This window comes from Capsicum annuum, chromosome 1 (genome assembly GCF_002878395.1).
Source record: "Capsicum annuum cultivar UCD-10X-F1 chromosome 1, UCD10Xv1.1, whole genome shotgun sequence".
Taxonomy (NCBI): domain Eukaryota; kingdom Viridiplantae; phylum Streptophyta; class Magnoliopsida; order Solanales; family Solanaceae; genus Capsicum; species Capsicum annuum.
This window is the reverse complement of record NC_061111.1, coordinates 2,751,017-2,823,105: the sequence shown is the minus strand read 5'-3', so window position 1 is coordinate 2,823,105 and position 72,089 is coordinate 2,751,017. Positions and strand designations below refer to the sequence as shown.

The 72,089-nt window shown below is 36.8% G+C and overlaps 4 protein-coding genes across 9 annotated transcripts; 1 reads left to right on the top strand and 3 right to left on the bottom strand.

Annotated features, from left to right (window-relative positions):
• Nucleotides 1-19,089: 19,089 nt before the first annotated feature.
• Nucleotides 19,090-26,025, bottom strand: LOC107864477 (endoglucanase 18-like). 2 transcript variants are annotated; one of them, NM_001324888.1, is given in 8 exon segments: nucleotides 19,090-19,619; nucleotides 20,304-20,470; nucleotides 20,926-21,034; nucleotides 21,590-21,742; nucleotides 22,215-22,292; nucleotides 22,442-22,642; nucleotides 23,600-23,812; nucleotides 25,306-25,993. In NM_001324888.1, coding segments are annotated over 8 exon segments (1,521 nt in total). In that variant the 5' UTR covers nucleotides 25,504-25,993; the 3' UTR covers nucleotides 19,090-19,217.
• A 6,966-nt stretch (nucleotides 26,026-32,991) lies between these two features.
• Nucleotides 32,992-35,920, top strand: LOC107852136 (probable WRKY transcription factor 75). Its single transcript, XM_016697193.2, has 2 exons — nucleotides 32,992-33,570; nucleotides 35,551-35,920. The coding sequence occupies exons 1-2, from the start codon at nucleotides 33,080-33,082 to the stop codon at nucleotides 35,726-35,728; spliced, it is 669 nt and encodes a 222-aa protein (XP_016552679.2). The 5' UTR covers nucleotides 32,992-33,079; the 3' UTR covers nucleotides 35,729-35,920.
• A 584-nt stretch (nucleotides 35,921-36,504) lies between these two features.
• LOC107864456 lies at nucleotides 36,505-47,735 on the bottom strand. 5 transcript variants are annotated; one of them, XM_016710834.2, is made up of 11 exons: nucleotides 47,436-47,470; nucleotides 45,430-45,543; nucleotides 45,262-45,352; nucleotides 42,823-45,173; nucleotides 42,598-42,701; nucleotides 42,274-42,343; nucleotides 40,209-41,003; nucleotides 38,159-38,361; nucleotides 37,759-37,882; nucleotides 37,354-37,566; nucleotides 36,505-37,162 (listed from the first exon to the last, which is right to left on the bottom strand). In XM_016710834.2, exons 4-11 carry the CDS (start codon nucleotides 45,007-45,009, stop codon nucleotides 37,019-37,021), a joined length of 3,840 nt encoding a protein of 1,279 aa, XP_016566320.1. In that variant the 5' UTR covers nucleotides 45,010-45,173; nucleotides 45,262-45,352; nucleotides 45,430-45,543; nucleotides 47,436-47,470; the 3' UTR covers nucleotides 36,505-37,018. The 5 variants fall into 5 exon arrangements, with proteins under 5 accessions (XP_016566320.1, XP_047270297.1, XP_047270301.1 ...); XM_047414341.1 differs by adding an exon at nucleotides 45,644-45,757 and having other exon boundaries at nucleotides 42,823-45,543; nucleotides 47,436-47,573; XM_047414345.1 differs by having other exon boundaries at nucleotides 42,823-45,352; nucleotides 47,436-47,464.
• Nucleotides 47,736-50,502: 2,767 nt separating this feature from the next.
• On the bottom strand, nucleotides 50,503-54,387 carry LOC107864432. The gene is made up of 2 exons (XM_016710793.2): nucleotides 52,808-54,387; nucleotides 50,503-52,687 (listed from the first exon to the last, which is right to left on the bottom strand). The coding sequence occupies exons 1-2, from the start codon at nucleotides 54,233-54,235 to the stop codon at nucleotides 50,663-50,665; spliced, it is 3,453 nt and encodes a 1,150-aa protein (XP_016566279.2). The 5' UTR covers nucleotides 54,236-54,387; the 3' UTR covers nucleotides 50,503-50,662.
• Nucleotides 54,388-72,089: the final 17,702 nt, after the last annotated feature.

Below are 72,089 nucleotides of genomic sequence, written 5' to 3'. Positions count from 1 at the left end.
AAAGAGGAATGTCGTGGTTTATTTTAGAATTCTTTATGGCTTTTGTTCTTCATGATCCAAAAACTCAAAAAAGATTTTTTTTACGTTTTACATTTGTCTTCGCAAAGTACCGTAAATTCAAAAAAAAAAAAAGCAAAAGTTTGTTTGCCTTTTCTACTTATTTGTCAAAAACAAAAATACCAAAAGATTTTTTTTTCTTCATAATTGGTGGTGTCAGTTTTAGTTAAAGTGTCTAGCTGAAAATGTTGGTAGTGTCTTTTAAGTTAGGGTCAATTTATCGTTAATTGTCCAATCTGGATGAACTACGCATACCTGATTCCTTTCCCTTGGGTTGGGATACGTAGGCAACCCTCGGTAGGTCCGGTAATTCTTTGTGTTGGCCTTTGTCTTAGTATTAGCCTAGGTCTCTCGCCCCGTAATCTAGAGTTGTTTGCCAAGTAGACTGATTTACCTCAGTACTTCTGTTCAGCAAATTGGATTCATGGGTGTGGTCTGTCCCATCGACATATGTTTGCGTCAAAAATCCCAAGGGTTGGGAATCTTCTACTCCTGTCGAATTTTTGAGATAATGTCTTATGTGTTATTACAGGATGGATTTGTCCACCAAGTCTAGAGTTCTGATGGTTGTCAAGGTGCCCAAAAAGTTAATCAAATGGTGGGAAATGTTTAACTATGTTGATCAGCAGAAACTGGTTAAAATATTAGGTAATCTTACGAAACTTCTGCATGTTACCCCTCGTCCAGAATTAATAGAGGCTTTGTTGACCTTTTGGGATCCAAGTAGTTTGGTGTTCAGGTTTGGGGAATGTGAAATGACTCCTACTTTGGCAGAAATATCCGGTTTGTTGCATTTGCCCTATATCGAGAAGGATATGATCCGAGCACGAAATCATACTAGCGTGAGATTTTTGCAGTCTTGTGGTTTAAAAAGTAAGGGTATCCGTTTGGGTTGTTTAAGTGATTCGTGGGTTTCCCTAGATTATTTGTTCGCTAGATTCGGGCCCTCGGAAGGTTTTGATTGCTTTTGGGATGAATTTCATGTGACTAAGGATAAGTGGGAGAGAAAGCGTCTTGAAGTCTTCACCCTCGCTTTGTTAGGTACTTTAGTATTTCCACTAGAAGAAAGACGTATTAATACCCGTTTGCAATCTGTGGTGATGGCCCTATTTTATAAGGATCAAAACAACAAGGGCATTAATCAAAAGGGCAGGTTCACTCTTATACCCATGATCTTAACAGAAATATATAAGGCTTTAACTGATGTGAAGGGAGGAAGGAGATTTTTTGAGGGCAGTAACCTGATATTGCAGATATGAATAATGGAGCATTTGCATGTGCCTTCTTTAGTTAGACTAGACGTGTTAGATCGTTGTATTCCCAATCGAGTGAAAGCCATGGACTCCAGGTTGCGTTTGGATAAATTCTCGTTACCCGTGTGAGTCGAGGCTTGGATTGAATTTCTTGAATCAAGAACCTGGGATAACATTTTGTGGACTTATCTGTGGCTTCGACCGAAGATAATCTTGTTGGGTTGTCAGACGCAGTTCCCTTTAGTTATGTTAGGGCTCAATTGCACTAGACAATACAATCCTTCTAGGGTAATGCACCAGTTAAGTAGGCTGCAGGACGTGCCACCAGCAGTGGATCTTCGGAAGGATGTTGAGTACTTCAAGGACCAAGCCTTAGGTGAGAGCAAGTACGAGCAGTTTTGGAAGCATGCAACAAAGCTAGGTGTGGACACACTCAAAGAAAGTTTGGATAATCCGGGCCACACTCAGGGATATGAGGTTTGACTTCAATCTATCCTTCGGGGTATCAGTCAACCCTTACCAGCGCAGCTTAGAGGGAGAATACAGGAAGAATGCATAGTAGACGACCATCAGGATGAAAGTGCGGGGTCCAAAGCGGAAATACTGAGAGTTCAGTTAGCAGATTTGTTTAAGACGGTAGAAAGGTGTCAGAATAATCTTTCCAAGTGCACTCCTCATGAGGCAGGAATACGGGCCTGAAGCTTCTTCCCCAAAATCAGGGTGTCTTTACAGGATATGCTACAAAGTTTAAATGGGAGAAAGAGAACTTCAGAGGCAGGTCCATATCAGCTAGGGTCATCACGTAGAGCACCAGTCTGAAAGACTATTTCTTATCTTATTTCAGTTTGAGTCTTTTATGTGTCTGTCATTATAGAGGGTGTCTGCTTTAAGTCGAATTCAAATTATTTTCGGTATTAGGGTCTTTATTAGTAATCTCACGTATGTCGTCTTAGGGGTCTAGAGTGTTGTTTCGTATTTGTTGTTTAGTTTTAAAGTGGTCCTAAATTCTTTGTATATTTTGTTGTTTCTTTCATCAAATATTATGATGTTACGTCTTTCCTTTGTTTGTTTATTTTCGCTTTCGCAAAAAAAAAAAAAGTGGGCGATGTTTATGTACATGCTTCCCGAACTACGCAAGATCTGATTCATGTACAACATGATACGTAGGCAACCTACTTTTGGGTTCGATGTTTCGTTGTTTTTCACTATTTTTTCCTCTTCTAAAGAAAAACAAAAGCCATAAAGAATGATAAAATAAAGGTAGATAACGAGAGAAAACAAAAACTAGAGATGGATACGAAAAAAAATGTAATAATATAATAATAATAATAATAAGTGTAGATAAAAAAAAATAGTGTAGACAAAAATCAGGATGATGTTAAAATGACCTTGCTACCCTCAAAAGCTGGTAGAAATGAACATGAATTTAGGACAATTTTACCAGTGTGATTCCCACGTTCGTTGTGTGCCCTAATCCTAACGGATGTCGTCTTTGATGAGCATGTTCTTTCAGATAACAGTGGTAGGTTTGCAGCACTCTGGCTAGTCACCCATACTTCACTAGATCCAAAGCAAAGTTCGTCATAGCTAGCAGGGAGATTGAAAATTCGCTCATTGACCCGGATCAGGATCACAGGGAAGAAAGTTCTGAACACAATGATGAGGTAGTAAGGCTCAGGCAACAATTGATAGATTTACACCGGGCATGGGCCAGCGGAATGCCTCCTCCTCCGCTCCCTGAAGGTCTTGGGAATATCTCTAATTGCCCACTGCTCTCTCAGGCGTAATTCTCTGCTCCTACTGAGTCACCTGAGCACGCGCCAGGATTCACTCCGCAACATTATTATCCTGGCAGTTCTGGTGTGCCCTTGGCAGTTCCCCAATTAAGACCAGCTGCTCAGCCAGCGCCACCGATCACACCGGTATTCGTGGCTCCGCCACCATATGAAACTCCCATATATGTTGTGCGTCCCACAATGAGGCTTCCTAGGTCTGCCAGTGATCCAGTACTGAAGGTTCCAGATAGTCAGTATTATGCCCCTGAGCCTACTTTGCAAATGAATGAACCATATGGGTACACTCAGCCGCCTGCATTTCCATTTGATACAGAGAAACCTGTCGCAGCAGAGGAACAGGATATCATAGCCCGGAAATTGAAAAGTTTAGAACAAGCTATGAGGAATTTGCAAGGAATCGGAGATTATAGGAGTGTTTTCTATAAAGATCTTTGCATGTTCCCAGACATCAACCTTCCCCCTGATTTTAAGATGCCTAAATTTGAGAAGTATGTAGGACACGGCAATCCCGTGGCACACTTAAGACGTTATTGCAACCAGTTGAGGGCTGTAGGAGGAAAGGAAGAATTGCTCATGGCCTTCTTTGGCGAGAGTCTTTCAGATCTGGCCTCAGAATGGTTTATCGATCGAGATATCGATAAATGGAACAGCTGGGATGATTTGGCTTCTAAATTTGTTCAACATTTTCAGTATAACATCGACCTATTTTCGGACAAAAATCCTTGGTCAACATGAAGAAAAAGAGCACTGAAGGTTTTAGGGAATACGCGATAAGGTGGCGTGAACATGCCGCCAGGGTAAAGCCTCTAATGAAAGAAAGTAATTTGGTAGAAGTTTTCATTCAGGAGCAGGATGAGACCTATTTTCAACATTTACTTTCGGCAATGGGAAAGTCTTTTATAGAAGTCCTCAAAATGAGGGAGATGATAGAGGACGGAATTAAGACCGGCCAAATAGTGAGTTTTGCCGCATTAAAAGCCACCACACAAGCTATTCAAGGTGGATCTGGCGCATTTGGAGGTAAAAAGAAGAAAGAGGATGTAGCGACTGTCGTAGCTGGAACCCATTCCTATCCCAAAAGACCACCTCGCCCCTATCCCCAATCCCAAGCCCAAGTATACGCCCAAGCTCCATATATTCCTCCCCACCATTACTACCCTCCACAAAACCCTTTATATTCCATTCCACCACACCCGTACCCAGTATATAGCGCGCAGCCATATGCCCAAACCCCTTCTTAGCCGCTGTGGCACGCGCAAGCTCCATAAAATTGCCCATTCGCTCCACCAAATTACCAAAACCCCTACAGACCCAGTTTTCAGCCTAGGCCCGAGTATAAGAAGGAGAGGACGGTAAAAAATCAATTCACACCTCCTGGGGAGTCATATGCTAGCTTGTTTGATAGGTTGAGAAAGTTGAAGGTTTTAAGTCCAATTCAAGAAAGGCTTTCAAATCCACCACCGAGGAATCTCGATTATTCTTTAAGGTCTGCGTACTGTTCTGATATGTCAGGCCATGATATCGAGAAATGCTGGCATTTAAAGAGAGCTGTCCAAGATTTAATTGACACAAATTAGATGCTGGTCCAGGCCCCAGAGGGTTCAAACATTAACTAGAATTTGTTGCCAACCCATGCTGAAGCCAATATGTTAGAATTGATATATGACGGGAAAGAGTCTTCGAGGGGTTATAAGCCTATTATCAAGATACAGACCATTGAGGAGAAATCGGTAAATGTAGCAGAGTCTTTGAAAGCAATGTCATTAAACCGGGAAGGAATGAGAGAAGATAAAGCCCTAGAAAGCACAAAGAAGCCCCTGATCACAGTACAAGGCACCAGAAGGTATGTTGATTTAAGTCAGGATAAACATAAGTTGACAGTGGTGGGAGCTCTGAGTCAGCGCATCTTGACGGTGAAAGGAGCACTGGCAGTGCCTATTGTCCTCAAACCGGTGACCCAACCTCCGATAGTTGATATGAAAAGGGTTCCCTGGAATTATGGGCGGACTGTGATGACCTATCACAGAAAAAAAATTGTGAAAGATGTAGATGAGGTAGGGGGTTTGACTAGGTCAGGAAGATGCTTCGTGCCTGAAAGCTTAAGAAAGTCCAAGTCAATGGTGAGTGGACCGTCATCTATCAAAAAGCCTATCACCGAAGAAAAAGCTGAAGAACTTTTGAAAAAGATGAAGATGCCAAAGTATTCAATATTAGACCAGCTGAAGAAAACCCCTACTCAAATTTCTCTTTTATCTTTGTTGTTGCACTCCAAGGAGCATCGTGATGTTTTACTGAAGGTATTAAATGAAACATATCTTCCAAGGGAGAATACAATCAACCAACTTGAGAAAATGATTGGAAAAATCTTTGAGGTCAATCGAATCAGCTTTTCTGAAGATGAATTGCCTGTTGAAGGTATGGGACATAACCGGGGCCTTTAAATTACAGTGAAGTGTGAAGATTTTTATGTCACTCATGTTATGATTGATAGAGGTTCAGGTGAAAATATTTGCCCTATTTCTTCTTTGCAAAAGCTGAATATTGGTGCTGACAGGATCAGGCCTAACAATGTATGTGTTAGGGCTTTCGATGGTGCAAAATCAAATTCCATTGGTGAAATAGAATTAATGTTGACCATAGGGTCTGTTGAGTTTGCCATAGAGTTTCAAGTATTGAATGTAGACTCCTCTTATAATCTGTTGTTGGGAAGGCCGTGGATCCACAAGGCCAAGGCGGTTGCATCTACACTGCACCAAATGATTAAGTTTGAGCACGACAGGCAAGAAGTAGTTCATGGTGAAGGAGATTTGTCAGCCTACGAAGATTCTCCCTTGTCTCTTATTAAAGCAAATAACGTAGAGGAGACATTCGTCTATCAAATTTTTGATACAGTGCCAGTGAATCGTATTTTTGAATGGCAAGTTATACCGAGATCGCAATTGTCTTCTGCTTCTATCATGATGGTGAGTGAACTTTGGAAATACGGATTTGAGCCAGGAAAGGGTTTGGGAGCGTCTTTGCATGGTATAGTTCATCCCATATGTCCGAGTGAGAATGTGGGCACGTTTGGTCTGGGAGTTGAGCCTATGGCTGAAGATCTGAAGAAAGCCAAGGGAAGAAAAAAGGAAACATGGTCACTCCCTCGCCCAATGCCACTACTCAGCGAATCATTTGTTAAGAGCGGTGTCACGAAGCATGTGGAATTTGAAGTTGATTTATTTGATGACTTCCAGAACCTTTTTATTGAAGTTGATATGGTCGAAGCAGGCGAAGGTACCAGTATGACAGACGTGCAATTCATTGGTCCAATTGTCCGGCTCAATAATTGGGAAGTCACCCCTCTCCCCGTTAGGAGGGAGTTTTGGTAGTTTATTTTGTTTTTCTTTCTGTTTATCCGAGTTATTTCAGGGTTGTAATTCGGATTTTAGTTTGTTTATGTTATGTTGGCATCTATGTTTAAACCCTTCTATCTTCTTATTTAATGAAATGCAATGTCCCTTTTGTTTCGTGTCTAATATATTTTGTTTCGCTTTTTTACACAGTTCTCTTTATGCTGATTCTAGTGACATGACATGCATGCGCAATTTTCAGCCTGATCTTAAAATCCAAACTAATCAAGATGTAATGAAGCAGGATGGGGAATATGATGAAGAAGAAGCACTAGAAGAAATAAGCAAAGAGTTGGAACAGTTTGAAGACAAATCGAATCTTAATATGAATGAGACCGAGCCAATAAATCTAGGGGATCAAGAAGATGTTAGGGAAACTAAAATCAGTGTACATGCCTTGCCATAGCTAAAAGATGGAATGATCCAAACATTAATTGATTATAAGGATGTTTTTGCATGGTCTTATGATGATATGCCTGGTTTAAGTACTGAATTAGTAGCTCACAAATTGCCAACTTATCCCGCATTCCCTCCTGTCAAACAGAAGTTGAGGAAGTTTAAAATTGATGTAAGTGTTAAAATCAAAGAGGAAATCATGAAACAACTTGAAACCAAAGTAATTCGAGTGGCTCGTTATCCCATGTGGTTAGCCAATGTTGTTCCCGTACCAAAGAAAGATGGCAAAATTTGAGTGTGTGTTGATTACCGTGATTTGAACAGAGCAAGTCCGAAAGATGATTTTCCACTTCCCAACATTCACATTTTGTTAGAAAATTGTGCTAAACACGAGGTTGCCTCTTTTGTGGATTGCTATGCCGGATATCACCAAATCATTATGGATAATGACGACGCAGAGAAGACATTTTTTATCACACCATGGGGGACTTATTGTTATCGAATGATGCCGTTCGTTTTGAAGAATGTTGGAGCAACATACATGAGAGCCATGACCACTATGTTTCATGGTATGATGCATAAGGAGATTGAGGTCTACGTGGATGATGTGATTATTAAGTCAAAAAGTCAGGCCGACCATGTTAAAGATTTAAGAAAGTTCTTTGAAAGGCTTCGCAGGTATAATCTCAAACTCAACCCTACAAAATATGTATTTGGAGTTCCATCTGGAAAGCTGTTGGGGTTTGTAGTCAGCCGTCGGGGAATTGAATTGGATCCCTCGAAAATTAAAGCCATTCAGGATTTGCCCCCGCCCAAGAATAGAACGGAGGTGATGAGTTTGCTTGGTAGACTGAACTACATTAGCAGGTTTATTGCTCAACTCACGAACACTTGTGAGCCCATATTCAAGTTGCTGAAAAAAAGTGTTGCGGTAAAATGGACTGAAGAATGTCAGGAAGCGTTCGATCGAATCAAAAGATATTTGTCAAATCCGCCCGTGCTGGTACCCCCGGAGCCTGGTAGGCCTTTGATCTTATATTTATCAGTCATGGACAATTCTTTCAGTTGTGTCCTGGGTCAACATGATGTCACAGGCAAAAAGGAGCAGGCTATTTATTATCTTAGCAAGAAGTTCACCACTTATGAGGCCAGGTATACTCTTCTTGAAAGGACGTGTTGTGCCCTAACTTGGGTAACACAGAAGTTGAAGCATTATCTCTCATCCTATGAGGCCAGGTATACTCTTCTTGAAAGGACATGTTGTGCCCTAACTTGGGTAGCACAGAAGTTGAAGCATTATCTCTCATCTCATACTACTTATCTCATCTCCCGCATGGATTCTTTGAAGTATATCTTTCAGAAGCCTATGCCGACAGGTTGATTGGCAAAGTGGCAAATATTGCTTACCGAGTTCGACATTGTATATGTGACTCGAACCGCCATGAAAGCCCAAGCCTTGGCAGATCATCTTGCTGAGAATCCCATCGATGAAGAGTACGAGCCATTAAAGACATATTTTCCTGACGAAGAAGTGTCGTGTGTCGATGAAGTCGTTATAGATGCTGATCCAGGTTGGAGGTTATTTTTTGATGGATCTGTCAATATGAAATGAGTCGGAATAGGTGCGGTTCTTATCTCTGATTCAGAACAACATTTCTCAGTAACAACACAACTTTGATTCTACTGTACTAATAATATGGCAGAGTATAAAGCCTGCATTCTTGGTTTGAGGTTAGCTGTTGATATGAGAGTCCAGGAATTATTAGTGTTGGGAGATTTGGATTTGCTCGTCCATCAAATTCAAGGCGATTGGGAGACGCGAGATTTGAAGCTCATCCCGTATCGACAATGCTTGCAGGAGCTATGTCAACGGTTTGTGTTGGTAAAATTTAGGCATATTCCAAGGATTCGCAATGAAATTGCTTATGCTTTAGCCACTCTGTCTTCAGTTCTCCAACATCCTGATAAAGCGTACATCGATCCAGTGCATATACAGAGTCGTAATCAGCATGCTTACTGTAATGCGGCTGAAGAAGAGCTCGATGGAAAACCCTGGTTCTTGGATATCAAGCGGTACATTCAGTCAGGAGAATACCAGTATATGCCACCAACGATCAAAAGAGGACTATTAGGCATTTGACTAGTGGATTTTTCTTAAGTGGGGGAATCTTGTATAAGAGGACCCCAGATCTAGGACTTTTAAGGTGTGTAGATGCAAAAGAAGCCTCGGCAATCATGGTTGAAATACACTCTGGAGTATGCGGGTCGAATATGAACGGTCATGTCTGGTCAAGGAAGATTCTTCGAGCAGGTTATTACTGGCTAACACCCCGTATTCAAGAACATATATTGACGTATTCAAGTACGTGTATTGATCTTATTTATATGAAATTAATTTTATTTTATTTTATTTATACCGGAATTTGCCCGTCGATGGTTCCATACGAAGGTTATTGAATAAGCTTTCCAACGATATAAAGATTTCCAAAAACGGATAAGTTTCGGATATAATCGAGTACGTTCGAAACTATAAAATGGTGGCCGGGATATTGGGAATAGTAAATGTGCAGGAAAATTTCCTGCACACAAACTACTGAGGTCAGCCATTTTTTTGGGTCAACTTTGAACGATCATAACTCCCTTAATATAATGAACTGGGAGAGCTTCCACCTATGAAAAGAAATATCTTTGAGTCTTCTTTCCAACGCAATTGGTTTCATCCAAATCCGACATCTGAGTAATGAGTTATACTCGTTTTACTTCAGCCTCTCAAAATAGATTTTTAGGGTCAACTTCAAACGATCATAACTCCTTGTACAGGACGAACTGGGTGGCCTACTTTATATTAAATAAAATTCCTTTAAATTATCTTTCTAACAATACCAATTTCACCCAAATCCGATATCGGAGCAAAGAGTTATGGTCGATTTACTTTAGCCTATCAAAACAGTCCACCATGGACAGATTCGGATTTACTTAAATTTTAAGGGCAATATGGTCATTTTCCATTACCTTATGGACGAAAATTGGTCATTATATACATATACTTAGCCTCATATCCATCATTTATCATCCAAATTATTGAAGAATAAGAAACCCTAGCCTAAGTTCTACTCCAATTATCTTGTGATTCAACCGTAGAAAATCCAAATTGATTCCGTAGTTGTGTTCACCGTCTCGAGGGCTTCGAGAAGCACCCCTTATTTGTGCCAACAGGACTTCGAAATAAAAAGGGTCATTTTATGGTAAGGATGTAAATTATGTTGGTGTTATTTATATGGATATGTATATATATATGCATGTGAGCATAAGAAGTATGTTATTTGATTGTTGTTGAAAGATGATTGGAAATGATGTTGGATTATTCTTGTGCATAGTTGGATTATGTTGAATTGTGGAGGGATTTGGTGTGATGATGTGGTATTGAAATGATGATTATATATATATATATACACATAAACCGATTGTTCAAGTTGGTTTTTGGAATGCTTTGCAAATATTGGTTGTATGGAATTATGGAAGAGAATTGTGGTGTTGGGTTGCTAATACTAGATGCCAAACATTTCATTGTAGATAAGTGATTTGTAAAGGCGGAAAGTTGTGTTGAATTGGTATCCGAATCTACAATGAGGTATGTAAAGCATACTCTAACGATGTTCTTTGGCATGAAAACACCAATGTTCCATCAAGTAAGATTCCGAGGTTGTCCAAAAACATGTATTGTTCTACATTACCAACGAAATTGTTTCCATTCTATAAAGTGTCAAAATGTTTCATTGATATACTGAAAGGCTCCTATTTCATTATTGTGATATTGATGATTCCGAAATACATTGTTGATGTACCAATAAATCTTTATTACATCGTTATTGTATAGAAAGTCTATTACTTGGTTCCTATTGATGTATCATTATTCCAAAGGTACTATATTGGCATGAACACTAATGTAATAATCTCAAAAGCTTTTGAACTAAGTTATTGGAAAGATCTCTTATGTGTGTTACTTGATATACGTGTGGGTGGTAGCTCAGGGGCTTAAGCCTAGCATGAGCCGATCTCGATATTTGATATGATTACAGTTGATATGCACTGGGGGCAGCCTAATGGTCACAGTACGGTACAGTATTGATTATTGTTAGGTGGTTGGAGGTTCGGGAGGAGGAGGTAATGGCGAATAATAATTATAAAGAATAAAATGAACGAATGTATACCGTTCCACAAATATGTTTGAATTCAAGAACCCAATTCAGATTAATGATAATGTACATGATCCTAAAAGTGTTTATGAAGTGTGGTTCACTTCTATTATGATTTATTCACTTGCGTCTAATTTTCTTGATCCCCCATATCACATATGATTATTTACAGCTTTACATACTCAGTACATATTTCGTACTGACGTCCCTCATGGGGGACCTGCATTTCATGCTGCAGGCACAGGTGCTTCAGCTCATTCACAGCATAGATAGGAGCCAGGTCATACAACTATTGTTGGTGAGCTCCAGTTTACTTCGGAGCTTTCCGAGTCGGTCCCTTATGTTTTGTTATTGTACGGGAGTCATGTGTGGGCGGGGGTTTGTTCCGACCCTAGTTATGTCATGTATATCCTAGAGGCTTTGTAGACATAAGGAAGGGTAAAGTCATGGAAGTTTATATAGTGATGTTATATTTGTATATGTGGTGGCCCCGACGGTCAAGTATTATATATATATATATATTTGTATGTGTTTTGCTGATACAGGTAATTAGACCCTTCTATATGCAACGAAGTGCTATCCAAATTTTTGGTGACATGTAAGTGAAAGTACAGGTATTTGAACGGGTTCTCCCGGGCCTTCTCGGCTTTGGGTGCCAGTCCGGCCCGATGGGATTTTGGGGCGTGACAGGGATTCTATTCAATTTGATCGAAAGTGTCATCAATGTCAGGTACACGGTGATCTGATACGTTCTCCTTCTGTTGAGTTGCATACAATGGCCGCTCCATGGCCATTCGTGGCTTGGGGAATGGATGTGATTGGATAGATTCATTTTGGTAGCCATTGACTACTTCATAAAGTGGGTAGAGGCAGTAACTTTCAAGTCAGTGACAAAGAAGGCTGTGTTAGATTTTGTTCATGCCAATATCATTTGTAGATTTGGAATTCCTAAGATGATCATTACAGACAATGCTGCCAATCTCAATAGTCATTTGATGCAAGAAGTATGTCTACAGTTTAAGATTGCACATCGAAATTCTACTCCATATCGCCCAAAGGCCAATGGCGCTGTAGAAGCCGCCAATAAGTATATAAAAAAAATACTGCAAAAGATGGTACAAGGATCTAGACAGTGGCATGAAAAGTTGCCGTTTGTATTGCTAGGTTATCGCACCACTGTTCGCACTTCAACAGGGGCAACTCCATATTTATTGGTGTATGAGACAGAAGCGGTCATCCCTGTAGAAGTTGAAATTCCCTCTCTTTGAGTCATTGTAGAAGCAGAGATTAATGATGACGAATGGGTAAAAACCCGACTGGAACATTTGAGTTTGATTGAGGAAAAAAGGCTAACGTCTGTGTGTCATGGCCAGTTGTATCAGAGGAGGATGGCTCGAACGTATAACAAAAAGGTCCATCCCAGGAATTTTGAAGTTGGTCAGTTGGTATTGAGACGTATCCTTCCTCACCAGGTTGAAGCGAAAGGCAAGTTCTCCCCTAATTGGCAAGGTCCATTCGTTGTGAAGAAAGTGTTGCCCAATGGAGCCTTATATTTGACAAATATTGAAGGCAAAATGGCAGAAATGGCTATCAATGCTGATGCGGTCAAAAGATACTATATATGATATTTGATCCTTTGTTGATTTTGTTGCATGTTTAGTGCTTGTATTTTTGAAGATTGATATGATGAAGGCATTTTATTCTTCTATCCAAACATTGTGTCATCCCTTGTTTACCCGTTTGAGCTTCATTTTATTTTTCTTTCATACCCCTTTTTTGGAATCAAAATAGAGTCAAAGATAAATGTCAAGAAAATAAGAATAAAAGAAAGAGTTCGAAAATTAAAAAAAAGAAAAAAATCAAAATCAAATCAAAACAAAGAACAAGCTGATGGAACTACGTCCGACCTGATTCTCCTCTCTCGGGAGTGAGATACGTAGGCTGCCCTATTTCAGGCTCGGTCTAACCAAATAAAGATTTAAGATTCACCCAGTCGACAAGACTGGGGCATGAGTTAATGTGTTGTTTGAGTCGATTCCAAAAGTTGTAGGTCCCACCACCACTTCAAGTATCGTTTGAGCCTCTTATCATCTTTTCTAACCTTAACCAAAAGCCAAGTTACAACCAAAGAAAGTCCTTCAGATCAATTTTTGATAATGTTAAGGCTAAGCATGCAATAGATATGCCGATACATTGTGAAGTACCACTTGTCTCCCTCAACAAAAGAAATCAGGAAAGAAATACCAAAATGAAAGAGTCTTATTGGTGAAAACCCCTGTGGGCATCATAAGGCAACGGTGAGTTGAGAGAAAATGAAAATGACAGAGTCTTATTGGTGAAAACCTTTGCAGGCATCATAAGGCGAGGGTGAGTGGAGAGAAATAAAAAATGAGAGAGTCTTATTGGTGAAAACCCTCACGGGCACTGTAAGGCGATGGAGAGTTCAAGAGAAAAGTGAAAAGTGAGAAGAAAGAGATTTGTTGGCGAAAGTCTTTTAAGATGTCGTTAATCGAATGTGACGTATGAGTCCAATGGAGTTGAGGAAGCGGCTCAGCGGCTAAGGTACGAACTCAACAACAAATGGGGAGTTTGGATAGAAAGATCAGGCAGCTCAATCCAAAATGCATGTCATACACATTGGAGTTGGTTGTCGTATTCAGATAAGTTTTCTTTTTGAATATGGGACATTGCCCTTTTCTTTCATTTACATATTCATGCTTTTTGTCTTCTTATGTCATTTATCAAAATAAAAGTCACCATCATTTCTTTACATTTTAAGCCAAGTCTGTGTCAAAACAAGCGAGAAAGGATTTCAAAATTTACTACCAGTCTTTTCAATTATGTGAGGAAAAGTCAAGGAACAGCACAGGAAGAAATATGATCGTAATTCAACATGAAGCAAAGGAAGTCTATCAACCGACAGGCTATTGGATTCGTAGAAACATTCAGATTTGGGAAAAGAGCGCACCTCAGGGGCATGGTAAAATGGAAACCCGTTGTTTGAGTCAGAACTCATTTCCCTCAATCTGGATCCGGGTCAATGATGCGGCAAGACAGTACAAGTACTAGCGATTTGGAACAAAGATGAAAGGAACGAGTGCTGGGCAGATACCTGAGAAGCCAAGATCTGCAAGCCATTACTAAGTTTTTAACTGAAAAATTTTCTTTGTTGAAATAGGGGAAAATTCATTTCACTTGATTCAGCTACCATTGAAAATGCACATCCGTGGGATTTTACTTTCTATTCAGGACCCTCCTGGAAAATAGGATTTTTCTTTATGTTCAGGACCTTCCTGTAAAATGGGATTTTACTTTCTGTTCAGGACCTTCCTGAAAAATGGAAATTTACTTTATCTTCAGGACCCTCCTGAAAAATAGGATTTTACTTTCTGTTCAGGACCCTCCTGAAAAATGGGATTTTACTTTATGTTCAGGACCCTCCTGAAAAATGGGATTTTACTTTCTGTTCAGGACCCTCCTGAAAAAATAGAATTTTACTTTCTGTTCAGGACTCTCCTGAAAAATGGGACAACACTTTCAAAAATGAAATACCACTTTATTATAATTCTTGTTTGGGATAATTTTCGTTCTAGTTTTAATTTTGGATTTCAGGAGCCCGCCTGAAGAACAGGGTGATGAAATAGCAAGTCAGAGGCCCACCTGGAGAACAAAGTGGAGAAATGAAAGTCAAGCAACAAAGTGATGAAATAGCAAGTCAGGAGCCCGCCTGGAGAATAGGGTGAAAAAATGAAAGGTCAAGCAACAAAGCGAAGCAATTGAAAGCCAAGCAACAAGTTGAAAGAAATTGCAAGTCAGGAGCCCGCCTGAAGAATAGGGTGATGAAAGTCGAGTCAAGAACTAATAGAAGCTGTATAGATAGGATTTTTGTAATTTCATTTATGTTTTAACTTGTAATTTTCATTTTTGATGTAATAACAGAGCCGCGGACCGGAACCTCGATGGAACCTCACTCGACTCTCCAACTCGGTATAGTTCTTCTCTTCCAATCCTTCGAAATACCCGTGACTTGATTCTTTTATAACTTGGGTAGGAAGGACGTCTTAAGTCAAGACTCGGTTGTCCTTTTTCCTTCTGTTTCTTTCTTTGAATAATGGTCGGGTCAAAATTTGGTCTCGCTGTCTACTTCTTTGCCTGAAAACACTTCGTGTTTACATTCAAAGGGGGCATGATGTAGACACCTAATTCTGTCCCTCCCGGAGACCCAAGTTACACATTTTTATCCCTGCCTTACCACGTGCCCTTACCTGTATGATTATATCCCATAAAAATACAAAAATAACAAACCCACTAACAAACCTAATCCCCAATTATTCTTTTGTAACAAAATTAACCACTCCTTCTATCAATTTTGGACAACACATCACTACCCCATGCCCCATACCCTACCTCACCTACCCTACCCCAATACCCACCCTCACAGCCTATATACACGCAAACAATTGATACGCAAAAAAGGGGAAAAGAGGAAACAGGCAGAACATTTTTTTCTTTTCTTCTTCAGAGGACTCTCACTCTCTCTCTCTCAACAAACTTCTCTGGCGACCAACCAAACGACCCCATCGGCATCCATGGCTGACGCCGTCCATCTCAGCACCGGCTAGCCTTCTCTTCCCCTCTCCCTCGACCGCCATGCCGTCAGCAGCCACCGACGACCTAAGCCACCACGCCGCCGTCGCCATCACCGGCGAGAATCCAACCAGCAAACCAGCGTCGCTACCATTGCGAACTCACCGCCTCCAGACGCCTCCAAGCCCCCCTCCGTTCTCCTCCAGCCGCCGCTCCGCTCCGACCAGCCTCCATCGCAGCACCAGTGCGCCTACTCTGTCGCCAGCGAAACAGCCCGCCTCCCTCCCCGTCGCCGCCAGAGAAGGCAGCAAAACCACCAACCGTCGCCTCACCCACCGGAAAACGACGAGTTCTTCGAAACCCGTCTCTGGATTTTCCATCCGTTTTTCGCCGGAAATAGTAAAACCGTCGTCCCACAACAACATCCAACCCGCTTTCCATTGGTTCCGACGAGGTCTGATTGGAACAGAGAAATGGTTTTTTTGGTTTTGTTTGGAAATTAGTTTGGTTTTGGGTTTCTGTTCAATTTGCAAGCTAGGAGTCGAGGTTTTCCGTTCGAGAGTTTCGACCGAGCCTTGATTGATTCACTGTCACCTAATGAGGCGGTTTTGGGGTCACTGATCAAGTTTGTTTGACGTAGGGGTTCTCCGTTTGAGGATTTTGGTTCTCGAGTTTCTTTATTATCAACGATAACGAGTTCTATTAAGGTCCATCTCTGTAACTCTACTCTTTCGTTTTCTCGGATTTTGGTTAATGCCGTGATTTTGTGTTTTGATTGAATTTTTAGTAAGATATTGATCGTTGTTGTGGATATGTAGGAGTGGTGTGCTTAAATGCTTGAATCTCCGTTGGCTGTATATGTTTGATGTTGATTTTAGATTTTTAAAAAGTGGTTTGATAACCGAAAAATTTGTTAACCATGGCTTAAGGATTAAATTTGTTGATTTGGGGGTCGGGATCAAAAATTGATAATCGAATAAGTTGAAGGTTGTTTGGATTCATTACTGAATATTGTCGAATTGGATAGTATCATGATAGATCGAGTGGGTAGGCAATCGTAGGTTCGGGTAGGCGAAATTTAGGAATAAGTATTTCGTTGGACGTTCGAATGTGCGTGTGAATGTTTCTTTCTAGTTTATCGTATTTAATTCAAATGTATTTATTTAGCCGGGGAATGCCCCGAGATCACTTGTATTTATTCACCGGGGAATGCCCCGACGTATCATGTTGGCGAAAAATGATCATGATGAAGGCCCGAGGCGTCGGGTAGAGCATCAGTTTAGGATTAGCGTAGGTTTACTTTCAGTCTCTTTTTATTTCGGGTTGTAATAATTGGACTGGACTTTACATTTTGGATTGTTTTATTTTGTTTGATTATTTTGTGTGCTTTTGTGGTTTGTACATTTCGTAATGCCAAAATAGTGGATACACTCTACCAAGCGACCGTGGTTGAACCACGGGATCGAGGGTAACACCTTCCCCTCGGTCAACAGAATTCCTTAGCCGGAGTCTCTGTTTGCAAACCAGTTTAAGAGTCAAATGGTTTCGAAAAGGATTTTCCAAAGGTGACTTGGCACACTGGATTATGTCAAGTGGCGACTCTGAATAAAAATGTAAATAATCCTTTTCCGAAATAAATTTTCATTTCTTGTCACTTAAATAATAAAACCCTTTTGGACTTTAAACTAAATCTTTTTTTTGGAGTACGAAAAAAAAAGGGGTGTGACATGAGGTATGTAGTCTTTTTTTTAATAGTTGTAGGCTTCTTCTTTTTTATTCTGTAGGCATCCAGTTGTAGGTTTCAGTCTAATAAGCCAACAAAATATAATTTCAAGGGACGTAATAGTATATACTCTAAAAATAAAAAATAATTAAACTTATATTTTAACTTATTTTAAAGTTTTTTTTTTTTTAATATAGCAGGTGAGGTATGTAGTCTTTTTTTTAATAGCCATAGACTTCTTTTTTCTTTTTTTTTTGTTCTGTAGGCGTCCAGCTGTAGGTTTCAGTCTACTTTTTTAAAGCTTAATGGGGATCGAACCCACGACCAAGTCTGAAGTAGCTATCCAACAATCTTGTGTCAGGTGGTTCAAAATTAATATATGTACATAAATATAGATTTTCTACCTTATATATACAACGTAATTTTTTGTCGATGAGGTTCGGGTGAACCCCCTCGCCACGCTACGTAGATTCGCCCTTGATTTCAAGGCAAGCCCATGAGATATATTGTCCATTTTAGCCTAATATATCTTATATATATCTTTTTTATTTCGTCATTATCAAGCTCGAATACAAGTGTATAATATGAACTTTATCTTATTCCTTGTAAATTTCTACGCTCTCTCTCCCTTTCCAATATCGAATTGCTCTAAAATATCATATGCATCTAGGGGCAGAGCTAGTGCTTCAATTATGGATTCGGCCAAATCTAATAACTTGGACTCAACCTTTATATTATATTTTAAAACTATTTAATATATTACAAGTAATTAATTTGGAATTCTGTAATTTTAACAAATTAGAATTCCAATTCAATAAATTTTAGATCCCGATGTCTCTTTGTGGACATCCTTTCTTCATAAACTTGTCAAGCTAAAAGCTTGTCGATCTCAGTGGCGTAGCCACATTAGAGCAAAGTGGACAGTTGAATATCCTCTGTCAATAAATTATATTGTATATATAAAAAATTATATTAAATATGTAAATTAAAAATAATTTGTCATACATATATATTAATTCCTGAATATTCATAACGAAGTTTTTGACTTCGTCACTGATCGATCCTTCTCAGATATAGAAATTACATCACTACTAAATTAGGTGTGGTCAACTATATATGTGCCAAAATTTTCCTAGTACGCGTGGATATTGAACACTATGCAAACTATATACTCTTAATTAAGTCTTACGTACCTGTTTTTTTCAAGACTGCCTCTGGTTTGGTCAACATTTTGGGCCATAAATCACTATTACGAGTATTTCAGTAGGGGCGAATTCATGATTTTTTTTTTTAGAAATTCGAAAAACTAAAAATATAGCACGTAGAGTTTGAACGTAAAACATCTAGGAGAATTTTGCACCCCCTGAGCCACTAAGCCGAAATACTAGTGTTTAGGAGTTTCAAAATCTATATATACACATAAAAAATAAAAAAAGTTATCTTGCATATACAGTGTAATTTTTTATCGAGGGAGTTCGGATGAACACCTTGACACTCGGCTTCTAGATCCGCCCTTTCGATTTGTTGGATAAATATAGATAATTTTGTAATAAATTAAAAGACAGTTCTATTTTTTTTCATAGTTTGAGATAAGTTGTATGGGGAGTTGAGGACTAGTAATTATTATCGAGATAAGTTATTTCTATTCGAGGGTGGAATAATAATACAAAGATGTATTTATCCGATCGACTCTTAAATCGAAGGCATAAGTAATGATTTTATTGAATTATGAGCCTGTAGGATGATTATACATTATATGTACCATACAGTAAAACATTATATGTAGATATATTTATTTCTGACTATAGATATTCAATTTTTTACTGTGAAACATTCTTCGTGCTAATTTGTTTATCACATAAAATTGGTTCGTTAAATTGTGAATTAATTTGCCTTCTATTTTGACCAATCAAAGCGGCTACGGATCCTACAAATGCTGCATTCATATAAGTCGTGGGTTCAGAATGAGAGTAATCTGATCTCGAGTCAACAAATTGATCCCCAGAATTGGGCCCACCAACAATCGCACCAACATGTGTGTTGGGGTTTGGATTGTTGATACTGTACCACGAACTATAGCCATCGTTGCAGCCCACCCTGGCGGGGTGGTTATAAATTGAAGGAAGTGATGAGGCTCTATGGTGGAGTTGTGTTGGGTATTTGTTGCCAAATCCAACCATGTATGACATTTGAAGTGGATTGTTACCAAGTATGTAGTCTACCTGAAAAAAAATAACGAGTTTTGAGTTTTATGTATTGATAATACAAAATAATATTTATACGAATCTAATTATTTAAGAGGAATTTTTTGTATCCAAGTATTGATTGGTAACATAGAAAATGACTAGTGATTTGTTGTAACATCTTAAATTGAATGTTAAAATTTGTTATGCTATCTGTATATATAACTTAAATCGAAAACTAAAGAACAAAGTTTTTTATAGAGTTAATACATGGAACATGATACTTGGATGTATTTGGGAAATCAAGTGTTTTTTTTAAATTTAAAAAATAAGGAAGTATTTGTTCTAGAGAGTTGAGATGTTTAGCTAAGCTTTTAGAAAAAGCATATATATTTTTTAGTAGTAGCAGAAATCATTTTTCAGAAGGCGAAAACAATAACATCAACCCATAAGCACTTCTTCAAAGATTGAACAAGCACTAATTCCTGGTCTACTATTGACAAAAGTGTTTTTTAAATCAACTAGCTTGACACACGTTGTTATTTTTTTGAATGTGCTTTTTTGAGAACACTTCTAATAAAAGATAATTTTCAAATAAGCAAATTTTAAAGATCTGGCCAAAACATACTACTTAAATAGGCCAAGGCTAGACTCTATTGGTTGCATAGAACAAGTTTATTTAATGTTAATTTGAAGAAAGTATATAAATGTCCAATATTTAACCTGTGATTTTGCAAAGGCTTTAATCTTGGAGGTGGAAAAATTAACAGATCCACATGTAATTCCCTCTTTTCCAGCTGCATCAAGGACTTTAGAGTACATAAAAAGTACCATGGTGGCACCAGACACATATTGCAAATTGCTACTATCTCTAAAAAACAATAGTCCACCTGCAAATAGTTGAAGAAACTATAGACTATATATAAAAATTCAAATATATATCAAGTATAGAGTATATAAAATTTGATACTCCCTCCGTCTGAAATTACCCGTCCCAACTTGAGATGACACTGCTATTAAGAAAACAATGATTGATAATGTACCTTACCATTTTGCCCCTATTAATTGTGTCATGTTGTTAGTTTCAATATTGATGGAGTTATTATATGGCTGATACCAAAAACACTTTTTGCATGGATAATTAGGATTATAGGATTACCAAAGTCTTTGCAGCATTTTTCAAGATTTGATAATTCAATGCTAGTAACAAGGAGTAATCAATTACTAAGGTTATAATGGGGAAAAAATTGTCTTTGTCTTGATTAACGAAAAAAGATAAGCAAAATGAAAAATCAAATTAGAAAATTTGGAACGGATAATTTGGCGCGGAGGAGTAATTAATTACCCGGGGTTGTCTTAATCTGTACAGAGCTACTTCCTGGCATTAATGCACAAACAAATGAATCAGCATCTTTCTTGAACTTTTCCAGATTGCTCTTCCCATTAAGAAACTCCTGATCATCAAATTTGTACTTGTATCAAATTTCAATTTAGTTATGTTGAGCTACTCATAGAATTCAATATCTTTTTTGTTTCCCACCCGGTGTCCAATATCCGCGTTGGAGCACGGCTAGCAGAGGTGGAGCCAGCTTACCTCCTCCGACAGAAAATTATACTATTAGGATATGATTAAAATGATTTATATATATATTATAGATGTCGAACCCCTTCGGTGAGTTTTTCTTTAGATTTTGAACCCCTCAGCAGAAATCCTAGTTCTACCTCTGACGACTAGGGACAGTGCTTCCACCAAAAAGTTTCCACATCCAAGTCGAGAATCCGAAACCTCTGATTAAGGAAGGAGAGATCCCAACCATTCCACCACAACTCAGTCGGAAGAATTCAACTCATTATGACAATAGATATAAAGTTATATACATTGTTCGAGTAAAAAAGTATAGAAGGGACTAGAATTACGTGTAAAATTTTACTATGAGTCTTAATTGGAAACCTGAAATATTGGTGCTTTCAGTGTATATACAAAATATTTTGCAATATAAAGGATTAACCTTGGCTAGTAAAATTTGGGCTCCAGCAAACTTGTTATCCCAACTGAATTCAGAGGGACATTGACTCCACCCTTGGTTATTTAAAGCATAGTTTAAATAATTGTTTCCTCCACCTGCCTTGTATAGCCATGCAGCAGCCCACAACAATTCATCCTATCAATATTTTAAAAAGCACTAATTAAGTTATGATTTCAATAAAAAGAGATAAGCATCCAGTACCCCCGGAACCATGGTCAACTTTAGTGTATTTTTATCATCCTTTTGTGCTGACATAATAACTTTATTACATAAAAGTGGGGGGTTACGTCAAAAGTGTCACGTCAGCTAAAAAGGTGCAACATCAGCTAAAAGTAGTTACAAAAATACACTAAAATTGAATTTAGGGGTAATAGGACTCCTGTAAAGTTGGAATGTGTCGTAGCAAATTTGGTCATAGTTCAAGATTAGTACTAGATGCTTTATTCTAATAAAAATAAACTAACAATGAGACTATGCACAACAAAATACAGTGTAATTTCACAAGTGAGTTTGAAAGCTCAGTGTTATGTACACAAATGTTAGCCCTGTATATGTGGGATACAGAGATTGTTTTTGAACGCTCAATAATGAGGACATTGAAAATTACCTGATAACCTGAGTAAGAGCAGTAGAATGGGCAAGAAGCCTGGTAAGATCCTCTATACTTGTCCGCAAATGCAAATAGCTGTGCTCAGGAAAAACGAAACGTGAATACGTTAATAGCCTGTTTGACCAAACTTTAAAATTTACGTAATTTTGAAGAATATTTTTTTTTTGTCAGAAGTGTATTTTCTGAATAAATACATACATTTGAAATTGAAATTGTATGCTTACAGATTGGGATCTTCTTAATAATTTAGCAGAGTAATTGGAATCAATATTTTTGAAAACAATAGACGCAGCAGCAAAAGCAGCAGCTACTTCAGCTGCAACCTCAGAACCTGGAGAATTTGATGTGATTTTATATAATGTTCTTGGTGTATCCATGTCTTCTGGTCTCTCCCAACATTGGTGATCTGCATTTCCATCTCCAACCTGTCCACATTGTAATATATTTGTAAATATTACACAACTAAGTTCCCATATTTTCTAAGGAAAAAGGGCAGCTCGATGCACTAAAGTGCCGGCTATGCGCAGGGCCCGGGAAGGGCCCCATCACTAGAGTGTATTGTACGCAGCCTTGCCTTGCGCATTTCTGCCGGAGGCTGTTTTCAAGGCTTGAACCCGTGACTTTCTGGTCACATGACAGCAACTTTAATTTACTAATTACTCCAAGACTCCCCTTCCTAGTTCCCATATTTTCTAATTTTATATATTTGTTTTGGCTGGGAATACACTGGCTATGTTGTTGTTGTTTTTTTGGCTTCTCATCCAGTGGTGTTCGTATATGATTTAGAGCCCGACTAATTTAGATATGCATTAGAAAGTGCTCCCTACCAACAAAAGCGCTCCCAGGATTGAAGTTTATGGATTCTGGATTTCATTTCCTTTGGGTTACTTAGTTTTAAATTAATAATATGTACTATATCAAATAAATTTTTTAAAACTAGTGAGTCCTCCCGAATTCATACCACGGATCCCATAGCTTTTAATTTACCTCCGCCTCTACCTACCAAATATGACTTCATTCTCACCGCTCAAAGTAGGACATCTACTAGACATTCCACCACAATCGTGATTCTAATTTCGAATATGATAAAGGTAAATTTATTAAAAGCTTAAAATAAATAAATACTTCTAGTCTCTACTAGCTTGAACTTTTAGATAATGTAGTACACATGATTCAATATGGTATTACAACACAAATGTTTTAGATACAAGTACTCTCATTTCCACAAAAAGAATTTTTACTTACAAGTGATATATATCATATGCTTTAGCTACAATAAGAGAGAATTTTCAGTACTGTTTAGCTCAGGTGGCATGCTGCAGACTTAAAATAAATACGTAATGTTTCTAATAATTTAAATTTTTAGATGAGGCGATGTTCACCTGAGTATAGAGAGTGGTAGTTGAAGTATGGGCTCGAATTAAGAAATTTGTGCCCCATCGAATTGCACGTTGGAGGTGGGGAAGTTGGTTTGCAGAAGAGATTTGTGTTGGGTATTCAATAGCAGCCCAACTCAATAAAGTTAAAGAAAAAGCCATGGGCCATCCAAATTTCACGTTGTCACCAGCATCATAGTACCCGCCAATTAAGTTCACCTATAATTGAATAATGGTTTATAATGAGTTTTTTTTTCATAAAAAAAAAGAAGATTATGTACCTAAACAATGATCGATGACATTTAGTTTCTTTCCAAACTTTGAAATGAAATATACAGTTACAAAGTACATAAAATTGTTGGAATTAATTACTAAATGTGAAGTAAATATTACTCCAACTTATTATTTCGTTTCGTGCATCAAAACGAGCTGAATGTTAATAGTTCAGCATGAGTGCATGACATATATGTTTTTGTGCATTATCGATATATAAAATATTCTACACTATCAAATGAACTTGATTTGCTGTTGCAGGTTAAAAAATTGGGTAACCTACAAGGGCGGAGCCACCTTTACCTCCAGTGGCGGAGCCATGGCCGACGAAGGGTGGTCAGATGAACACCCTTCGTTGGAAATTATTTTCAAGTATATAGGTTAAATATAGATATTTATGGTTATATATATGTTGTTGCACACCCTTGACAAGCTAGAGAAGCATAATCCAGTGGTCAAGAGTGTGCATTTCTGCATCAACAACCCGGGTTTGAACCTTGGCAGGTTCAGCAGTGCTTTATTTTCTTTTTTCTTTTAAACAGTAAGGGAAAATATGAACACTCTTAACCAAAAGTCTGGCTCCCCTGTTTGTCTAAGGGGTCCATCTGAACCCCTTCGACGGAAAATTATACTATATATTTATACATGATTAAGCTAAGATTATCTTTTATGTATATATAGTTGGCGTTGGACCCCCTTCAGCTAGTTCATATGTTTACTTCTGAAGCTCCTCAATAAAAATTCTGACTCCGGCATTGATGATAACCTACAATAGCTGGTCAAGTCTACCTAATAGTATAGAATATTTTTTACACTAAGACTTACAGTGCGCAAAACTTAAATTCTTCTTGTTTCATATAATGGGTGGCTTGCAGTAGTGTTATTATATTAAAGACTCGTGAGCATGTATATAACTATCGGAAACAACCTCTCTACCTCTTTTGAGGTGGTGGTATGGACTGCGCACACTATACCCTCTCCAGATCCCACTATGTGGGAATATAGTGGGTTTGTTGTTGTTGATGTTGTGAGCATGTATATAACAAGGAGAACCATGCATTAGTATTAAGCTTTCAAAATTCTCTTGGCATAACCTATGACTCTTTTTCATAATCATCGGTCATCATAAGCTAGAGGAGAAATTATTATCTTTAAATGAAGTACCCAATGTAGTTCGAGAAAAATAGTCTCTTCAGTATGATAGAAAAATCATTAATCTTTTTAAGACGGATGAGTATATCGAAAAGAATATGCATGAGAACTTTAGTAATTATATGCACTACAACAAAAAAAATGATAAATTGAGGAGTTTAACACTGCAGCAAATAGTGGAGGCTTATGTATAACCTCTGCGAATTGCAGTTTCAAGCTCTCGCAATTAATTTACCCTTTTTTTTTTTTTTTTGGTAGTGATAAAGCAATATGAAACTCATACATACATGTTCAATTTTGCCATCAATGAGTGCAGAATCTCCTCTCCATTTGACTCTTTGAGATACTGGCAGTCTCCCAGAACGTTGTCCTTCAAAAAATAAAATAGATTTGCCAAGTGCATCTTTATAATCTTGAGCAATAATTGGACCAGCTAATAAGCACAAGAAGAATATAACAACCCAAATATTCGTTGAACAAGCCATTATTATATATATTATATTATATTATATAACATATATGGTTTATGACTATTTAATATTTATGTCTATATGTTAGAAAGTTTGATAATGTTATGGTGGTATTTATAGGGCATGTGAGCTATTGCCTATTAGAGATTTTTGTTTCCCACAATTTTTTTACACAATAATAAATTGCAATCACAAATTAAAATATGAAAAAACATAATTTTTTATTGATAAATAATATGGACATAAATCAGTTTCTCTCTTGATTTTCTTCATAATTCGAGGGCCGTCAATAGTGTATTTTTTGAACGTAGGAATATTTGAATTTGATATAAATTTCTCCGTAATTCGAGGATCGTCAGTAGCGTATTTTTCAAATGTAGGTATATTAGGATTTGATATGAATTTTTCCGGCCGTTATTTCTCGAAAGTAAGACTATTTGGATTTGATCTCCATAAAAGGAGAGAGGGTTTGTGTATATATGATTATCAAGATGAGAGAGTTTTGATCTCTTTATGAATACTTTTTGATTTCCCCCCCCCCCCCCCCCCTTTATATAGGCATAATTCATATAGGCATAATTCAGGTTTATGATGTAGACTCCACAAACTCTTAACATAATTTGAATTCTTCTTGAAGAGTCACAAATTTTACAACTCTACAAACTCTAACAGAAATTGAATTCTTCTTGTAGAGTCCACAAATTTTCGATGTCTACAAATGTCCACTTCAATGCTTGTCGGTGTGTAGACTTGATAAACTCTAAGATGAATCTTGAAGTACCCATAGAGCTTCCATCTTTACGCCTGCCATAATTGTTTCCAATAATTTTTTATGAATAATAAATTGCAATCACACGTAAAAATATGAAGAAACATGATTTTTTATTGATAAATGATGTGGCTACAAATTTATTTTTTCCTTGATTCCCTCTCTTGATTTTCTCCATAATTCTAGGTTCGTCAGTAGCGTATTTTTCGAACATAGAAATATTTGAATTTGATATGAATTTATCCGTAATTTTAGGATCGTCAGTAGCGTATTTCTCGAACATAGAAATATTTGAATTTGATATAAATTTTTCCGTAATTCGAGGACCGTCAATAGCGTATTTCTCAAACTTAGGAATATTTGAATTTGATATGAATTTTTCCGTAATTCGAGGACTGTTAGTAGCGTATTTCTCGAACGTAACAATATTTGGATTTCATCTCCATAAAAAAGATGGAGTGTTTGTGTATCTTCTTGATGTATTTGATTATCAAGAAGAAAGACTTTTGATCTCTTTATGAATATTCGGAGTTTTTGTAATGCCATTTGCCCTTAGAGTAAACTCCAAGAACTATAACAGAATTTGGGTTCTTCTCGAAGAGTGCACGAATTTTAAAACTCTAAAAATTCTAACATAAATTGAATTTTTTTTCGTAGAGTGCACAAATTTTGGGTGTCTACCATTTTGTTTTTGACAAAGCTCAAAATTTGGGAACACACCAATTATGTGTAAAAGTTAGAAAACTATATACTATACGTGAGAATGATTCGTGTGCGTAATTGAGTTCAATTTATTATACACATTAATCAATAACTTTCACACTGTTTAAGTAAGTGCAATAAATAATATGAAGAAAATGAGGCATGTAACATGTTAAAACAAGTTATAAAGGGCCAAAAATATCCTAAATATGTCGACTTTATCCTCCTTTACGTACTTTGGCTCAAAATGCTCTTCAACTAGTCAACTAGCTCAAAATTAACCACAAGAGTTGGTGTGGTGATTCAGTACCTCACCTTTTAAGCAAGAGGCTGGGGGTTCGATCCCCACCTCTAATGAATGGAAAAAACTCAGTGGCCAGTTCCTTACCGCTTAGTGCGCTGACCATAGAAACGGAAGATTAGTCTCACGACTGCCGGCTGTGGGGTTACCTTGGGAAACCAAAAAAAAACTAGCTCAAAATTATCTTCATACTAACGGTTGTTCCAAAGCAAAAGGAGATCGAAATCGAATTAACCAATTTTGGTCATGAACTAAGAAGTACTATATAAGTTACAGTATTCCGTAATTTAAATATTTAAAAGACATATAAAAGATGATGATAAAAAGGCAACGAAGTACTTTTCGTTTAGATACAAATTAGGGTACATATTAACATGAGGGATTGTAATTTCCCTTTATTTGCCTTATTCAATAACTTACATGCAACGTCTCTCTTATGAGAAAGTTGGAAAGGAAAATCATTACTTGGAAGTTGCAAAGTTTGAAAAATATGGCAATAAAGATGGATAACGTAAAGAGGGAGACCAAATATGCACCTTCATTATCCATTTATAATAATTCAATATAGATTACGCAAGCTATTATATGGCTCTCATGAGCCCATATTCATTAGCGTCACACTTTGATTCTCATAATTAATTACAATCTTTTTGGAACCCTCAAAAATTAAAATCCCTAGATAACCTGTTTATGTGTAATAGCTAGCAAATTACATAAGAGATGTAAATCGCGATGCTGAGTATATTTAGTAGCTTGAGCTTGACTGAGAAGGTTTTGGCGGGAGAAATGCAGGGGCGATATGATTTTACGTGTAACCATCGGGGCATATGAACCCGTGCTCTTTTCATAGTTTTTCGCGCTCATGCTACCGAAAAACGTGATGGTACACTTGAGAAATCGATCTCTAGCCTCCCTTCTATATCACATGTTGCACCAACTCAGTTAATCTTACGAATATATGCATTTTACTTAGTTCCTTCGAAACTATAATATCATTCCACCCACTATAAAAGTAATTATTTTCCCTCATTAATTAGGAAAATGTAATAACGAACTTATGGGCTGAATGAGCTAGTTCTCTTGCTCTAAAAGACTAGACTTTTGGATTGGACTTTCCTGTTTAATATGTACCGATTGATAAGAGAGCAGGTCGATCAATGTTTGTGACACTGACTCAAACTATGGTCGAGTACCAGGAGTGGTGACCTAGACCTAGGATGAGGGCGGGGACCGGGTGGAGCCGGTCGGGGGAAACCACTGACCAACTAGGCTAAAGGGGTGCCAAGAACTGTGTCATGGGTCAATTAGTGGTCAATTGTCCTCATTGCTTAAAAAGTAAAATATTAATGAATTTATACGCTGAATGGACTATCTAACTCATTAGACTAGTCTTTTAGAGTGGTCTCTTCTATTTCAGTCTATTGAAATTGGTATCACTATACTTTGACTAATAAAGACGTGAAATTATTTTTATCCCATTAAAGTAACTGAACTTAATAGTATAGTCACTACTTGGACGCACGACGAGCCCACTCCTTAACGTCACAATTACAAATTTTACTTCCTACATGTCAAGATTCATGGATATGTGTTGTAAATCATACGAAAAATACTCAATTACGAATACTTATAGAGAATTCTTCAAAGCTTGAGGCGTGCCCGACACTGTCCTTAAGGATATTTCACCCGACAACAATAAGATTAATGACAATAAATATGAGTCAAAGATCATAATTAGATATGTTACGATATATCTAAATGATAAATTTGATCATTCTTTTGAGATATACTAAAATATTTTGTCAACAATACGTATGATGCTATAATATCTGTATATAATATGGGTCACTTTTCTGTTCAAAGCATGCACGTACGTACGTATAAGATTTAGTCTTTACTAGATAGTCCAACAATATTACCTACCTGACAAAAGAGAATCGTACCAAAAAAAAAGTGCCTAAGATTTTAGACGATCAAAACAATTAGTCCCACAAAGTGAGGTCTAGACAGGAGCGGAGCCACTTTTAGCTCAGGAGGTTCATCCAAACCTCCTTCGACGAAAAATTATATTATTTATACATGGTTATAATTATCTTTTATGTATATATAGTTGACGTTGAATCCCTTTCGGCTCGTTCGTATATTTACTTCTGAACTTCCTTGAAAGAAATCCTAACTTCACCGCTGAGTCTAGAAAGAATAAAGTGTACGCAATCTTACTCCTCCCTGGAATCAAAAGAATTATGTTTAGAGAAAGCTTATGTCTTCATTCATTTTTTTACTTTTTTTTTTTATGAGTTCAACATGTGATGATTTATTTTGATAATGTGTAGCGGTGAGACTCGAACCCAGAAACTTTTATCCGTTTAGATTTTCGGTTAAGTAAATATCAAGTAGAACAAATTTCCACGTTGCTTCCATTGTTTGTCTGATTTAGCAAATCATCTTCCCATGGCTTTTTGGTGAATTTATATTAATTAATTATCCAATTCCCAAATGCCAATAATGCTATATTCTATCCCAAATACTGCATCCCAAGAAGATTTGATGAACCAAAATGAGACGGACAAACTTCAACTGTCTCAACGTACGGCTCCATCAGTACTTTTTAAGTGTCAGAATCATAATTTTCAGTAAGAAGATTTAAAATTGAAAGAAGTAGGTACATGAATTAATCGAATGGGATTTGACATCAATTATATATACATAAAAAATAATTTAAACCATATATAAATAGTATATTTTTCGCTGAAAGGGATACGAGTGAACCCCCTGGCCATAAGGTGGCTCCGCTCGGAGGTGGGGGTGAGGTGGAGGCATCTTTAAACAATAGCTTGCCGGATTCACATACAGTTTAATTTTTTCTAGCCGATATACATAAATTAAATAAAGATTGTACATGGTTATATATATATATAATACATATCAATTATAGAGTTGTCAATACGGGTCGGCCAAGCCCATCCGGACGAGCCCATACGGGCCTTGAGTTTGACGGATCAGGTCGGGTTTGATGGTCCAAAAAATATCAAGCCCATACCATTACTCTGTGGGCTGCGGGCCACGGGCCAGCCCACTTTAAAAAAATAATATTTTATAATTTAATTTTAGAATATTAATAACATAAATATTACCAGACAATATTACATAGTGTTAATACTCGTTAATCAAGTCTCCAACACCCCAAAAAATACTCTTAATAGCGAAATTAAATAATTTTTGACATGATATCCTTCAAACCAAATAAAAATACTAATAAGCAATCTAAATAGTTGCATGTATTTGACTTACGGGCCGGCCTATGGGCTAGCCCAACCCACATTGCTCAAGCCCCACGGTCATGGACTTATTCGGGCCGGGCTAAAAAGCCCTGTTCGGGCTGCAAAAACTGAAGCTCAACTCCATTAAATTACAGGCCGATCCAATGGATCTGGCCCATATTGACGGCTCTAATGAATTATACTTATTTATACATCTGAGATCTATCTTGATTTTAAAAAAAAATAAATAAAAATTGAACATGTAATTTAAAAGTGAGTGAGTTTATATATATATTTAAGTATTTTCTTTAAAAACTATATAGTACTATTAGTTACTTCCTCTGTTTAAAAAAGAATGACCTACTTTCCTTTTTAGTTCGTTTAAAAAAGGATGACCCCTTTCCTCTTTTGGCAATATTTTAATTTCAACTTTTCACATGACATGTTTAGAATCACAAGATTAAAGGACAGTTTGGTACATTTGACACAACTTAAATTTAAGGCCACAAGATTCAAAAGTCTTTTTTATTTTTTTAAACTTTGTGTCAAGTCAAAGTAGATCATTCTTTTTTAAACGGAGGGAGTATTATACATGATCCAAGAAGAACAACATGAGTATTTTCACGTGAATATAGATACACCCATGCATGCAAGGATTATACATTATTTGAAGTTGCATTTTATCTACTATCAAGTTACTAAAGGGACATGGCCTTTTTCATTTTTGTATGTAAAAACGCTATATTATAAGTTATAACTCTCTTGGTCAATTTATTACATTAACATTATAATTGACCAAGTAAATTAGAGTTGGGCAGCAATAGTGAATGGTAACACTAAATTAGGCGAAGGTAGTTTACGTGCCTTGACTATAGTAACTATTTTTATATATTGGTATTTTTCACTTTTAATCCCTCACTTATTGAACCATGCTCTTCTTGGTCCGAAAAATCTTTTTAGTGCGCACACAAGCCCAATAGTTATGGTGTAATGTAGATTCATTAGGTCTCATTATAATTCGAGCCGTTTGGATCGGATTAAAAAAATATTTTTTTAGCTTAAGTGATTAAAAGATTAAAATAAGTGCTTATAAATTAAGTAGATAAATGTTTGGATAGAAATGTTGAAACTGAAAAAAAGTTGTTGATGTGTTTGGTAAACAAGTGATGTTAAGCACATTTTTGCTGTTAAAATGACTTAAATGTCCTTAAAGTTGTTAACACCATAAATCAGGTGAATTATTTATAATTTCTAATTCTAAAATAAAATTTTTGAACAAACCTCCGATGCAATGATGGATTTGATGAAAACAAAGAAGAAAGATGAAGAGGAAATTGGAGGGAAGAGATGAAGCGAAGCGGCAAAGAGAAAAAAGAAAAAAAAAATGCTATATATTTAAGGGCTACAAGTTTAGGATATTGTTGGTTAGAGGAAAATATAAGGGATAAAAAGGTAAATGTTTTGGTCAAACCTAAAAGAATTTTAATCTAAAAAACAAAAAGCTACTTCTCACTTTTTTATTCTTTTAATCAGTTATTAGCTTTTTTTAAACACTTTTAAATTTTACCAAACATCTTAAAAAGTTAAAAAAGAGATTAAAAACTGATTTGATCAGATTTTAATCCTATCCAAACGCGCTCATAGTTTGTTGTGCTATTTAGGCAAGGTTGAGTGGTTTTATTGTTTTAAAAAAAAAAAAAATAGTTTACTGACTGGCGTGAAGCTTGGAAAGTTAAGTAAATTTCATTATATAAAAAAATTAAAGTTAAGTAAATGTCATTATATAAAATAATTAACTTTAGTGCTTCACAAAATAAAAATCGAGTGATTATCTATGAAGTTAACTCTTGTATTAATCATCCAAACTACAACGAGATACAATTTGGACATACAAAGTTTAAACCTTTTTCATGTACTTTTTTTTTTTTCATTAATTTTTTTCAATCAGGTGGTTACTATCCAATTTAGAGCCCGACTAATTAATCCACTATTACGCCGGAAATTAAGTTCCCCTTCAGGGGATAAAGCAAAGAGGCTCCCTAGAAAATTAAAAGACACCTCTATATTGAGAGTTCGAATCCAAAATCTCTGATTAAAAGATTGAGGTGTCCTTATATTCTACACCAAAATCTTGGGTGATATACTAACGTTTTTCATTCTGAGTCTTAAAAGTTTCTGTCTAAACCATGCATATATGCCTGAATTTACACTTAAACAAGTTAAAGGCTTATTAGAGTACTTAAAAAAAAAAAAAAATTAAAACAGGTTTATAACACAACGTGCTTTGGTGGTAATACTACATGTATTTTGGGCACGTAGGTCTACCATTTCTAATAAGGCAGTTGAACAGATTTTATTAGGTAAAATGTAGTTGGCCTTTTTATCAAAGGGTACAAGCTAATTCATTTTCTCACTATTCTCTTTACCCTAATTAAAACCATTGTCCAACAGCTATCACCTAACTTCATCTATAAATTTCAAACATAATTTATTTTCTAACATTCTTGCAAATCTTGAGATCAACTCCATGATCATCACTTTTTTTTAAACTATCTCAAAATGCAACATTACAACTCAACAATAATGGACTCCGGCAAAGAGCTGCCGCCACCACCACCACCACCGTTGCTATCGACCGATCTATCTCCGGCCAACTTCTTCATGCAACAACCTAATGATCAAATGCCCATGCAAAATAATTATCACTCACACGTTGGACTTGATTGTGATAATATTGATTGGGCCGGGCTTTTATCGGCGGGCCCTTCGATTAATAATGAGTCGATTGCAACTACGTCAAATGTATCGATAAATCATAGGAATATGAATACAAATATGATGGAAGGTGGTGAACAACATCAACAACAATTATTACCACAACAACAACAACATGAAGTATGTAGAAGAGATAAAGGGAGAATAATAAAGAAGAGAAAATATGTACCACCTAGGATTGCATTTCATACAAGGAGTACTGAGGATATTCTTGATGATGGATTTAAGTGGAGAAAATATGGTCAAAAAGCTGTCAAAAATAGTACACATCCAAGGTAAGTGTGTATATATATTCATGCATGGTGATTTAATTTTATTATTTTTTTAAAAAAATAGATGCATGTATATATGTACGTGTATGTATAGATATAGATGTATAGTTACAATCAACGTAGAATGCACCATCAGTAAATTGAAGAGTGCAAATATGATAAAAATGATTGAAGTGCAACAAATATGATACTTATGATTGCAAGAAGAATAAGGTCTTGATAACTAGGGTGAAAATACAAAAGACACAAAATGAGGAAAAAGATAAAGGAATGGATGAAATAGTAAATTAATGTACTTATTGTAAGTCTCTTTAGTTAAATGTAAAAGAGCTCGTTTGGTTGGAAAATAAGTTATTCAGGAATTAACTATTCCATAATTAATTATCTCGGAATTGTTAATCCACCCTTAGTGTGGGTAAAACAATACTACGATCACGTGATAACTAATCTCGGGATATTTTCTCCCACGATTTTATCTCATAGGATAAGCTCATCCTAAAATTAATCTCGGAATTAGTTATCCCTTATCCCTTGTACCAAACGATGATGGAAGGATCGAGCATTTATATCTAAGAAAAGTGAATTTGGTTCTACGTTCATGAGGAAGCTAAGTAAATAAGTATGCAAGGTAACCACAAAGGTTGGTGTGGTGGTTCAACACCTCACCCTTTAAGCAAGAGGTTGGGGGTTCGATCTCCACCTCTGGTGAATGGAGAAAAACTCTATGGCCAGTTCCCTACCGCTTAGTGCGCTGACAGTGGAACGGAGGATTAGTCTCACAGTTACCGGCTGTGGAGATACCTTGGGAAACAAAAACAAAAAAACAAGTATGCAAGGTGCTTTTTATCCAAGAAAAGCCATATATGAGTTTATATCATCTTGCATGATCCAAGAAAAACCATTTTTATCAAGGATCATTGATAATTTAGAACATGTTAAGACTAATATATGTTGTAATCCATTTTAGCTTGATGTAATCTCTAATTTATTCTTCTTGCAAGTATTTTTTACTTATTTACGTGAAATACTTTTTGCACATACACTAAAACTTGTAGTAGTAAATAACTTGTATTTTTTTTTTTGTTCATATATATGATGCAATAGTCTTCCTACTTTCAAACATCTAAAATCAAATTCATTAACACTCGTACATCCTTTCATCTTACATTAATCATTCTAAAATTAAATTTGAATCGTGAGAATATCGGATTGATTATTTCTTGTATGATCATTCAACTAATATATAGTAGTTATTATGAGAAAGCTACATTTTTTCTTGATTTTAATTTTATCCCACAAAGAAAGTGACTTTCTAAGATAATAACTACCCCATTAGATGATCGTTTGAGAAATCGATTTTGAGAACTGAGAATATTGTATGATTATTTTTATCACAATCCAGTAGTTTACTATATGTATAACAATTTCTCCATCTAGCTATGTTTGCATCGTATATTTCGATGAGTATAATAGGTGGTTCACCTTCTCACGAGAATATGAGCATTATAGATTGTCACAACTTTGACCATTTGTTCATATGTATATTTACTAACTTACGTCAAGAAGAAAGTTTAAGATATAATTAAGAGTAAATCATCTAGTATCTTCGGACTATGATCAAATTTATTATGATACGCTCCAACTTTACGAGAGTCCTATTACCCCCTGAACTAACATTTTCTGCATCTTTGTCAATCTTTTTAGTTGACGTGACACGTTTGACGTATGCTCCATTTTATGTAATAAAAGTGTCACGTCAGTATAAAAAGATGACAAAAATACGTTAAAATTGAATTCGAGAGAGTAATAGGACCCCTATCAAGTCGGGGGTAGCAACTTTGACCATAGTTCTATAATTAATTCTCTTTGAATTCAATATCATCTTTATGTAATAAAACATTATTTCCGAACATTTCATTTTCTTAAAATCTTCGTTACTCTTTTTTTGTTTTTTTTTTTTTTTTTTTTTTTTTGGCACAACAGGAGTTACTATCGATGTACACATCACACATGCAATGTGAAAAAACAAATTCAAAGACATTCAAAGGATACAAGTATTGTGGTGACAACTTATGAAGGCATTCACAATCACCCTTGTGAGAAACTAATGGAGACCTTAAGTCCAATTCTAAAGCAACTTCAGTTTCTCTCTAGGTTCTAAATAATGTGTACTTATGGTAAATGAGATATTATCTACAATGTCTCAAACTAAAAAAATAACGAAACATATGGTGGTGTTTATTATACGTAGCAAGTCAAAATGTACAACTCTGTATAGAAATGTAAATTAAGATATCATAGATATGGTCGAGAACAATCGGTCAAATACTATAATGTTATCATGTTATGTATTTGTTATATGAACAAACTAACTACAAACGGAAATGCAAGGTAAAGCTACGTACAATTACACCTTCGTGACCCTTCCTCGGACCCTGCCCATAGCGGACACTTTAGTGAACCGAGCTGCCTTTTTTTTATTCTTCGTCCACTTATGGATCAAATACTCCAGGAACAAAAATGACAATTGACTATATGTTCCCTTTTACCGAGTTCAAGTTTTTTGGGATAACTTGGGGAAGGATGTAGTTTCACGTGTTACTTTTGCATCATTAAAATTCTACCACGAACATTGACATCTTTCTTTAAAAATTTAAAAAAAAAAATTGGGGACAGGAGAAATGGGGAGGGAATTGCGATGTGGAGATTCAAACCTTCACGGACAAGGTGAAAGTTCAGATAGTCAACCAACAAAGCTACGAAAATTTCACCCTCAACATCGACATCACATTTCATTTTCACTGTTTTCCCAACAACTACCCGGAGCTACATTCAGGTCTTAAAAAAGAAAGGTTCATATATTAAGAACGTCAATCCTGGAACAGATGGAACTTTGTTTCCAAGTTTTTGAACTTGTTCTATTTCGTGTAGATCTGCTGAAAGGAAAGTTCACTCAGCATCAATAAACATCAATCAACGGAAATATACAAAACTTTCGACTTCAGAGCTATTGATTTACATCTGTACTAACTGTACTAATAAAAAGGTAAGTACTTCCATCACTCTCGAACTCAAGTAGGTATACAGGACATGAGAGTGTACAATATCCCAGTCCACCCAGTGCAGCCAACCATCCCATAAAAACTAAAAGAGAATGAAAGAATCGTCACTAGTGAAAGCTCGACAAGCATATCCAAGGTTCTAATTACCACCAGAAATGTACTGGTTTCATGCACACATCTCACTGTTCTGGCTTCTTTGAACAGAATTTCCTCTGTGCGTAAATGCAGTTCAAAAGGTTTGAAACTGTTGTAGAGATGTTGGTGAAACATCAATGCAAGAACTAGGCTATGCAGGGCTCAAGTTAACAACTGATGTTAACTACCTCTCCCGTTGAAAGCCAAAACTACCATAGGAAACTGAAGAGTCGGAACTTTAGTATAGCGGGTTCTTATAGCTGGAAAGAGCCCAAATCATGGCCATGTTGTGTAAGCTTTATTTTTCTTTGACCAACCCATTCTATTCTATAAGAAAGATCAATATTATGAAGAAGCTGTTTAAATCTGTCCATTTCATTCGATGCATTGGTGTTCTCCTGCATGAAAGATGATCAAGGAATAAGGCACGATAACGGAGTAGCAGATATAACTTTGGAATTAGACAAACAAATTTGTCTTGCACAAGTCATTATTGGAGTCATAAGAATCTATATGATAGCAGCATAGCAATGCTTATTCAATATAAGAACTAACGTCTTGTCATAAGAATTGCATCAGGGTTGCATACCTGTGAGTTAGCATCTCCATCTTTTGAGAATACACTTGCCATTATGCTTGACCTATTAGCATTAGGTGAGAATCCCTCCCAAGGTGGGACAAAAATCAGTTTCGTGCACTGGACAGGAACTAGATTCTTGTTAAGTTTCTCCCACCACACAGATCCCGATGAATAGGACCACCATCTTATCATCAACCCAGTCTCAGAAAAAGCAACTAGCCCCTACAAGTAAAACAACATTGTTTCAAACTGTGTAGAATGAACACAATCTCTCAAAAGAAGTGGTAGAGCATCATTGTGCCCAATCAAATGGATAACAAACCCATGCATGCAACAAAACTTGCACAATAACATGGAAACTTTGCAATAACTTAAGCAGGAAGATAATATGAATCAGTTCATCCGGTATGATACCTCTCCATCTGGTGAAAAGCTAAGAGCTGATATTGCAGTAGTCGCAGTCATTCCTGAAGCTCCTCCAAGCAAACTGGGAAATCCTGGGGGTCCACTTGCATCTAAGACTTTTATCTTTGTGATGCTGCATTGGGGTTTAAAACAGAATCAATATTACAAGCATTAGATGAGTAACAGATCTCATATTAACCTAGGTGCTTTTGATCATCGAAGTCAGGTCTCCAAACACGGACCGGACACGGTCAGGAGTGGACAAGGATGGGATTTTGCTTCAGTTCATGTTTGCTACTAAATATTAATAGAACATAGAGGGCAGAAGACCTTTTACTTCATTTCAATCTCAACAAAGCAATGACTCCTCATATGGACACCAGAATATTCAGTTATCATGTTCACTAACCTTTGCATATCATATACCCGAATGCTTGCACTGTTAATTTCTCCAATCGCATCTCCAATAGCTAATCGTGTCACTGGATCATTTAGTGCCACCATAGGGAATATGCGTGCAATTTCCTTCAAGGCCGCCATTGAACTTTGCAAGCAAGTTTTTCGCATGGCTAAGTTACCAGGATCTATTGTCTGTAAAATGAATGTAACCACCTGCAGATCTATCTAGGTGTTAGACATGCTAAATTTGAGAAAAGCTTCAGCGCTAGAGGCACATTTGTCAGGTTATTACAGGGTATATATCAAATTCACTTCTTCTTTTTTTGACAAGGAACAGCAAATTCACTAATCAACAGAAAAATAGAGAGAAAAAGAGGATACAGCATGCCTGCAACCCATTTTCTATTCACTACATCTGATGTGCACATAGCTAAGTCTTCAAGAATCTCCATTAACAATTTCTTAAAGCTGACCAAATTTGAGTTTTATCATTTATGACTCACCACTTGGAAAATGGGTAGAGGAAAGGAGCATCTGAAAAAAGATCTATGATTAACTTTGAGTTTTAATTGAGTTAACCTTTTCCCGGTGGACAGCCAAAATAGGACAGAAATGTAACTGAAAAAGCATGGCACTCTTTGCCAACCTAAATCAGAGAACTCAGTGATCTTGCTATTGAAAGTCGTTACAGGAAAGTAGTAAGACATAACTTAGAAGGGGGAAAATGACGAATTTGTATGCAATGGCAACTGATATGGGAACTCAAGGGCTTCTCTTTCTCCCATACTGTATGGTTCAGATGGATGTGGGTTATATGTAACTTCCTAAGTGAAAAATCATCTAACCTGGTATAACCTCTATTAGGGGCTAAAACAACGAGAAAGTGTTATTTGCAATATTTTGTAGTTCCTGCAGGGCTAAATCTAGCAATTCAATACATACTGCGGAGTGACATTCTCTTCTGTATAGCCAGGTACTATTTAATAGGTCTAAAGCTTGATGTGTGTACACCCTCTTCCTCATAACTTAGTGGCATGTCCCTATGGCAGTGACCTAGGGAGAGAATGCCATAATTTCATGTTGTATTAGTGTCAAACGTACGGCTATTTTTATATTATTTATCCACATCTGGATACTTTGCCTCTACCAGACTCACCCCTTATTGATTTCGGCCTTTTCTTTTGGGGAGGAGAGGGGACCAAAGCAGAATCTTCAAAAGATTAATGGCCCTTTTCATCAGAATGAAACCTAAAATAAGACATGATACCTGACCACGATGTACAATCAAGTCCTTAATCGAAAAAGAAGAATAGGAGACTTCTCAGCTTGTCCACTTTTGGTTCTACAAATTCAAAGATGGTTCATGCAATCTAGAAAGTGAAGGAGGAAGATTGTTTCTCCTTTGCTAACACTATCAACAATGCTATAATTGCACCAAGTTACTCATTTGTCGCTTAAAAGTAGAAAACTAAGGGACAACAGCGTGAAACAGAGATGGGTGCAAGACAAATATGATAGTGAAGCAACAAATAAGGATTCAAACAACAGTCGTACTTTTTCTAGTTACTAATCTATTTTGGTAATCATGAAACAAGTAATAATGTGTCCTATTCATGCCATGTTACTCTAATTTTAAGATTTTCCTCTCTTTATATTTTACTGAGTTCAGCATGAGCTAGTGCCAATGTCAGTGTAACTCAGGTTGGAGGCTGGGGAATGGTGGTCAACAAGACAGAGATAGTGTCAACTTTTTTCAGTTTCTTATTAGCTCTGGAGCATCAGATTCTGACAACCACTTTAAAAGCTGGAAACAACAATTATTGTATTTCTCCAATATCCAAGACCTGGTGGGGCTTATCAAGTATCATAAGTTAATTATGAGATCCTAGTTGTATCATTTGAGGACAAGGGTGTGCAGTAGAAAAGCAGATACATAAGGTAAAACAGCAACAAAAGCACCACATTGTAAGATGATACAGCAGTAACAAGCAACATAAAGTCAGTCCTTTATCTCAAAATCGACTCAATTTAGCAAATAAAGAAGTAGTATCTTAACAAACCTTATCAAGATACTGAACTATGTTTCTTGGAGAACCACGTGCAACCCTAACTATAGTCATGAGGGATACTACATGAACAGGTGAATCAGATGCAGTTGACCAGATCTGGCGTTCTATGACATTCAGAAAGCCCAATACATCAGCCATTGCTAAACTTGGGAGAAGAATTCCAATCAAAGTATCACGAATCCTAACAGATGTTGAAGGATTCTTGGTAGGTGCATTAGCTGATGCACCAGTGACACACTCAATTTGGAAGAATATGTCCCCAATTAGGCGGGGTATTTCAGAACCAATGCATGTCTTCCATGTGCTTTCCATGCCTTCAGCCAGAATTTCTGCGGCAGTGGAGCTGTACTTCTCATTCATCGCCATAACCAACTTCACCAACGGATTAACAGCCAAGCCAACAAGCTTTGGTTTCACAAGGCTGGGATACCAAACCACCAATGCAGCAGCAACGATGATATGAGATGTCATTGCATCTTGGCTCGTGCCCCCAACACAAGAAATCCAATCTTGCATTTCAAATGATTCTAACCATGATCTTATTTCAGATTCTTCATCCTCTGCATTCTCTTCAGTGACAATTTGTTTGTCATCCCTCAAGCAGTTGGTAGGTTCTTCAGCTGGGCCTGAATCATAGTTTCCACATGGTGATACTCCATTCTCATTAACTCTTGGAATATCCCGGCATAGTGGAGGTGGAATGGCTCGTGAAGCAGCACAATGAAATAAGGAACGCGCTGCCATCTTAACATGCTCAGCCTCATCTTGCCAAAAGCTTACCAAAAGCTTCAAAACAGAGATTTCAAATCATTAAGAAATAGTTTTGCCTAAGATTGGTTCTTTAAACAGTAGACATCCCAAAGAACCAATATACCTAACTGTTGCAACAAATAAAGACAAGAACACCCCCAGTAAGCTTTACCTTATCAAAAGAAAAAAAAGGAGAAAAGAAAGCCACCAACGTGGCACGAGTTCTGATGAAAATATAGTTGACAAGTTGCCAGACTAGTCACCAAGGCACAAAGCGCTCACCTCACCCAGTCATGTAATCTAGGCAAGGAACCTTCATTTTCTTTTTCCTTTTGTGTTTTTTTTTTTTTTTAAGGGGGCTAACTGGAAGATTTTTGGAGGGTTCAGCACTAGTATGCAGTATCACATCCGAGTTATAAAACCTACTCACAGTACTGATTTACTGATGCATGTTATAGTAGCATATCTTCCTGAGCCGGGGGTCTATTGGAAACAGCCTCTCTACTTCATCTGAGGTAGTGGTATATACTGCGTACATTTTACCCTCCCCAGACCCCCGTTTGTGGGAATGCACTGGGTATCTTGTTGTTGTTATTGGTATCATAGCATATCTAGGAGTACTTATATTGCTGAAGGAGGAGATGTTACAACTAGAAATATATTTTGTATCAGTCCTCAGACTTGAATTAAGAACCTTGCAATTACAAAAGCAAAACAGAGAAAAGTTTTCCGATATTTTTGTTTTCTGTTAGAATGAGTAGAAATATGAATAGTATATAGAATCCTACTTGGAAAAGGATTGTACTATAGTGTCTATAAATAGGATTTCGATGTAATTATGTAAACACACAACTTCAATAATATTTTTCTCCATTAATTCTCACACCTTCTATTACTGGAAAAACTCAAAGGAACTTGAATCATAACTCAGGCTGATCTTCAGATGGATTTCACTGACTCTGAAAGAAAATTCAAATTGAGCATAGAAATGAGCGGTCCAGAAAGCATTGTAAAAAGAGAGTCTAAAGGTGTCTCGCTTGCTTCTCGTGGAAGGGGACCAGCTATCTGAATTCTGAATTACTGATTAGATAAGGGAAAAGTAGTTATGCAGAAACAAGACCATAACATCAAGGTAATTATTTATGTTCCTTCACATGGTCCTCAAGAAGGAAAAAAGAATCTTAATTAAATCTTGATTGGAAAAAAGAATCTGAATCCACATCCAAAATAGATTTCAGCAGGAATTTTAATCCTCCACCCCCACCCCTAAAAAATGAAAGATTGAGCTATTCAGATGATTTATTACCTGAAGCAGGGGAGGCTTTATATCAGGAACTTTCTCGGCAAAGCTCCGCATGTAAAATGCTGACAAAGAACTAGAAAATACATTTATCATTATGACAGTAGTGTTATAGAATTTCGGTGCCACATGAGGCTTCTACAATGAAATAAGTAATGCAGACAGCGACAGTGGGTACAGTTTGACACGCCATTTCTCTAAAAGATGTTGCTCAAACCCAGTAGGACACAAGAAATAGTAAGAAAAGCTGCAGACGTGAGAGGCTTTTACTTTTCATGATTGATGTCATGACATATAGCATCCAGAAAGAATGCCACAACAATCTCATACCTGCTGGCTGCCTGAAAGGAAGGTGACAAGCTAATCATATGTTGGGCAAGGGACACCATCGTTAGAGATCTCATTGCACAGTACTCTGATGATGATTTCCAAAGCTGTATGTCAATTTTAATTTCTTAGAGGCAAAGAAGTGAGGAGAAGTGTATGTTTCTTTCATTTGGGAGAGGGGGAAGTGAAATTGATATCAATCTAAGGCTAGCAAAACACTCAAAGTACCTCCAGAGTTGAAGTGTCCTCAGGAAATGTCAGAGTCAGCGACCCCCGATCCCCCAAGAGACCAGAAGCTACGAGAAGATTCTGTGGTCTTTTTAGCTTCATTTCAGTCACTAGCAACTTATCAAGTTCGGGATCCACATTCCACATGTGCAAAATAGACAAGCTGAACTGAAGCAGGCATTGTTCAAGCAAGAACATCCATTCAGAATCTCTTGCAGCTTCAATGGAGGGAACACCAGATTTATCATTGATGCTCTGATCACTGGAACTAGGAATGACAGTTTCCTGATCCCTGAAATTAGTCCTCTTAATGGGAGACTCAACCCTTATTTCTTTCACTTGGTTTTTATTCAGATTGGAACTCTCTGCTTTATAGTACTCACCACTCTGACAAAGAGACATCAAAGATGTGAGATCAAATGACAGAGCAGCAACTCCTGGAAAAGGACAAGAACCTTTAACAGGCTGTTTTCTGATTTGCAAGGAAGGGAATGCAGATCGATTAGATCCTGTAGTACTTTCTGATACGCTTTTACTAACAGATATATTTGATGAAGAGATTCCTTTTCCCAGAGTTCGTGACTGAGGTGCTGGAGACTTGGGTTCATCAGTAACAGGGAAAGGCAATGAGGAAGCCGAAGTATTTCCACTTATCATACTGCTATCAGGGAGATCTCTGTCAATTCCCGTGCAAAAATGTTCAAACATTGAGACAGCAGCAGATCCACGAAGGACTCGCTCACGAGCACCTGATTTTACGTCCCAAATGTACAAAACATCTGCATCAGATGTTCCTGTTTGGTTTGCGCACAGACATGCTAGGTAGCCTCTTCTACTATCCCACACAACTTTTGCGGGATAATAAGGGTGACCAGGGAACATTCGCTCTACACGCATGGTATCAAGTGAAGAAAGGGAAACAGATGAGTCTTCCCCAACAGAGAGGAAGCAATTACTCCATGGGCATTCTGTTTGAGATGGTGGAAGAATTATTTGGCGAACTGGAGCAACATGTTGGTGCATTACAATCATGGGACTGCTGGAGTCAAGATCCCACACACGAATGGTACAGTCCATACTTCCAGAGAGTAGAACATAACTGTTGCTACCTCCTTGGCATCTGATCAGCACTCGTTGTGCAGCCAAACACAGTACAGCTCCTGTATGCCCCAAGAGGTAACGTTGAGTGGCATGTGCTTTTGACTCGGGATATGAATTTTGATCATGAAAATCTAATCCTTCAAAGAACATATCAAATCGAACAACTTTTATATCACCATTGTAGAACCCATACACAATAGCCAAAGGCACATAATCTTCAGAAATAACCATTGAAGAAGACACTAGCTCTTTTCTTTCATAAGTTCCATTTTGTTGGCTTAAAACCCTTTCATCAATAGCTTTGGAACAAGTAGCAGCATCTTGCGAGGAAGTTAATTCATCATTCCCACATGTTGTATCTATTTCAACAACCTGCCTAAGAATCTCATTTTCAGGGGTGTTATGGTTACGAGTCCAATCATCAAATAATCTACCTTCACCAGAAAGCCTGCATTCTTGACATTTTATCTCGTTGTTGTCATGCAGCTTAGGCAGTACCCAACATGTCAGACGAGGTTTCCAAATCAACAATTCATTGATAGGAAAAGAAATTGATTCAACACGGAAAAGACAGTTCTTCACTTGCACGAAAGAGATAGATAAGCTCATGCTAGACTCCTGAGAAATGACTGGGATAGCAGCAAAAGGTTCATATTTGAAGATATTATTTGAGTAACATATCCTGTATACTATGGCCGCTCCTTTACCATTCCATACAACAAATTTTTCAATGAATGTGGTACCTGAATCTTCAGAATCAAGCTGATTGTTCTCATCTCCAACAAACATGCCACCAATGGCATGTGTCCTTCCTTCAATAGAGAGCAGATCATCTGAGAAAGATATCTCTCCCACGGAACTTCCACCCTCTAATAAACAAAACATGCAGCACGTACGATATACAAAAGCCAAAACTGGCCCACGATTTGCAAAGGCCACCAGAAGTCCCCTGTCCTTTGACCCACTTACCCAATCCACTTTGCCTGTATCAAACAAGTTACTCTTGGTGGTCATGTTCACCATGCTTGAATCCCACTCCTTTAATATTGGTATACATTGTGATTTACCAGAAGAATCAACCATCATCACTGACTCGGTCAACACATCTCCAAAGGATGAAATTACAGCCACGGATTTCAAAGGCCCAATTGTTAAACTCCCATGAAAAACTGTTTGGACGATAGCAAGCGTATACGTATCAACAATAACTAGTGTGCACTTTACCGGTTTTGCATGTTGTGAGTCTCTATCTGCAAATGTTTCACCCTTCTCAGCAAAACTAAGCGAGTGATGGTCGGATAAATGAACGTGATCAAAGGAACAACAAGCTATACATACATATCTACGATTTTCGGGAAATGATCGAATTAAGTATGGCGTCCCCACCCAGGGAGGCATTTTCCTTCTACGTCTGCATTGTCCACTGTCTCTGCTCCAAATGCACAACACACCATCAGTGCATGCACTTAATAATGCACCACAGTTAGATGAGTTAGAAGTTGATACCGCATTATTTGAATCATCTAATTTCCCATCTCCCAAAACTGTAGTAGGAACACATATCCCAAGATCTGCAATCGGAGCAACATGACCACAAAGCATGGCAACCGGTGTGATTTCCTGAGCCAGAAAAGAAAAGAAAGAAAAAAGGAGAGCTCATATACTTAAACCTTAACAAATACCACAACTACGAAAAGACACAATGTTACTTTACCATTACCTTGTTCAGAAAAGAAAAAAGATCCAATTTCATGCAAATTATCACAATGATTTACTCCCTCCATCCAAATTTGCTCATCTCTTTTCACTTATGAGCTCAATCAAACATAGATTGCTTCATTTATTTAATAATTAAGATATAATTAGATGCAAGAAACATAATATATCCTACAATGTCCAAAAAGAATGGTAAAAATCAAAAGTTCTCTTGGTTTATCTCAAGGACGCAAACTGCAAAAATCATTTTGAGATAGAAGTATACTCTTTTCACTTATGAGCTAAATCAGGCCGCTTAAATAATCTTCTTACGAATAACATTGAAGTATTGGAAAGTACTACAATTTGCAAGTTGCAAACATTCAGAAAAATATGTTAAAATCATAAAGCTAGGTCAAACCTAGTTTAATTCATTTTATAATAAAGCATGGGCACATATACGGCATAGGCTATGGATTTGACCGAACCCGGTAATTTTGGCTCAAGACCTAGGGTAAGAAATCTAGTAAATATGTATAAATATTAAATTCTGGAACCAAGTACTCTCTTCATTTTATATTACTTGACTCCTGTTGCCCTGGTGCACCCTTAAGAAAGCTTTCATTTTTTTTAATTAGAAGTGTATTTTACTAAGCTAACCGTATAAATGGTGCTTGGAACACTAAATTTGACTACTACTACTTTGTGTAGTTATTTAATACTAAGGTTCGTATCGAAAAAAATTAATAAACCTCTCTTGGTTTGCTAAAGTGGCATCCTGAACCAATAAAGTTCAAATCTTGGATCCGCCTCTGACAAATCTACTATCAATGTACAGAAAGAATATTGTAAAAATACTACTATCAACTAAAAATCTCTTCATTCAGCTTATGGAAGCAAATGACACAACTAAAGTCGAGATAGCAACAGGAGCAGATCTAGGAGAGACCGACCCGAACCCCCCAGCAAAAAATTATTATATTGTATATATAAGGTTTTTTAAAAAAAAAATTAGTCTCTATATATAGGTTTTGAATTCCTTTAACACAAGACTGGAGGTTGGCGGGGGTTTAAAATTCACTTTGAAGCTTCAAGCACTATATTTTATTTTTCAAACCCCCTTAGTGAAAATCCTGGATCCGACACTAGATAGACATGATAACTAACAACAATTGTAGCTTTTAGAGAAAATCACAATTAGCTAATGAACAAAATACTGCTTCCTAATTGAACAAAAATGTGATATCAATCAGCTACAGAACAAAATACAGCTTCATAACCAAACAGAAATGTGATATCAATCAGTAAAGGGTAATTAGATCGCGATGAGCTACGAACAGTACGACATCGTAATTCAACTGAAACATGAACATCAGACCTAGATAATGCTAGATTTCAGTAATTTAACGGAGGAAAAAGTTATAACTAACAACAAATTTTAGCGTAGAGAAGATCACAATTAGCTAAAGTACACAATACTACTTCATAACTGAACAAAACTGCGATATCAATCAGTAAAGCTAAACGTAGATCCTGCAATTAGCTAAAAACATATACAACGCCGTAATTAAACTGAAACGAGACCAATAGATTTCAACAATGATACATTTCAGCTTCTACGTTTTTTTCCGAACCAGCTTTCGCGCACCTCAACTAAATCCACAATACGACATCGTAATTTAACAGAAACGTGGATAATAGATTTCAACAATGCTACATTTCAACTTGTCCAGGCCAGTTTTCGCGCACCTCTGAGTAAAAACAGATAGGAAGAAGAAGAGATTTGAGGTATTTAGAGGAGGAGAAAGTGAATTTACCTTAGAAATGAGATTCCACCAGATGATGGAGCCATCGGAACCGCCGGTATAAATAGTCGGAGGGTTATTCAGTGCGGCGACGGCGGTGACTTTGTGAACCGGCGGTGAACCGGACCATATACATGCGATAGATTTACACTTCATTGACTATATGGAATGGATCAACTGTAGTATAATTTCCAATTGAACTTTAAGAAAATTTGGGATTATTAAATTTGGGTTGAAGGTGAGTGAAATTGTTTGAAATGGAAACTACATGGTGACATTCAAACTATTCAAAAATAGTTGTGGGTGTTTTTGTAATAAATATTTTTCTTAAATGTTTTGACACATTGATTTTGGTTGCATCCAAACAAGTCATGAAAGGATTTTTTTTTTTAGATCATAATAATAAAAGGGATTTGGATTTGTTACTCTGCAATTTAATGGAAGTGTGGATCAATGTTATTTAGATTTTTATTATCAAGTAATTTTTAAAATCCAAATTTAAATATTAAGTGTTTTTCTTTTTGTATATATATACTTTATAATCACTTAATGATTAAAATAAATGTGAATGATTAAATTTTATAATAACGTTATAATATCATTAAGGTTATATTTTAAGAGGTCACGGGTTACGGAATAAATATTGATGTATTAAGATTAACGTAACTAATATCAGGTTTGATAGTATTTTAATTGCTACGTATAAAATTGTTTAATTGCTACATATAAAATTGAGGGTACCAATTACTATTAGGCCGGGGCATCAAGCCGAGTGAGTCTAGCCAAGCTCAACGACATTTTCTACATTTTGATCAAGTCCGACCTAAACGGAACTGACTCTTTTCTACTCCCTCCGTTCCAAATTGACATGATACATTAAATAAGAAAAATAATTAATAACATGGCTAATTTATCATAGTGTTCTTATTAAATGATGTTTATATTTTAATTTGAAGAAAAAATAATTAATGCAAAGAGTAAAACATGAAAAAAAAAAATATTTTTTCTTGATTAATGAAAAAGGACAAATAAATAGGAAATCAAATTAGAAAATTTGGGACGGATAATTTAAGATGTAGGGAGTATTAGTTATTACTGTATTGTTTTAAATGGTGCAATATTTTTAGTTATTACTATATTGTTTTAAATGGTGCAATATTTTTACTCAATAATACTACTATATTTTAAAACTTTATAGTGTACTTACAAAAGAAATATATCATATTTAGTTTGATTTGATTTTCATGATTGAAAAATTAATAAAGTTGATTCGATGATAGTAGGCTTAACTTAAAATTTACTTACATTTGAATAAATATTAATAATAATTTACTTGCATTTGTAATTATATAATTGTTAAATTTAACATAATATTTTAAGCTAAAGTTTTCATGTACTTGGTAACTGAGCTTGTTTAAAGAATATTATTTTTTAAATTGAGCCGAATCGAGGCTTGATTGAGCTTAGCTAACCCGAGCTTTTTTTTCGAGACAAGCTGCGTCGACCCGGCTCAGCTCTTTGCCAGCAACAATTACAATGTTATCTGACCACCATTATTGACTAATAAATCCTGCTACTAATAAGCACCATACTCAACCATCACTATGTCAATCAGCAAATCAAGTCATCACCATCACTATCTATCATTTACGATCATCGCAATCAACCATCATTAACAAAACAATACGTGAGATTTTAATATCAATATCGACCTTACTTATAAAGATGTAATCAGTAGTGTCCAGGTTGGATTGAAGCTGCCAACTATTGATGGCGAAAACCTCCGGAAGGATGTTATCTCTTATGTATTCGGGTATAAGAGTCCGTATATAAGAAATACAAACTTTAACACTAGTTCAAGTCCAAGACAAAAACACTTATGAAATTTTGTAATACCTTCAACACTAGATTACGAATAATCTATCTAAGAAGTGTGTTAAGATTCAGAAAAGAGATGAAACAGAACTTAAGACCAAGTCCTCCGAATTCACGGAGTGTCCTTAAGGAATAATTCCCCTCACAGTACCCGAGGTTTTGGAATCTTCCTCCCAGGATAAAATAGCCTTCAATCCAAACAATAGCGGTACCTCAAATTGTTGGATTCAGCGAACTCACTCAACGGTTTGATAGATGACACAGAAAGTTTTTCAAGACAAGAAGAGAGTTTGTATTTCAGAAAATTCATACCTAAACCTGTGGATGAAAGCAGCAGGTTTATATAGTCAACATGTACCTCTTCTGAAAAGTGGCAATGGTTCACTTAAAAGGTGTGATCTTTCTGGAAAAACCATGTCTGTTCGTCCAAGGAATGTGTCTTTTCCGAACAGGCATACCATTTTATGAATCAGTGTGTCATTTCGTTGAAGGGTTGCATCCCTTCGTTTCAGCACTGCACTGTTTCGGAATCTACATGCATGAATATAAATAGAGTATTAAAACACAGAAAAAAGTTGCGTTTCTTCCTTTGGTATTTTTGAACTGAATTTCTGTCAAATAAACTTTGTCTAAAAAAATAAATCTCATCAATCATTTGAAAAATCTGAAGCCGAGCGACGACGACGGCGCGAGTCATCTCTTATTTCTTGCCTCACTTACCATGTGGAGTAAGTGTTCCTTATTTTAAACACTCACAAGTTCTCTTCTTCCACCAATGTAGGAGAAAGAGTGAACTTTTCAATTTGAGAGTACGCTTTCTAAATTAATGTCTCCCTTCTCTCCACCATTTTTCCTCCATTTTTTATTCATACTTTTCATGTACTTTTTGAACCAAACAAAGGAGACTTCCCTGTCAGTATGTAGTTATCAATTTTTTCAAAATTACATACCACCATCTTAGATAGGAGCTTATATATGGGTGGTCTAGAAGATAATTTGAAACATCTAGAACAAGTCTTAACATATTGCCTTCTGACTAAAGTCTTAACATGGATCCCGTTTTGTGAGATTACACTGGGTATAATGTTGTATTGCCTTTTGACTACAATCTTTATAACGTTGTAGTCGAAAGGAAGCAGATACAATGAACTTCTCTACCAATTTTTTGTAGTAAATAAGTTTATAGAAAAACAGCTGAAACAAATACAGAAAAGGATAGCATGTCGTTAGCTTTTATGCAGATAACCACATATCAGTATCATATCGACTAAGAGCAACAATTGCAAGAAGCTTACATATTACTACTATCCCAAAATCTTCTTGTGATTTACAAACTTCCAAACTTTAAGCTAGGCAAAACGGAGTTATGTTTCATTTCCATCCTCAGTTTTACAAATACTGAGATCATCCAATGTGCTGAATTCGCCTAAAAGAGATCCATAGTTATCGATGATTGGTAAGCCAAGTTTCAGGGAAAATTTGACTGCCCTATTACCTGGAAGTTGCACCCATTCTCCCATCCATAAATCTTCGTCATCCTCTTGACCTTCTTGCTTCTCCTCCCTTGCACTAGAATCAGTTGGCATATTGCTTTGCAGCTCAACCTTGTTTGAGATCTGAAGATCGAATTTGTTAGACAGATAATCATAGAAAGCTTCTTCACAAGTGCCTATTTCATGAGAATGAATCCTTTGTTCGGTTCCTCCATTTGATGAATTTGAGACCTGAACAACAATTTCTGATCCACCAGCTGATTCGAGTTCACTATCTACATTTTCATGTCCTTGCTTGATATTGACTAATTTCTCTGATTTCCCATCTTGCTTAGAAAAAGTTTGTTCATTACTACATTGCCGCTTTGCATGGACTAGTTTTTGAAACTCGAGCTTGTTAGATTGATAAACCCGGGAAGCCTCTTCAGCAGTGTTAAAAGTCCCCAGCCAAATTCTTTTCTTACTGATTGGGTTTCTAATCTCAGTTGTGTACTTACCTGAACCCTTTCTCTTGTGAACCCTAAAGTATCGTGTTTCTGTTTCATGGGGATCAAATCTTTTATATCTTCTATCCACTCTAGCAGCATTTAAGGTTTGATCATGATTAGCCACAGGGAAGGATGCCACAACATGTGATTCAGGCTGCTGAACTTGATCACAATTCTTCTTTGGTTTATCCTCCTTATCACTCTGCCGCTCCAATTTCTTAAGCTCAGACTTCTTGGACAAATAAGCTTGCGAAGCCTCTTCAACAGTGTCAAAAGTTCCCAACCATACTTTCTTATGCTTAATTCGGTCTGTAATCACAGCACCATATCTCCCGCTCTTCTGCCTTCGAATTCCACGTAAGCTTCTCTTGGCTGTAGGATCGCGACTTGTAGTAGTATTACCCTCATCATACGATTCTGTGTCATGGACGTTATCCATTAGACATGAGGTTTCTTTAGAACTCTCGGGTTCTTTCCCTGCCGTCTTGCTCTTGTGAACCCCAACGATATGTGTTGTTTTGTGAAAATCGATTCTTTCATTTCTCATACCCACACTAGCAGTATCAAAGGCCTGAACATCGGTCACAGACAAGGACGCCAGTACAACAGGTGATCCAGGCTGCTGAATTCGATCACCATTCTTCTTTGATCTATTATCTTTGTTACGCTGCTGGTTTAATTTCTTCTTCTCAAGCTCAGACTTCTTGGAGAAATAAGCTTGTGAAGCCTCTTCAACAGTGTCAAAAGTGCCCAACCATACTTGCTTACGCCTAATTTTGTCTCTAACGACAGCGCCATACCTCCCATTCTTTTGCCTTCGCACTCCAACTAAGCTTATCTTGCCTGTAGGATTGCAGCTTGTACTAGTATTACATTCAGCAGATGATTCTGTTCCATGAACACTAGCCATCAGACATGGGGTTTCTTTAGAAGATCCGGGCTCTTTCCCTGACATATTGTTCTTGTGAACCTCAACGATATGTGTTGTTTCGTGAGGGTTGATTCTATTCACACCAGCAGTATCCAAGGTCGGATCAATAGCCATAGACAAGCATTGCATAACAGGTGATTCTGGCTGCTGAATTTGATCAAGATTCTCCTTTGGTTTATTGTCCTTATTATCCTGTTGGCTTAGTTTCTCAAACTCAAACTTCTTGGAGAAATAAGCTTGTGAAGCCTCTTCAACAGTGTCAAAAGTTCCCAACCATATTTGCTTATGCCTAATTTTGTCTGTAATCACAGCACCATACTTCCCGGTCTTTTGCCTTCGGATTCCAAGTAAGCTTCTCTTGTCTGTAATCACAGCACCATACCTCCCGTTCTTTTGCCTTCGGATTCCAAGTAAGCTTCTCTTTTCTGTAGGAAGGCAGCTTGTTGTAGTATTACACTCATTGGATGATTCGGTGCCCTGTACATTAGCCATTAGACATGAGGTTACTTTAGAAAATTCTTGTTCTTTGCCTGACCAATTCTTCTTGTGAACCCCAAGTATATGTGTTGTTGTTATATGAGAGTTGATTCTACTCACACTAGCAGTATCCAAGGTTTGATTATTAGCCACAGACAAGCATTGCACACTAGATGATTCAGGCGGCTGGATTTGATCATTACCTACAGACAAGCATTGCATACCAGGTGATTCAGGCTGCTGAATTTGATCATTAGCTACAGACAAGCATCGCACTCTATGTGATTCAGGCTGCTGAATTTGATCATTAGCTACAGACAAGCATTGCGCACCAGGTGATTCAGGCTGCTGAATTTGATCATCAGCTACAGACAAGCATTGCAAACTAGGTGATTCCGGCTGCTGAATTGGATCATTAGCTACAGACAAGCATTGCACACTAGGTGATTCAGGCGGCTGAATTTGATCATTACCTACAGACAAGCATTGCACACTAGGTGATTCAGGCTGCTGAATTTGATCAATATTCTCCTTCGATTTACTCTCCTTATTACCCTGCTGGTTCAAGTTTTCATTCTCCAGCTCCAACTTCTTCGAGAAATAAGCTAGTGAAGCCTCTTCAACAGTGTCAAAAGTGCCCAACCATACTTGCTTACGCCTAATTGTGTCTCTAATGACAGCACCATACCTCCCATTCTTCTGCCTTCGCACTCCAATTAAGCTTATCTCGCCTTTAGAATTGCAGCTTGTACTAGTATTACATTCAACAGACGATTCTGTTCCACGGACACTAGCCATTCCACATGTGGTTTCTTTAGAAGATCCGGGTTCTTCCCCTGACATCTTGTTCTTGTGAACCTCAACGATACGTGTTGTTTCGTGAGAATTGATTCTATTCACACAGGCAGTATCCGAGGTTTGATCATTAGCCATAGACAAGCATTGCACAACAGGTGACTCAGGCTGCTGAATTTGATCACAATTCTCTTCTGGTCTGTCCTCCTTATTACCCTGCTGGTTTAATTTCTCATTCTCAAGCTCCAACTTCTTGTTGAAATAAGCTTGTGAAGCCTCTTCAACAGTGTCAAAAGTACCTAACCATACTTGTTTACGCCTAATTGTGTCTCTAATCACAGCACCATACCTCCCAGTCTTTTGCCTTCTTATACCAATCAAGCTTATCTTGCCTTTACCACTGCTTATACTAGTATTACATTCACCAAATGATTCTATCCCATGGACATTAGACATAATGCATGATGTTTCTTTTCCTTGGAATTTGTGCATGTTAGAACTAAAGCCTTTGAACTCCTCACTACCCAAGAATGTCCCCATGTTTTGCCATTCATTTCCAAATAAGGCCATTTTACTATCAGTTTCTTTGCTTCTTTCAGTAGCAACACTTGTAGTTTGTGCTTTGTGATTTGTGTGTTCTAATGGGATAGTGAACTTTACCTTGTCAACAACAATTTGTGTTATCTTCTGTTTCTTGCAGCTTGTTTCTTCTTCATTTTCATCTGCTAGTAGTCCTTGTTCATCAGTTTCCATGGGAATTATGTTGCAGTGTACATTGAATATTGATGGATTTCTTGGTGAGATAAAAGAGGAAAATGGGATTTTTTATTTTTTTATTTTTTTTTTACTTTTTGGAGTTCTTGATTGAGCAAATTATGAAGTATTTTGCCCCACTGACTACTACTTATCTTTTTCAACAGTGTCAAGTACTACTGTAAAATTTTACTTGACACGTGTTGTTTGATTTTTATTCAATTATTGCATGTTGCCTTGTTATATTAATCTTATTTTAGTCAAAAAGGGCTCTTCTTTTGATATTGTTGACTCATAATTTAGTAGAGTTAGAACGATAGTTTTGGAGTAATTGTTAATAATGTCATGTGCTCAAGAGAAGCTATGGGTATAAAATTTGTAAACAATCACCGACAAGGTAAGATTGCATAAAGTAATAGATTTTTATGATCCAATTTTTTTTTATGAATTTCGTACATAACGAGAGCTTTATCGCTTTAAAGATGCCCTTTTATCATTTAGTAAAGTGCAAAAAGATTTTGGTAATGATAACTTCTCTTTAATAAAGTGCTTTTGTGATGGTAAGGGTCCATTTGGATATACATTTTTTATTCTGAAAAAAAAAAGACAAAAGAAAATTCAAAACGTCTGGTTATTTATTGGATTGTTTTTTCTTTTCTTTTTTTTCGTTTAAAATGAGTTTCACATTTTTGAAAAATGATTTTGACAAGTTTTTGAAGTGAAATTTTTCCTTCACACACAAAGCTTTTATTTTTAACAAAAAGTTCAACACTAAACACAACTTCAACTTCAAATTACCATTTTTCAATCTTCTTTCCATTATTTTTTTTCAAAATAAAAATATCACATTTTTATAATGTCCAAATTCCTACTGTAGTGATTGGAGCATAATCGTTGTCCATACTTAAAATATTTGATTCATTTTATACTTAGAAAAAAATTTTACTTGCAAAATTTTCATTGGTTATCCCTTTGTGGGTAACTTCTTAATGACTTTTTTTTTTATTTCACTTATAAATTATGGATCTTTTAAATCACGATCTAAAAATTTCTTTTGATTGTCCCTTTGTGGGTAACTTCTTCTTAATAACTTTTTTTTATTTCACTTATAATTTATGAATCTTTTAAATCACGATCTAAAAATTTCTTTTGAGCAAATTGTAAATGTTAAACTAAGGTCTAAATTTTGTAAGTTATTGCAAATATGATGCGATAATCTAATGTTTTGATTGTAAGGTTAAGCAATATTTGAGCAAACACATTATACCCGAATTTGATGTTGTCTGACAGGGTATTTCAAAGTTATTTTCTTCTTTTTCAACATGTGAAATGGAGTATAGAGAAACCAGCAAACTGGACCTTATTGTGAGCTTAAAATTGGCCAATATACTTTAACAACCTTTGACATAAATGCAAGGTAAGGTTGCGTATAATAGACCTTTGTGGTCCGGTCCGGTCCTTCCCTGAACCCCGCTAATAGTGGGAGCTTTAGTGAAAAAGTTCAAGGGGATAATAGGATCACTCTAACTATTCGGTTAGCGTCTTTCACTTAATGAATCACGCCTTTTTTTAAAGCATTGCCCGGGGGTCTATCGGAAACAGCCTTTCTACTTCATCAGAGGTAGAGGTATGAACTGCGTACATCTTACCCCCCAGACCCCACTAGGTGGGAATACACTGGGTTTGTTGTTGTTGTTGTTGTTGTTGTTGCTATTCGTGAGTGCAGTTTCGGTGATTCGTGCCATGTTGGATGATCAAGATATGCGGAAGAATAGAGTGAATGAGAAAGATAATGAATTTATAACCGCCAAGGAAAGGGGGTCGGAGAAATAGCTGGGGAGTGAAGTAGTCTTTTGGGAAAATCTCTTATGATAATCATCCACGCTTGAAATGTATCTTAATGCCTGCAAGTTGGACCCATGGCCCTTAAAAAAGGGCAGCCCGATGCACTAAAGCTCCTGCCTCACCACAAGGGTGTATTATACGCAGCCTTACCTGGCATTTCTGCCAGAGGCTGTTTCCAAGCCTTGATCCCGTGATCTCCTGGTCCAACTTTACCAGTTACATGGTGGCCCTTATGTAGTGTAAATAACTGTACGTCAATCTCAAGCAAGTTATAGTTGGCTACATAAATCCGGGTTCATGTAAGTATAACTATCTGACAAAAAATGAGAGGTGCTTAAAACAGTTCATAAGGAAGTTTTGGCAGGCTGTAAGACTGGTTCAGCGGGGCTTTCCCTACTAATTTCCGCGCTGAAACACTTCGTCTGTGGACAATGTCAGAGTAACTAGGAGCAAAATGCTCCAGAGAGTATGAACTTTTCATACTGAAATATGTAGAAAAAGTTTACGTTCTACTCATGACTGAATTTTGTATGAAATATTGCCTTTCAACAGTAGTCGTTATACTGTTTTCTGTAGTTGAAAGAAAATCGATATGATGAGAACAAATTTCCAGAAAAAAACAGCTCGAAAGAACAGAAAAGGAGGATAGACGGGCTACTCGTTTACAATGTGTAGCAGACCAACAACTGTAAGAAGGCTTACATATTACTACACTCTACTTGAATCCTAAAACTTGAAACTACCAAAAATCTTCCTGCAATTTGCAAAGTTTCAAACTTTCAATAAGCTAGGACTCACACAGCATTGTCGTCTTCAGTTAACTAATACTAAGATCGTCCATACTGCTAAACTCACCTAAAAGAGATCCATAGTTATCGATTATTGGTAAGCCCAGTTTTAGTGAAAACATGACTTCCCTATCACCTGGAAGTTGGATCCATTGCCCCATCAATATATCTTTGTCGTCCTCTTGGCCATCTTGCTTCTTCCCTGCACTGGAATCAGTTGGCATATTGTTTTGCACCTCGACCTCCTTTGAGCTCTGAGAATCGAGTTTCTTAGACAAATAAGCATGGAAAGCTTCTTCAAGAGCGCCTGTTTCGTGAGAATTAATCCTTTGGTCAGCTCCTCCACTAGATGAGTTTGAGATTGGACCTTTGATTTCTGATCCACCAGCTGATTTGAGTTCACAATTATCATTTTCATGTTCTTGCTTGACATTAACTAACTTCTTTGATTTCCCGTCATGCTTAGAATGAGTTTGCTTCTTATTAGCACGTTGCTGCTGCTTCGCCTCGACTAGTTTCTGAAACTCGAGCTTCTTAGATTGATAGGCCTGTGAAGCCTCTTCAGCAGTGCGAAAACTACCCAACCAGATTCTTTTCTTACTGATGGGGTTTTTAATTTGAGATGTATATCTCCCTGTTGCCTTTCTCTTGTGAACTCCAACGATATGTGTATCCACAGGCAAGGATGCCGCAGCAACAGGTGATGATTCAGGCTGCTGAACTTGATCACACTTTTTCTTTGATCTATCCTCCTTATTTCCTTGGCTTAATTTCTCATACTCTGACTTTTTAGACAGATAAGCTTGTGAAGCCTCTTCAACAGTATCAAAAGTCCCCAACAAGAGACGCTTATGCCTAATTGGATCTGTAATCTCAGCAGCATACCTTCCACTCTTTCGCCTTTTGATTCCAATTAAGCTTCTCTTGGATTTAGGATCGCAACGTGTAGTGGTATTACACCCATCAGATGATGTTTTTTCAGAAAATCTGAGTTCTTTCCCTTGAGAGTCGATTCTTGCATTTCTTCGGCCCATACTAGTAGTATTGAAGGTTTCCATAACAGATGATTCGTGCTGAATTTGATCACAATTCCTCTTCGGCTTATTCTCCTTTTCTCCCCGCTGACTTACTTTCTCAAATTCAGACTTCTTGGTCAAATAAGCTTGTGAAGCCTCTTCAATAGTGTCAAAAGTGCCCAAGTATACTTGCTTATGCTTCATTGGATCTGTAATCTTAGCAGAATACCTCCCACTCTTTCGCCTTCTGATTCCAATTAAGCTTATCTTGGCTTTAGGATCCCCGTTTGTAGTAATATTACACTCATCAGATGATTCATCGCCACGGACATTAGTCCTTAAACCTGATGTTGCTTTAGAAGAACCAGGTTCTTTCCCTTGCGAATCAATTCTTATACTTCTTCGACCCATATTAGCAGTATTTAAGGTTTCCACAACAGGTGATTCGGGCCAAATTTGATCAAAACTCTTTGTTGGTTTATTCTTCTTATTTCCCTGCTGCCTTAACTTCTCATTCTCAAACTCGGACTTTTTGGACAGATAAGCTTGTGAAGCCTCTTCAACAGTATCAAAAGTCCCCAACCAGAGACGCTTATGCCTAATTGGATCTGTAATCTCAGCAGCATACCTCCCACTCTTTCGCCTTTTGATTCCAATTAAGCTTTTCTTGACATTAGAATCACTTGTAGTAATATCATACTCATCAGATGATTCTTTGCTCTTTAAACACGAGAATTCTCGTTTTTCCTCAGACGGATAAACACGAAAATCTTCTTCAACAATGCCTGTTTCGTGACAATCAATCTTTCGCTCAGCTCCATCATTTTCTGAATTTGAGATTTGAACATCATTTTCATTACCACATTGTCCCTTTGCATCGACTAGTTTCTGAAACTCGAGCTTCTTAGATTGATAAGCCCGTGCAGCCTCTTCAGCAGTGCTAAAACTCCCCACCCAAATTCTTTTCTTACTGATGGGGTTTCTAATCTGAGACTCATATCTCCCTGTTACCTTTCTCTTGTGAACCCCAATGATATGTGGTGTTGTTTTGTGAGGATCATATTTTTTCTCGAACTCAGACTTCTTGGAGAAATAAGCTTGCGACGCCTCTTCAGTAGTGTCAAATGTGCCCAAGTATACTTCCTTATGCTTAACTCGGTCTGTAATCGTAGCTGAATACCTCCCGCTCTTTCGCCTTTTGATTCCAATTACGCTTCTCTTGACATTAGAATCACAACTTGTAGTAATATTACACTCATCAGATGATTCTTTGCCCATTAAACACGAAAATTCTCGTTGTTTCTTAGACTGATAAACACGAAAATCTTCTTCAACAATGCCTAATTCCTGACCATCAATCCTTTGCTCAGCTCCATCATTTGTTGAATTTGAGATTTGAACATCAATTTCATTACCACATTGGCGATTTGCATCGACTATTTTCTGAAACTCGAGCTTCTTAGATTGATAAGCCTGTGCCGCCTCTTCAATGGTGTCAAATGTGCCCAAGTATACTTCCTTATGCTTATTCCGGTCTGTAATCGTAGCTGAATACCTCCCGCTCTTTCGCCTTCTGATTCCGATTAAACTTCTCGTAGCTTTTGTAGATTCGGGTTCTTTCGGTTGCTTAAGGTTTTCACCATCCCTTTTTTTGCTTCTTTCAGCCATAACAACAGCACTTGTCCCATTAATAGCTATACTGCTACTCTCCATGTGAATTGTGTGTTGAAAATGTGTGATGGGCTTCACAAAACTCTCAGTGTTGATGGAGAATACTGTGTTAAAATGACAATGTACAATGGCTTATAGCATTGATAGTGAGGGATTTCTTGATGAAAAAGGAATTGGGATTTGTTGTATTTGTCACAGTACTATTGTAGAATTCCACTTGAAGGCTGACGCGTGTTACTTGCATTTTTCGTTTTTGTCTTGTTGCATTTTTGGAGTCAAGGGATAACAATCTCGGAATAAAATGTAAGGACTCGTTTGGTATGCGTGGTGGGTGGGATAAGTAAAGATATGTAGAATTATTTTATATCATCTTTTTTATATGTGCTATATTTGTGTAGAATAAGTAATACCACAAAGCAAAAGAAAACAAGAAGAAGACACACAAATTTACGTGAAAATAATTGCGGAAAAAACCACGGACAGAGGAGGAGGATTATCACTATAATGGAGAGGAGTACAAGGAAGGAGATGTATTTTAACCACACGAAAAACAAACCACTAAATCGCACTTATATAATACGTGCATATGTACAAACAACCCACTATTGGCCCGATCCCTATACTACCACCACAGATCCCACAAAAAATCACAAACATGGGTCGCACCACAAACTTTTCAGGGTCGGATCAACAGAATTTGGGTCACAAACTTTTAACAATATGGAATAATAATCCGTCATTTTTGTGCAAATGGTTGGATAAAATAATTTTGGAATTAGTTAATACCTATTTCAAATTTAATTCTTAAATTATTGTACTTATCCCGTACCAAACGATCCCTAGTATTACTCTCCTCCATTTTAATTTGTTTGCTCTATTTTAACTTGACGAGGAGTTTAAGAAAATAAAGATTACTTTTGAATCTCGGGACCTTAAATTAAAAATATGTCAAACATATCAAAATGTTATTTCAACTTGTGGTCTTAAACGTGAAACTTGGAAAGCAGGAATTAAAGAGTTGCTGAAAAGGAAAAGAAACGTTTTTTTTTTGAAATGGACTATTTGGTTATGCCGGCTCAAGTGAAATTTGTCCCACTGTCGAAAAAATCCAGGAGAATAGCAGGATCTTCGCAAAGTACAATTGTACAACACCAATTTCGCGTCAAGTTTAGAGATGATTTTATGCTTTTTTCCTAAAACGAATGACACTTGGTATGTATTTCCTTATTCGATACATCGTACGTGCATCGAGTGTAAATAAATGTACCTCAATCCAAAGCAAGTTATGGTTGGCACGGTTCATGTCCCTTGAGTGTAACTGTTTGACAGAAGGAAGTCGTGGTGCGGGTTCCCTGCTATTAACTTCCAGACCAAAAAACATGCAACAAAAACATACCCAATATAATCCCAAAATGGAATTTGGGAGGGTAGAATGTACGTAGAACTTAGCCTTGAGAGGTTGTTCTGAAAGATTTTCGGCTCAAGGAAAATAGAAGTTCGATCCAGGCCACAAAAACATAGTTTGAGGAAAATGGCATATAGCTACTAGTATCAAAATGTTCCAAAAGAACATGAGTTGTTTGTCAATGGTCACTAATGTTGCCCCTCTTGATGCCAGACAGAAAAATCTTGCTAGGCAGTGCAAGAGATCAAATTGCCAATTATTGATGGTGAAAACCACCTAAAGAAGACAAGTTATCATTTTTTTTAAAAGATGGGAAGTCTAGTAAAATTTTGAAATATGTAGAAAAAGTCTTTGTCATTTTAGAGTCATGATTGAATTTTGTATGAAATATCGCCTTTCATCTGCAATCGTTGTACTGTTTTCTGTAGTTGAAAGGAAATAGATATGATGAACTTTTCTATGTCCAAATTTTCATTAGTGAAGAAATTTCCAGAAAAAACAGCTCGAAAGAACAGAAAATGGACAGGCTACTTCTATGCACTAATGTGTACAAGACCAACAATTCCTAAAACTTGAAACTGCCAAAAATCTTACTTGCAATTTGCAAACATTCAAATAATACTAAGATCGTCCAAACTGCTGAACTCGCCTAATAGCGAGCCATAGTTATCGATGATTGGCAAGCCCAACTTTAGTGAAAACATGACTGTCCTATCACCTAGTTGCACCCTTTTCCCCATCCACAAATCCTTATCATCATCCTCTTGGCCTTGTTGATTCTTTCCTGCACAAGAATCAGTTGACATATTGCTTTGCAGCTCGACCTCCTTTGAGCTCTGAGAATAGAATTTCTCAGACAAACAAGCATGGAAAGCGTCTTCAGCAATGCCTGTTTCGTGAGGATTAATCCTCCGGTCAGTTCCTCCATTAGATGTATTTGACATTGGAAAATCAATTCTTGGCCCACCAACTGATTCGAGTCCACAATTTAGATTTTCATGTTCTTGCTTGGCATGGACTGATTTCTCTGATTTTCTATCTTCCTTAAAATGAGTTTGCTTATGAGTACATTGCTTCTGCTTCACCTGGACTAGTTTCTGAAACTCGAGCTTCTTAGATTGAAAAGCATGGGAAGCCTCTTCAGCAGTGTCAAAAGTCCCCAGCCAAATAGTCTTTTTAGTGATGGGGTCTCTAATTTCAGACGTGAATTTTCCCAATGACTTGCTCTTGTAAACCCCAATGACATGTGTTGTTCTTTTGTACGATTCGATTCTTTTACCTCTTCCACTTCCACCAGCAGTATCTAAGGATGCCATAACAGACGATGATTCAGGCTGCTGAATTGGATCACAATTCTTCTTCAATTTATTCTCCGTCTTTCCCTGCTGTCTTAGTTTATCAACCTCAGACTTCTTGGAGAAATAAGCTTGTGAAGCCTCTTCAATAGTGTCAAAAGTGCCCAAACATACTTCTTTATGCCTAATTGGGTCTGTAATCACAGCTGCATATCTCCCCGCTCTTTCGCCTTCGGATTCCAATCAAGCTTATCTTGGCTTTAGGATCACAGTTTGTAGTAATACTACGCTCATCAGGTGATTCACCGCCACAGACATTAGTCATTAAACATGATCTTGCTTTAGAAGAACCAGCTTCTTTCCCATGAGAATCGATTCTTTTCTCTCTTCGACTCACAACAGACGATGATTCAGGCTGCTGAATTTGATCACAATTCTTCATCGATTTGTTCTCCTTATTACCCTGCTGGCTTAATTCCTCAAACTCAGACTTCTTTGACGAATAAGCTTGTGAAGACTCTTCAATAGTGTCAAAAGTGTCGAACCATACTTTCCTATGCTTAACTCGGTCTGTAATCACAGCTGCATATCCCCCGTCCATTTGCCTTTTGATCCCAACAAAGCTTCTCTTGGCTTTAGTATTCCAGCTTGTAGTAGTATTACAGGAGAATGCCTGTTTATTCTTAGACTGACAAACACGAAAAGCTTCTCCTCCATGCTGAAATCTTTCATGACAAATCAGATTTTCACGTTCTCTCTTAACATTCACTAATCCCCCTGATAACGTCGTCCCATCTTGATTAGAACGACTATGCTTATTCGCGCATTGCTCCTGCTTCACATCGACTAGTTTCTGAAACTGGAGCTTCTTAGATTGAAAAGCCCGGGAAGCCTCTTCAGCAGTGTCAAAAGTCCCCAACGAAATTTTCTTTTTAGTGATGGGGTTCGTAATCTTAGAATAGTATCTCCCGGTTTTCTTCCTCCTGTAAGCCCCAATAATACGCGTTGTTCTTTCGCGTGAATCAATTCTTCTATCTCTTCCACTTGCACTAACAGACGGTGATTCAGGCTGCTCAAAATTCTTCTTCCATTTATTCTCAAACTCAGATTTCTTGGACAAATAAGCTTGTGAAGCCTCTTCAATAGTGTCGAAAACGCCTACGTGCACTTGCTTATGCTTAATTGGGTCTGTAATCCTAGCTACATACCTCCCATTCTTTTGCTTTTTGATTCCAGTTAAGCTTATCTTGGCTTTAGAATCACAACATGTACTAACATTACACTCATCACATGATTCAGCGCCGCGAACCTTAGTCATTAAACCTGTTTTTTTACCAATAGACATTAAACATGAATGATTAGTGGAGTTTACCTTGTCAACAAAAATCTCAGAAACTTTTCTTGTCTTCTGTTTCTTGTAGCACGTCTCTTCTTCTTCATCAGTAAATAGGGCTATTCCATCAGTTTTCATGGCCATTATTATTGTGTTTGACAATGTACAACTGTACTATTTGTGAGATGCAATAAAAGGGAATTTGGGAGTTTATTGTTTTATTTATCACAGCGATACGAGAATTCCACAAATGGTAGAATTCCACTCGCTGACGCGTGTTATTTGGCCTGGTTTAATTATCTATATCGAAATTAGCAATTTTGATATAATTTATAGGGATTTATATCATAATTATGGTATTATTTTGGAATAATTAAGTAAACTAATTACTCCCTCGGTTTCAAAATAGTTGATCCTTTTTTACTTGGCACTCTCCTTAAGAAAGTATTTATTTGTGGGTTTATTTTATCAAATTAACCTTATTAATTATGCTTTGAAAATATAAATTTGAGTAAATATACTTTGTTTAGCTATTTAATGTTGAGAAATACTCTTGATTTCATAAAAAAAACAACTAAATTGAAACAAATATTTTTAGAAAGAGGGTCAACTAAAACGAAACGGAGGAAGTATTTGGTTATTTTTTGTTACTTAAAATAGAACTACCATTGTTTTATTACCGGATAGGGGTGGCAATTTCAGCCCATATTTGTGAAAAGAGTACATTTAACTCATATTTAGTGAATTGGATCACTCATATTTCAAATAAGTAAATATGGACTTCAACTCATTTTAAAAGCTCATACAAATATGGATAAAATGGGTAAAATATAGATACCCATTTAAGTTTCAGTTTTTTTTTCTTTTCTAGTTTCTTTTCTTCTGCTTTTTTTTTTAATTTACTTTTTTACTTTTTCATTTTTTTTTTTACTCATTCCTTATAATTTCTTTTTTTCTTTCTCATTTTTTCATCTATTTTTTTTTCTTTGTATTCTTTTTTTTTTGCTTTCCCCTTTCTCATTCTTATTTCATCATTCGTATTCGTTTGAGACCTACATGGGTTAATAAATATAAGCTTCTAATTATCCCATTTAGCCTATATAATTCATAACATGTCTTATCAATTAAATATAATCCATAGTCTCACTCCTTTATTATTATTTTTTTCTATCTTTTATTTCTCTTTTTTTTTCATTTTTCTTTCTTTTTTCCTTTAATTTACTATTTTTTTTCTTTCTTTTTTCCTTTAATTTACTTTTTTTCTTTTTCATTTTTTTCACTTATTTTTTACTCGTTTCTTACACTTTTTTGCTTTCTTCTTTTTCATCATTTTTTTGTTTTTCAGTTTTATTTCTTTGCATTCTTTTTTTTTTTTGTATTTCTGTTTCCCTCTTTTTCATTCTTGGTTCGTCATTTTTGCCATTTTTCTTTTTTTTTTATATTCTTTTCCTCATCTTTTTTGTCATTGCATTTTATATTTTTTTACTTTAAATTTATTTGTATCATATTATATATTTTAAATAAATTTATTATTTGTATTTGAATAGTTTAGTTGTCAATATGTGCAATTTATCATTTGTATTTATATACAAATAAGTATATGAATTAAAATCAACATGGGTTGTGGTGCAGTGGATGAGGTTGCTCCACCCTTAACTAGAGGTCGAGGGTACGACCCTGGTTATGGAGAAAACTCTGTTGGGAGCGCTGCCACCTTAGTGGGCCCTGCAACACCCAATCCAAATTAGTCGAGGTTCTAATGCACGCACCGAATACCGGACGAAAAACCAAAAAAAAAAAATATAAATTAATTGTATTTTCTTGAGACTAAAATATATATGGCTGAGGATCCACATAGCCCTTGAATTATAAATGTTGGGCGAATATAAATCAATATGCGCTTATAGTATTTTCGTCATCATTAAAAAAAGAAGGAAACCAAAAATAGAAAAAAAAAAGTAGAAAGAGAGATAAAAGTTAGAGATAGAAGAGAGAAAAAAGCGTAATGAAAGAATTGAAGAAAAAAATATAAAAAAATCAAAAAGAAAAAAGGAAAAAAAAAATGATGATAAAAACAAATATACTGAGTGGTTACGATATCTTAGTCATCATTCACAATTTGTACTCGACTTAACCATGTTCTTTGAAAATAAAAAAAAATATAAAACATAAAATATAACCAAGAAAGAAAAAAATGAGAAAGAAGTAAAAACAAAAAATAAAAAAATAGAAAAAAAGGAGACTAAAAAGGAAAAGGAAAAAAAAAAGGAAACAAAGGGTAGAGGGTAGAGATACAAGAGATTAAAAAAAAAGAAATGATTAAAAATGAAAAAAAAAATAAAAAAAAAAATAAAGGCTACATATAAAAGAGAAACAAAGAAAAAACAAAAAAAAAAAAGAAATAGAAAAAAAGTCAAGTTGATATGATACAGAAGTTTTAACTTTTTGACTTAGGAGTTAAAATGGATTGAAATCATTTTTACTCAATCCATATTTGACCAAATTCATATTTACCCATATTTATATGGGCGGATTGCAATTCAAACCATTTTTGCTCAATCCATATTTAACCCATCCAAATCTAATCCAATCCGCCCGTTTGCCACCCCTATTAACAGATATAATTGTACAGTTTTATGGAAAAATAACACAAACATATTTACAGTAATCTCCATCTTTACAAACTAATTATAAAAATACCAACTAATTATGTATCTTTGTTGGAATGTATTAGGAGGTAATAATGATCTCGATAGACCCAAAATTGAAAAAAATGTATTGAGAGCTAATCATGTATCTTTACAAAAGAAAAAATATATACTTGTTGGATGTATATATATCTCGACAAAACGGAAAAGTAAATGTATCTTTGTTGGATGTATCAGGAGCTAATTATGTGTCTCGACAGACCCAAAATTAGAAAAAATGTATCGAGAGCTAATTATGCAAAAAAAAAAAAAAATGTATATGTATCTCGACATAACGGAAAATGCTAGTGAAGTGAACTCAGAATTTAAATTTTATGAATTCGACTTTTAAGGTTTTTAAGTATTGAACTCATTGTATTTTTTCAAATTATGGGTTCATATATACTATTTGTTGCAATTTTAATGAATTTTTACACGTAAATTTCTGTTCAGCATCAAAATTAATCTAACACAAGATTTTCTTCAGAGTAACATTACGATTGATAATGAGATAGTATGTACTCATTATGATTATTTTCTGAATTGTTGTAAACAACATACATGTGCTTAATATTCATCTCTTTTGGTTTCTGCATAATGGTCTGTACTAAGTCTTTTTTTTTTTTTTTAATAAATCACGAAGGGAGTAAGGGAAGGTGTAGTAGGGTAGGGGATTATAAGGTGCGGAATTGAAAAGTTTTATGCAGTCAACTAAACTGAGCTACTAAGATCCCCAAGACATAACTACCTGTTGTTGTACTAAGTTCATGTGATACTTATATGTATCATTTTGCTCTAATATTTTCACATTCACTATTGATTTATCAGATTATAAATTGCCGGTTGGTCGGAGCTTCCACCGGATTTGTTGAGGTTAATAGCTGATTGTCTTGTTACATATATTGATGAAGTCCAGTTTGTGTTTGTTTGTACTTCATGGAGGTCAGTATTACTAAGTATTCCGAAAGTTCAGCCATGGTTAATAGTACTGCCTCGCGTTTATACAAACAAACGAGCCTAGAATCTTGCTGTTCAACCCAATCACTGGTGTTGAAGTCACCATTCCACCAAAGTATAAGTTCCCTGATGTGAAAAAAATATTGTGCAAAGATGTTTTGCACTGAGTACGCACTTGAATGCTCTTGTGGTACTACACAAACAGACTTGCTAGACGCAGTTCATGTGCACGAGCACCTTTTACAAAAAGTTGTCCCAACTTCAAGTCCTACCTCAACCAAAGGTAATTCTATTGTTACTGTTGCCATCTGTGGTAGTCATTATAAATTGGCATGTTGCAAACTTGGGAGATGAAAAGTAGACAACCATTTCTAATGTTTAGGATGGAATACCAAGATGCCATTTTTCATCGAGGGAAGTAGTACGCTCTGACTTAACTGTAAAAGCACCGATAACATAAGAGTTTTCGGGACACAGCTACTTAGTCAATACTTCAATTGGGCTGCTCCAGGTTCACAGACATTTTGGAACACATGGGGACCGGGGCCGATGACAATCATGCTTGTTATACTAGCCATTTCAAGCTATATATGTATAAATCTAGCAGTCGAAGTTGGTGTAAGGTGGAAAATATAGGTGAAAATGCGATGTTTTTGGGACTAAGTACATCAATTTCAACATCTAGTCTACCATTTTCTCAGTTGACAGGAAGTAAGATATAATGAACTTTTATCCAAATTTTTGTAGTGAAGAAATTTCCAGAAAAAAACAGCTCAAAAACAGAAGAACGATATATGGGCTACTCATTTACTAATATGCGAAAAATCTTCTTGCAAATTGCAACATTCAACAAGCTAGGCAAAACACGGCATTATTGTTGTCTTCAGTTTAACTAATACTAAGATAGTCCAAACTGCTGAACTCACCTAATAGAGATCCATAGTTATCGATGATTTGGTAAGCCCAGTATCAGTGAAAACATGACTTCCCTATCACCTGGAAGTTGCACCCATTTTCCCATCCATAAATCTTCATCATCCTCTTGCCCTTCTTGCTTCTTCCCTGCACTAGAATCAGTTGGAATATCGCTTTGCAGCTCGACCTCCTTTGAACTCTGAAGGTCGAATTTCTTAGATTGATTAACATGGAAAGTTTCTTCAGCAGTGCCTTGCTTGAAATTGACTAATTTCTCTGATTTGCTTTGCGTACACTGCTGCTTCTTCGCTTTGACTAGTTTCTGAAACTCGAGCTTCTTAGATTGAAAAGCATGGGAAGCCTCTTCAGCAGTGCCAAAAGTTCCCAACCAAATTTTCTTTTTGGTGATGGGGTGTATAATCTCAGACGTATATCTTCCTGCCGTCTTGCTCTTGTAAGCTCCAATCATAAGTGGTGTTGTGATGTGAGAATCGGTTCTTTTATCTCTTCCACGTGCACTAGCAGCAGTATCTAAGGATGCCACAACAGTCGGTGATTCAGGCTGCTGAATTTGATCACAATTCTTCTTCCGTATATTCTCTGTTTGCCCCTGCTGTCTTAATTTCTCAAACTCGGACTTCTTGTTGAAATAAGCTTGTGAAGCCTGTTCAATAGTGTCAAAAGTACCCAAGTATACTTCCTTATGCTTAATTGGGTCTGTAATCTTAGCTGAATATCTCCCGCTCTTTCGCCTTCTGATTCCAATTAAGCTTATCTCATCTTTAGGTCCTTGCTCAGAACGAGTATGCATATTAGTACATTGCTGGTTTAATTTCTCATTCTTAAGCTCAGACTTCTTGGAGAAATAAGCTTGTGAAGCCTCTTCAACAGTGTCAAAAGTTCCCAACCTTACTTGCTTACGCCTAATTTGGTCCGTAATCACAGCACCATACCTCCCATTTTGTTGCCTTCGGATTCCACGTAAGCATCTCTTGGCTGTAGGAATTGGTTGATTCTGTGCCCTGTACATCAGCCATTAGACATGAGTCTTCTTCAGAAGATTCAGGTTCTTTCTCTGACGGCTTGCCCTCGAAACCCCAACAATATGTGTTGTTTCGTGAAAACCAATTCCATCGTTTCTCATAACCACACTAGCCGTATCGAAGGTTTCAACATCAGCCACAGACTGCTGAATATGATTACCCTGCTGGTTTAATATCTCATTCTCGAGCTCCAACTTCTTGTTGAAGTAAGCTTGTGAAGACTCTTCAACAGTGTCAAAAGTACCCAACCATACTCTCTTATGCCTAATTCGATCTGTAATCTCCCAGCATATCTTCCAGTTTTTCCCTTCGGATTCCAATTAAGGTTATGTTGGATTTAGGATCGCAACTTGTAGTAATAGTACACTCATCAGATGATTCAGCGCCCTGAAAAACCGATTGATCAGGCTGCTGTTTACGCTGCTTCTTTAGTCCGTTGGCTTAATTTCTCGAACTCGGACTTGTTGGAGAAACAGGCTTGTGAAGCCTCTTCAATGGTGTCAAATGTGCCCAACCATAACTTCTTAAACGTAATTCGATCAGTAAATACAGCAGCATATCTCCCGTTCTTTGCCCTCCAGATTCCAGTCAAGCTTCTCTTTGTATTACACTCATCAGCATATGTAACACCCCGCATTTCGGGCTAGAATAAAAACCATGATTCTGACGCGTTGATAATCCCAGAGTCTTAAATCCTATGTCAATTTGGCATGTTAATCAACTATGTAGTATGTGAATCCATTTGAGCATGAATTTAGACCATAGAGGTCCTTCAACTCAAGGACGAGTTGAAACTATTTCATGGATTAAGTTTTAGTGAACGTTATAATTTGTGTCAGCTTCCATTGACCATAACTCTCTATATATGTCGAATTAGAGAGCCTGCTATGCTAAGTGTCAAATGATAGGTCTTCGAGTTAACTTTCCAACTATACCAATTTTGCTAAAATTCGACACCCGAGCAAGAAGTTATGGCCTTTCAAAGTAGTATGCGTCGCCTAACCAATCGCACATGGCCACTGGAAAGCATATGTGATAGCATATGTGGCGCCTATGTAAATATAGGCGATATCATATGCTGCGCCTATGTAAATATATGTGATATCATATGCGGCGCATATCTTATGGTTTCAAGTGACTTAAACACTCCGTTTTTGGGGTAAAATGGTCCTTTTCCCACCTTATTCAGACATAAACACGAAATTCAGTCCCCAATTCTCCAAAATACATCCACATTCATCTAAAAATTCTCAAGAACACTCCCAAGGTTTTCAAACTAAAAACCCAAATAAATCAAAATTTAACCGTGGGTTTTCAAAATTGATTAGAGATTCGGAATGTTGCATGTATAGAAAAGGTTAAAAATGGGCATATAGAGATGTTAGGTGGTTCCCTAAAGAGGGCTTGAGTTCAAGCAACTCATTGCCTAAAACCGTGGTTTGCCGACCCGGGTATATTATTATATGCTGACTTAAGTGTCGTGTAGCGTATCAGATTTAGGAACTCCAACCCTTGCGGCATACTCGGGTTGGAGGCTTCCCCGCCGAGTTAATGGCGGATTCCATATCGCCCGTGGAATATCAGACTTGTAGGGGATACCACCTAACTCAGAATTAATACACAGATCAGAGTTTGAGATTTACAGACAGGTTACATGTTTTTAGAAGGTGCCCATGTGTTTTTCAGAAACTGCTTTATGCATAATGTTTGATGAACATTTGCTCTCACGTATTATATATATATATGTTCAATTACTCTATTTTGGATTGCTTCGCGTGCCAATACAATTGTGCTGACCCCCTTCCTCCCAGGTACTGAGGCGCAGTCTAGGGGTCCAGATCCTCAGTAGAGTCTACAGACAGGGTTGTCTCAGAGTTCAGTTGGTGAGACTTCTTTGCTTCGGAAGACCTAGTCATTTAGGTATTTATTTCAGTATGGTTTTTGGTCTGCTGGGGGCTTGTCCCAATTATTCAGATAGTATGTCAGTAGAGATTTCGCAGACTGTTGCAGATATTTATTAAATATTGTTGGACATGTTTTCAGGCCTTTAACTGTTTTAAATTGTTGACCATGTTTCCGTATTATTGTGTCTATTCCGTATTACTTTGATCATATGAATTATGTGCATGATTACCAAATAGACAGAGAGCGTTCCGGGCCTTCGGGTTCGAAAATGCTCGTCACGGCCAGGGCCCCAGTTCGGATCGTGATAAACTTGGTATCAGAGCCTTGTTCATGGTCCCAGGGTATCTGCGAAATCGCGTCGGGTAGAGTCTTGTTTATGGGTGTGTAGCGCGCCACACTTATAAGCAGGAGGCTACAAGGCGTTTAGGAATATCTCTCGTTCTTCATGTTCTAGTTCGTGCTATAGAGTCAGAATGTTCCTCCTTTATACTCTAATTCGTGCTATGGTGTCATCCATACGAAAAGAAAAGTTATCCTAATTTTTTCCTCACTCTGGTGTTTCCAGATATTCTCCGATTATCTAGCAGAAATTTCAGAAGTCCCACAAAGGACGGGAGAGGAGTTCCCTAGTGTAAAATTTTGTCCTCGTTCTTATGAGGCGTTCCATTAAGACAAAAGTAAGATGTGTATTCTTGAGTCATTGAATATTGTGTATCAAGCTTCTATCTCTTGTAATCTTGATATCATTGTGTTGTTGAAAACAAAAGTCTAGTGAAGCCGTGTAAAGCCTATTTCGATTCACTAGCATAGTTGCCTTGTCATTTATCTTATTCTTCTTCAAAACACAAAAATCAAAGTCTAGTGAAGCCGTGTGAAGCCTATTTTGATTCACTAGCAACTTGTTGTTCATCTTGTTGTTCTTGTGTTTGTTGGAACTGTATTTCCACCCGAGTAGTAGTATAAGTTAGAGTGTCGGTGTCATGACCTATTGGTA

Excerpts from the sequence above, each read along its gene's own strand:
- LOC107864477 (XM_016710852.2), bottom strand. The coding sequence starts at position 25,503 with ATGGCTTGTTCAACGAATATTTGGGTTGTTATATTCTTCTTGTGCTTA. Across the intron at positions 23,813-25,305 it reads TTGATGGCAAAATTGAACAT|GTGAACTTAATTGGCGGGTA; the intron begins GTATGTATGAGT and ends ATTCAATTATAG. Across the intron at positions 22,643-23,599 it reads CTACCACTCTCTATACTCAG|GTTGGAGATGGAAATGCAGA; the intron begins GTGAACATCGCC and ends CAATGTGGACAG.
- LOC107852136 (XM_016697193.2), top strand. The coding sequence starts at position 33,080 with ATGCAACATTACAACTCAACAATAATGGACTCCGGCAAAGAGCTGCCG. Across the intron at positions 33,571-35,550 it reads AAAAATAGTACACATCCAAG|GAGTTACTATCGATGTACAC; the intron begins GTAAGTGTGTAT and ends TTGGCACAACAG.
- LOC107864456 (XM_016710820.2), bottom strand. The coding sequence starts at position 47,579 with ATGAAGTGTAAATCTATCGCATGTATATGGTCCGGTTCACCGCCGGTT. Across the intron at positions 45,544-47,435 it reads GGTGGAATCTCATTTCTAAG|GAAATCACACCGGTTGCCAT; the intron begins GTAAATTCACTT and ends TTTCTGGCTCAG. Across the intron at positions 41,004-42,273 it reads TAAAGCCTCCCCTGCTTCAG|CTTTTGGTAAGCTTTTGGCA; the intron begins GTAATAAATCAT and ends TCTGTTTTGAAG.
- LOC107864432 (XM_016710793.2), bottom strand. The coding sequence starts at position 54,235 with ATGGAAACTGATGAACAAGGACTACTAGCAGATGAAAATGAAGAAGAA. Across the intron at positions 52,688-52,807 it reads AAACCTTGGATACTGCTAGT|GGCACCGAATCATCCAATGA; the intron begins GTGAGTAGAATC and ends GCTAATGTACAG.